Below are 72,089 nucleotides of genomic sequence, written 5' to 3' on the forward strand. Positions count from 1 at the left end.
AGCTCGTGGAAGTCTCAAGTAAGAGCATCAGCTTAAGGTCGCCTGCTGAATAGTGCGTTCCAGATCAATCTAAGCTGCGTGAACCCTTGCTTCAAAACAGCCTACATGGAATTACAACCTTATAAACTTAAGGTAAATAGGAAATCTAAGTTTTTTTAAAAATGCATTTAATACAGATACTGAGGGCCCTGGGGAGATGGCTTGGTAGGTAGGACAGGAGTACAGTCACCAGCAGCTATGCACAAGCTTGACACAGATGGGTATGTGCCTATAATTCCAGCACTGGAAATGCAGATTCAGAAGGATGCCTGGGCTTGCTAGCCAACTAGTCTAGCTTAATTGGCAAGCTCTATATTCAAGAGAGACCCTGTCTCAAAAGATATGATGAAGAATGATTGAGAAGGACACTTGAGCCAGATGTGGTGGCACACATCTTTAATCCCAGCACTAGGGGAGGCAGAGGCAGGCAGATCTCTGTGAGTTCGAGGCCAGCCTGGTGTAGTGGTTGTAAACATGTTTTTGTTTTGATCCCAAGTGTGGGATGTGACACAGACTTGTGTAAGGGTGTGCAGTGGAAACAGACTTGGGAGAGAACAGGTGATGTTTGTCCACCTTGCGGGAGCGTGGTCTTTGCCAACTGATGAATATCCTAGTATGGACTCTGAGAGGAGATATACATATGAGCCCCAAACCAGAGGTGGGGCATTTTGGTCTTGGCTGTTTGTCACTCCACTTCAAGATGCTCCTAGAGAGACACGCTACAGAGAATGCTTCGAGGCTCCGAGTTCTGGCTTCTGCTCTGGGTTCCAGTGGCTGTGGTTGTACTCACCTTCGCTGAATTGCTGGTTTGCTGTTTAGCAGGTCCATTGGAATCCTGCCGACTACGCCACAGTGGAATTGCTCCAAGGAACTGAGTCTAAAAGGTCTACTTCTCCTGTCCCCATTAGTCTCTTTTCTCTTCTATCTAGGGTAGGTAGGTTGGAAGGGAGGTATAAGCATTAAAGAACCCCAAATAAAGTAGGTCTGAAAAAGTTCAAAGACTACAGCCTGGTCTACAACTGAGTCCAGGACAGCCAGAACTCTGTGTAACAGAGAAACCCTGTTTGGAAAAAGAGAGAGAGAGACAGAGACAGAGACAGACAGGCAGACAGAGGTCACTTGATGACATCCTTTGGCCTCCATGTGCACTTGCACACTTGCGAATATATACAAATGTGCACACATAAAATTGTTGAATCTGTATATGCCAGTGTTGGAGAGATGGCTCAGCGGTTAAGAGCACTGGCTGCTCTTCCAGAGGACCCGGGTTCAATTCCTAGCACCCACATGGCAGCTCACAACTGTCTGTAACTCCAGCTCCAAGTGATCTGACACCCTCACACAGACATACATGTAGGTGAAACACCAATGCACATAAAATAAAAATAAATGTATAAAAAATATATATGCCTTGTCTATTCAGCACCATCATTTAGCGACACCTCAGCCTTTCACACAGAACTACAGCTGCCCCCACCTCACCAGAAAGTTATCTAGAGTAGCTTACCAGGGAAAAGAGCAAAATTCAAAATGCAAAGTACGTTTTTTGCAGAATTCATATTGCTTTCACACCATCTTCAGGTTAAACAATTGCAAATCAGGAACTATCTGGATACGTGTGCGTGTTAAAACTTGGTTCCTGCCCCACCCCCTGGATGACACAACTAGCAAGAAAAGGGACTAATTAAATGTGCCTATATTAGTAGGCAAACCTACCCAGTTTTCTGTTAGGACATGACTTGTGGCATGGTTCAAATTTTATCTAATTGGAATATTTGCTTTCTAATAAGGAAGCTCAGAATTGAAAGGATTTTGGACTGGCACATTAGGAGAGATAGCACTTAGGTCAAGTGACAATCTAAATTTGCTTACCTAAGGTCTTCTTTAGATGGGCATAACATGAGCGCCAATCTTATAAAAGTATTATGATGGGAGCTTTCATTTGTTTGTTTGTTTGTTTGTTTGTTTGAAGACAAGGTCTCATTCTGTAGTCACAGCAGTTGTGGAACTTTCAGTGTAGACCAGGCTAACCTCGAACTCAGAGATCTGCCTGCTTCTGTTGCCAGAGTGCTGGGATTAAAGGCATGAGCCACCACGCCTGGCTCCTTTTTTGTTTGTTTGTTTGTTTGTTTTTTGAGACAGGGGTTCTCTGTGTAGCTTTGGCTGTCCTAGACTTGCTTTGCAGCCCAGGCAGGCCTCGAACTCACAGCGATCCACCTGCCTCTGCCTCCCAAGTGCTAGGATTAAAGGCATGCACCACCACACCCGGCCGAATTTGTAATTGTTAAAGCTAGGTAACTACCTGGATTTTATTTTAAAACTTCCTTGTCATTGTGTTTGAAATTTTCTCTGGGGCTGGAGAGATGGCTCAGTGGTTAAGAGCACTGACTGCTCTTCTGGAGGTCCTGAGCTCAACCACATGGTGGCTCACAACCATCTATAATGAGATATGGTGCCCTCTTCTGGTATGCAGGCACACATGCAGGCAGAACACTGTATATGTAATAGGTAAATAAATCTTTAAAAAAAAAAAAGGAAAGAAATTTTTTCTAAAGCTGGGCATGATGGGGCACTCAGGAGGCAGAGGCAAGCAGAACTCTGAGTTGGAGTCCAGCCTGGTCTACAAGGTAAGTTCCTGAACAAACAGGGCTACACAGAAAAACGCTGTCTCAAAAACAAAACGAAACAAACAAAATAACTATTGAAATTAAGTACAGAATGCCATTTTAAAAAGATTTATTTTAAAAATTCATTTATATGTATGAGTGTTTTTGCTTGCATGTCATTTTCATGCCAGATACCCAGAGGTCAGAAAAAGGTATTGGCTCCCCCAGAGCTAGAGTTATGGACAATTGTGAGCAGACATGTGGGTGCTGAGAATTGAACCTGGATCTGCTGCATAAAGAAATGCTTTTAACCACTGAGCCATTTCTCCAACCTCCAGAATGTCATTTCATACATATTATATTTGCTGACATATGAAGGAATATAATAATCAATCGTAGTACAATCAATCATAATATCCTTGTCAATCTGGAGATTTTCGTGACACTCCCAATGTCTGTAAACATGCGTGAGGAGCACTAACTCACTCAGAGAGATAGATACTCTGGCCTAATTTTATGGACATGGTGTCTGTGGAGTATCGCTCGTACCACAGACTGCCTTCTAACTGCTGGGATCACAGGTGTACATCACTGTAACTCGCCACTTCCCCAAACTGAAGACCTTTCTCCATTCAGGTTAAGTTCCATCTCACCCAGAATCTGTTCTTGAGTGGCTGGGACAAAGCCATTAACAAGAGACAGGGCAGCCTAGCCAAGATCTGCAAGCCCTGAAATGAGCCAACAACTTATTCAGCGGCCATCTGTGGGATTCCTTCTGTTACGTTACTCCTTCTAGCCCCCCTCCCCCCCCACTTTGGAATGGGGCTGCTGTATTTGTACATAAGGCACTTTGTTTCTGTTTGTGACTAAAAAATTTTTTTTTAATGTTGAGATAGGCTTGTTAAAGAGATAATTAAGATCATATGAGATCTTCTGGGTGGGACCTAACTTCATCTTTCCAGTGTCCTCAGAAGAGAAAGAGGGGGTGGAGTTGTAGGTTGGGGTCAAGCACTTAAAAACTTGCCTCCCATAATGAGGTCCTGGGTTGCATGCCCAGTACCCGAACAAAAACAGAGCAACCAAGAGACAGTGCACAGGCCTCTGTTTCTCCACGGGGACAGAAGAAAGGCCGTGTAAGGACACTGCAGAGGCTAGCCACAGCCAGAACGAGCACTAGAAATGCCATCTATCCGGCCAGGACTTTCACTCTAAAGAACTGAGAAAACTGTTGAGCTGTTTGGTTCGTCATGACATAAGGCAGCCTGGGAGGACTAACGCAGCTATATTAGCTACAGAGACTGCAATCTCTTGTGCTGGGGATTGAGTCCAAGGTCTTCTTCATTCTAGCCAAGCATTTTACCTCTGATCTACGCTCCTAGCACTTACTTTCTACTCTGTGAGGGGAAGCATTGGCAAATATGGTCTTCTTTGTTGGGAGGAGCATTGGGCAGGGTCTCTACATAGCCCTGGCTCTCCTGGACTACATAAGCAAGACTGGCCTGAACACATCTCCATCTGCCTCCTGAGTGCTGGAATCAACAGTGTGTACTACCATGCCTGGCTGGTAAACGTATGCCTGGTGGATAGACATCGACCTTGTTAGAGAAAAAAAGAGGGTTTTGGAAGAAGCCCAATGGCCATGGCCTTTTAGGTTGGAGGCCACATAAACAATGAAGGCCTGAAGACATGGCACTCAGTGGAAAGGATTCATTACTCTCGCAAAGGACCCAGGTTTGGTTCCCAGCACCCACATGGTAGCTTACAGCCATCTGTAACTCCAGATCCACGGCATCAACAGGCACCAATCATGCAAATGGTGCAGACATACATGCAGGCAAAATACACACATTACAGAAAAATTGTTTTGACAAAGGGGTTGGGTGTGGTGGTGCACACCTAGCATTGAGGCAGAAGCAGGCAGAACCCCGAGTTTGAGGACAGTCTACAGTGAATTCCAGGACAGCCAGGGTCTTGGAAAGCCCCTGTGTCAAAAACCACAACAATATTAAGAAAGGCAGAGAACAAACACCAGGGTCATGGTGAGGGTTGGGGCATTAGCAAGGGTAAGACCATCCCTGTGACTTAGGTCGTCTGTTCACGGTGTTGGCAGAGTGCTTGCCTAAAGAGCTCAAAGCCTGGGTCCGACCTCCAGTACTACATAAGGCAGCCATGGTGCTGTACATCTCTAAACTCAGCCTTTGAGAGGCAGAGGGATTAGAAAGCCGGTGGCCATATGAGCTCCCTTCTCAAATCAAAGTAAAAAAAATAAATAGAAAAAAAAGCTAAAACTCCAGCTCATTCCTCATTTCGTCTGGAGTTATCTACTGAACATTTCTACATAAAGCCGGACATGGTGGCACATTGCTTTAATCCCGGAAAGATTAAAGAGACTGGCAGATTTCTAAGGGTCCAGGCCAACCTGGCTTACATAGCAAGTCCCAGGCCAGGGAAGGCAACTTAGCAAAACCTTGTCTCAGAGAAAACAAAACCAAACGAAAAGAAAAAACAAAAACCCCACCAAAACAAAACAAAAAACCCCGAAGTACTACTCCATTCCTGTTCCTTTGTTTTTCTGGAATATTCTTCCATAGCACAGGCTGGCCTTGAACTATCCTCTTTCCTCTCTAGTGTTGGGCTTACAGGCATGAGCAGCTACTCTAGCTGACTGCTGTTAGTTTTAAAGTGATTTCCTAAGGGGCTTGTTCAACTTAAATGTTTCCCTAATCTGCTTACTTCCTTATCTTACACAGGAAACACCTTTAAACTCTCTTCTTTAGCTCCCTTGACTGCAAACCAGTATAAGTTCAATAAACTATTGTTCCACTGCTATGAGAACAAAGATTAAAAAAAAACCAAGACAGGCAATATTGTTTTAATTCTCTGCTTTTCGCTTACTGCCATACTCATTTTACTTCAGGAATCAAATCCAACCAAATACAGATTAAGTAGGCCTATTCGTTAAGACTTCTGAAACTATTAATTAAAAAATCCTACATTACTGCTCTGGAGTCACTGGGGTTTTTTTTTGTTTTTTGTGTTTGCTCATTTTACTGTAGTGTTTAAGAAAATGGTCAAGATCAAATGACTGCTCGGTGCTTAGGCTCTTTAACATTTAAAAAGTTAATTTGTGTGAAGAGACTTATGTACGTGTGGCCCCTCGCCAACATGTGGGACTAGAGGGTTCAACTCAGGTCACCTGGCTTGGTGCTAAAGGTAGCAGAGTCACCAGGTTTTTGTTTGTTACCTTTTTTTTTTTTTTTAATATTTAAAAACTTATTTTGGGGGCAAGAGCCACATGACATGGCACAAGCATAGGAAGTCAGAGGCCAATGTTGTAGAGTTGGGTCTCTTCTCTCTGTATGGCGCTCTGCTTGCCAGGACTGTGAGGCACATGCCTTCGTCAGTGAAGCATCCCTCCAGCCCCCATTACCTTTGACATCACTTGGCAAATTAAAAACCAACTACAGTGTTTGGGGTGTAGCTCAGCACCATGCTCCAGGCTCAGTCCTCGCACCATATAAAGCAGGTGTGGCTCATGTCCTCCATCTAAGCCCTTGGGTGGTAGAGGCAAGTGAATCAGCAAAGCTCAAGGTTGGTCTGAGTGACACAAGTTGGACCTACAAACAGTTGGACTTGAGTAGACTGACCATCAAAGTCAGCAGTGACCTTTCTCTGTAGCGTTAGTTCAAGATCGGGTCCTCACGAGCTGTTACACTAGCTTTATCTATTGAGCATTTATATCCAAAGCTTACACATTTTCTGCTGCTAAACTGCCAAAATCAAGGGCAGCACACATCTTAAATAGCTGCAGAATTATTCAGATGAAATGAAGCAACAGTTTCAGGATGGGATCACAGGAATCCGATCTGCCTAACTCAAGCTTTCTGTGGTGCCTTCTCTCTCCTGCAGTTCCTGAGGCTGAAGCGATGAGAACGCACACGGAGCCCATGAGAGATGCAACTGTTAAGGTCAGAACTTCAGATTTTAATCTTGCTTTCTTTTTTGGCTTGGAACTCAGAGATCCTCTAGCCTCTCCCTTATGCTACCTTGTCTGGCCAAATCTTGAAAAGAATATAAACTTTAAAACTATCTCCACATTTTTGGGCACAGCCAAGCTGCAACATTTGGTCCATTACCATTAGGATATATATATGAAAAGTTTGTTCAACTTGAGAGGACTTGGTGGGGGGATGGAGGGGGCAGTGTTAGGCTGGACCAAGGCCTCATCTACACTAAACGAGTGGTCCTCTGCTCCGCTATAGCCGCAGCCTGGGGACTATTAGGCTACAAGTAGGGAAACATTCATGCTCTTTGGTTACTAACAATTTACATGTATTTTTGTAACAGTACGAAGTCAGCATACACACTGAAAAACCCTGTACTCTTCCAAGGAAATCTTTTCAAGCTTGAAAATTCTCAAGTCGCTTTTAAACCTGCTCTGCTTTTAAAAAGTTAACAGCACCACTGAGTTATAATGATAAGAACTAAGTACTTCCTATATCAGTTTTATTTAAAACACAAATAAGTATTTCTCTTCCGGTAATGGCAAATGGTTCAAATAATGGTGAACAGAAAAATCATTGACTAATACAGGGCATTAAATATGAACAGACTTTTTTTTTTTTAAAGCAAAATAATAAAGATTATATACAAAAGAGACCTACAGTCTATAGGCCAGTTCAAAAAAGGAAATGTGTTTATAAAATGTGTGGTGAAACCAGAACATTCCACCTCTGCTTTGGAGAAGGGCTATCATACAACATTCAGTCAGCTGAAGATGGATTGGTACAAGCGTCTGTACATAAACTTCAAGTCATTTTTGCGTGTGCAGAATCATCCAGATCTTCCTAGACTGAACGGGCAGTCCTGTGGCTTTCTTCCTTTTCCATATTCCAAACAAGGCTACATGAACTTCAACTCTGATGAGCCACTTACAACAGCAGTTCCTTAGGAGCCAACATCACAGGTGGTCCAGGACTTCCCTATGAGGAACAAACTGGCCACCTACAGAAACGTTCACAATGGGCTAGTCCTTCTTCCCTCCTTGTGGTTCTGTACAGTGTCTCATTTCAAGACTATTACCCTCATAGACTTGTCCCTTCCCAAGTCTAACCTTGAGGTGACATGAAGACCAACATCAAGAAAGGAAACCTCAATCCAGAAATGAAGAGACTGGAGGCATCCAATGCGCCCCAGAGCATCTGCCATCCCTACAACAGTGCAGCCGGTGCACTGCTACAGTCTGTAATCAGTACTGGCAGCTTGAATGAGTCGTTTCCCCGCTCCTCCCATGGTTAAAGCACATCAAATAAGTACCAGGCAAGAGGAGTTTCCTGGGAGAGTTAGAAATTTAAAAATCACCAATTTTCTGACTCTGATAATTCAATGCCAGTAAGAGAAAGGTATTGAAGGGACAATTTTCATACTAAAAAAAGAATTTCCCTAGTTATGTCACCATCTCTTATAAAGAATCCAGGGAATCCCAGAAGTAGAAAATTAGTTTCAGGGGATCCCTGAGGCACTTTAAAGCCTTTAAAAAAATTACAGTAATAATAAATTAGCTATTGCTCTTCAGAGGCTTACGGAGCAGCTAACGCAACAGGACCAGGTCCAGAGTTCTCTCTGTATCTCAGGTTCTCAAGCTGCCCGGCCCTCTTTAAAGCTTAGACGAATCTCCAAATACCTTTAAAAAGACATACAATTTAACACAGAATGAATGGGTCTTTTGTTTAGTGGTAGCATGACATTTGGTCCACAATGGTTAGCAGCTGTCTTCATTTTAAACTCTGATAATATTAAGACAATACATAAATAAATACAGCAAAGGGGAAGATAGCTCGCACTGACAAACACCTCAAGGAGCCACTGAGTTCTCTTGCACCATTTCATTTGGAGTTCAGTCTCATGTGGAGAGAAGGGCATTACACAACTTTCTTCTCAAAGATGCTAAACAATGGCATCAAATGGACAACGCGGTTATCAAAGGATGTAAAAGATCTGACCCCAAGGGAATCCAGGACACACACAGGTAAGTCAGAGGTATACTTTTGATTTGGGCAAAATTGGAGACTTAAGGAAATTATCACCTCAGGTAAATGTCAGGATAGATGAAACTAAGTCCAGTTTTTGGTGAGAGGTTTTTGTTTGTTTTGTCTTTTCTTTCTTTTTTTTTTAAAGTGTCCTCACTATCCCCTTCACCTTCAGCTGTCAATCATCTCTGAGAGCTCAAGCAGAAGGTCATCTTCATCTTTCCCAGGATCCAAGTCAATCTCAGCTTCTAATTTGCCTCCTGAAATTTCCCATATTAGTTTCTCAAAATCATCTTCCACAGAGAGTGGAGGCTTTCCTGTGGAGGCAGAGCTCAGCCGGCGAGGTTTGGGTGTCATCTGGGATGAGGAAGGGCTGGATCCTTCTGGGAGCAAAGGTTCTGAAGAAGCCTGGACTGAAGGCAGCACCAAACTGTAAGTGAAAAACAGACTGTTAGACCCAGATGTGACCTTCCATGGCTAAATGACCACACAGCCTCGGGCAGAGGGAATGAAAAGTTGTTTCTGAAGAGAAACAAGAAATAGTTTCCCTAATTTGGAATCGAGCACCTTTTGAGTTTAGTCAGGTATTCAAAGTATCTTTAATAAAGGCCAGGATCAATAGCAGCACTGAAGAGCAGCAACCTCAAACCCCCTGCTTTTTGCCCTCAGTGTAGAGTTAGCATTAGAGGTGGCTAACCCAGAAGGTTCAGTGACTTATCAAGAGCAAAACCAGAAATGGCCTGGAGTTCAGTTAGGAAGGCATTACCTGTCCTTAGGGTTTTCTGTCTCAGCCACGGTGACAGATTTGTCCTCAGAGAGGAGTGGGACAACAGCCTAAAAAGGAAGAGTAAGTAAGTCGTTGGGTTAGGCTTCCCTCTTTTGCTGTGTCTGTATGCTGGAGTATATGCAAGGGCCCATGTGCAAGTATGCAGAGCCCAGAGAGGATGTCTAGGAGTCCTCTTCTGTCCTGTGCCTGCCTGCCTGCCTTCAAGGTTTGAAGCTCTGCTGGTTGGGCAGTGAGCTCTTGGGATCCACCCGTCTTTATCCCTCAGTGTGGGGTCACCGCAAGTGTATGGCCACACCGGCTTTCTTATGGAGGTGTTAGGGGATTCAAACTCAGGCCTTCATCCTTGTGCAGTAAGCACCTACCCAGCAAGCCATGTTCCCAGACTGGAAGCCAGGCTCTTTAAAGGCTTTTTCTTTTTAAACAGGGCCTGACTATGTAGCTTTGACTGTCCCAGACCTCCATGTGCCTCTGCTTCCCACTGCCTGACTTGGAGTGAGGCTTTTTTTTTTTTTTTCCTTTTTCTTTTCCCCAGAGCATATTTTGGCAGGGCTGGAGATCTTTGATAACCCAGGACCTTGCAAGTTCAGTGTCCTCTCTACCACTGAGCTGCATCTTTGGACCAGAGGCTGCCAATCTTTTTAAACCTGGGAGCCCAAGAATCAAAGATGCAGTGGCTGAGTAACTAAGCAAGGAACCTTGCCACGCAGAGATCAGCTCCAAACCACCAATAGAGTAACAGTCTAAGAAATCCATGCTTAGGAAATGGCAGTCAGTGTGAGACAAAAACAAAGGCAGAAGCAAAGGGCAACTGTCCTGCCGCCGAGTCAAGGGCCACTGCAGTGGTAAGTCCTTACCATGGCTGCTTTCTTGCTGGGGCTTTCCTGCAGGACGTTGCTGGAGCTGAGCGGCTTCACAGCGGCGATGACAGCAGGATGCACCTCCACTGCCTTGCGTTTAGGAGCTAATTTGGGAGATGACACAACCTTGACCACAGATGGCTTCACATTTACTTTGGGTTTGGCTACAGGGGACAGAACACACCTGATTAGCAAGTAGATAATCTCTTTCACATACAGAGCAGCTCAGAATTAGATATACTGCCTTTAGTAGTACAAATACCAAAAAAGTTGCCAAGCATGGAGATGTATGCCACAAACACCAGCCCCGGGAGGCAGAGACAGGAGGGGGTTCTCCTGAGTCTCAAGCCAGCCTGATTTATATAGTGAGTTCCAGGACAGCCAGGGCTACGTAGAGACCCTGTCTTAAAACAAAACAGCAACACCAAAAGAGCAAATAGCCTGAATAAAAATGATGTCATATGGGTCACCATGACACACTTTTCAATGTTCCTATCATATTCCGAGGTATTTTCTTCTGCGAAACAAGTGGGAAAGCTGTGTGCACTTTCACACCTTTGGGATCTGAGTTCCCAGAAGGCTGAGTTCAAGGGCAACTGGGGCAATAGAGTATGACTCTACTTCAAAACACCAGAGGAAAGATGCATCTCAAAAGTTCTGGATACGACTTTAATGTTTTTCTTTTTCTAAGACAAGGTCTCATGTACCCCAGGCTATCCTCCATGTAGCGGAGGATGACTTTGAACTTCTGATCCTCCTGTCTTCACTTCTTGTTTCACCTCTTGCGAAGAACACAGATTTAGTGACTCAGATTATAAAACTGAAGGTTTGTGGCAAAGTAAATAAAACTACGATGTTGTTTGCTTCTAGCCTCTTTTGATAAAGAGGAAAACAGTGAACTCCACAGTAAAATTACCCAGATGCATATAAATAATCAAGTATGTCCTGAAAGAGAATCTCCCTCACCAGCCATAGGACTTAAGCCGCCAAAAACAAAACTCAAACCCTCCTCATACAACTGGCTAACTTCAACACAGCACATGATTCGGACCGCTGAGGCACTTAACTGAGGCTGGTGTCTCCAGTGTGAGACAGCCTCTGTTAGACTACCCTGAATGAATTGTGTAAACTGAAACAATCTAATAAACCTCCGTCTGTACTCACTCTACAGGTTCTGCTTCTCTAGAGAACCCTAATACAACTGGCCGGGGATTACAGGTGTGCACCACACTCATGACTTTCTGTATGCTGGAATGGAACCCAGGGCTTTGTGCTGGCTAGACAAGCACTTTACCAACTGAGCCACATCTTCAGCCCCATACAAGGCAACAAACAAACAAACAAACCAACAACAACAAAAACAAAAAACAAACAACCCAGCAATTTTAAGTTGTGAGAAAGAACTCTACATATCACTATCAGAAATACTACTACTGCTAGGCGTGGTGGTACACATCTTTAATCCCAACACTTGAGAGGCAGGGGCAGGTGAATCTCAGTGAGTTCAAGGCCAGCCTGGTCTACAAAGTGAGTCCAGGACATCCAGGGCTACACAGAGAAACCCTGTTTCAAAAACAAAAACAAAACAAAAACCAACCAAAAAATAAAAAAAAAAAAAAAAAAAAAAGAAAAGAAAAGAAATAAATATATTACTTCCTGTTGGTGTGGCCTCAGTATAGAGGAGATTCAACTCTATTTGTTGCCAGTTACTGAAATTTGGTCGCTGTGGTACAATAAGGTATCAAAACCACTCACCTTTACTCCTTTTTTCCAAAGTCTGTGCTGCACACTTCACATTCAGTATAGAGTCCCCAATTCCAGAGGTTTCTACCTCTCCCTTCTGGGAGGAGTCCGTGGGGAGCCGTTTAGCCAGGTGCCGGGAGATGCCTGACACAGCAGTGAGCACTGGCTTCCCCGCCACTCTCAGGTGGTAAGAAGCCTCGTCTCCCTGGCCAGGTGTCAAGGCTGCTTTCTCCTTCTGTGAAGCTCCTCTCTCCTGCTGTTTCTCTGTGTATTTCTCTTTGACGGTGTCATATCTACTGACTGGAATTTTTGTGGTATTACTTATGATCTCATCTGAAGTCTGTAGACAAGTCCAATTAAAGAATTAAAAGAGTACATTCTCATTTCTAGTGCTGAGTGAATACCTAAGCTACACAGAGTACTTCATGATTCAGAATAAAGAGGAAGCTCATATTTGATATTAAACAGAAGGCAGGCTATTACGTATGAAAGAGAGGAGCTGAAGATATGTGAAATCAATAGAACTCAGATTCTACAGGCTGTAAGTATGACCCTACATGAACCCTAATGACTACTAAGCAATCAAGACATCTATACATTAGATTTATGCCAAGATATTATTTACAACTGTTTAAAGATCTTATATTCACAAATTAGAATATTATATAGTCAGTAAAAACGAACACCTTAAGGAATTACTAGCATGCTGAAAAATGATATAATGTACAGCTCTCAACCTGAGCTGAATGTTAGATTCACTTATAGTAACATAAGAGATGGCTCGGCAGTTAAGAACACTTGCTGCACTTGCAAAGAACCCAGGTTCAGTTCCAAACACTGACGTAACCATCTTTAACTCCAGTTCCAGAGGATGTGAAATCCTTTTCTGGCCTCCACATGCATATATGGTGCTGTAATGTGCATTCATGCAGATATATGTATATATATGTACACACACACACACACACACACACACACACACGTGTACATGAATACTGACACATATAAAGTAAATAAATCTCGGGGGAGGGGGAGTGTCAAGTTTTATATGATGTGCAGCAAAATACTAATAGCCAGTTAAAAAACTATGAGGGGGCTGGAGAGATGGCTCAGAGGTTAAGAGCACTGTCTACTCTTCCAAAGGTCCTGAGTTCAATTCCCAGCAACCACATGGTGGCTCACAATAATCTACAATGAAATCTAGTGCCTCTTCTGGCCTGCAGGTGTTACATGCAGGCACTGCATACATAATAAATAAATAAACAAATCGTTAAAGAACAAAAACAAAAACAAAACAAAAAAACCTACGAGAACAAGAAAACTAGTACAGAGAACTGTAAAACTCGTCCATAGATGCCAGGTGTGCTGGCGCCTGACTTTAACTCCAGCCATCAGGAGGCAGAGGCAGGCAGATGTGTGAGTTAAGAGGCCAGTCACGTCTACACAGTGAGTTCCAGGATACCTAGGGCCACATAGACCTTATCTCAAAAACCAAAAACTAAACAAAAATAACTCCAAACAAAACAAACAAGAACTTTCCATAGAAAACTGTAACTAAAGTCCTGGGCATGTGGTGCAGGCTGTAACCTAGCACTGTGGAAAGAGGCTGGCTAAGCAGGCAGAGTGTGAGCTACGCAGTGAGACACTGTCTCCAAAACCCTCAAAAGCATAACCCAAAACAAAAAGATAAAATTACAACCACCCTCAATGTAGCAGTGAAATTACTGACATAAATTTACTGTAAGCTAAAACTAAAAGCACACATCATTTACCTCATTACATGTGCCCGGAGTGTAAGATGACACGCTTACCTCATGAGCCTCCAACCTAGTCACACTGCTCTGAGAAACAGCATCCCCACTGTCTTCAAGTTCGAGTTTTTTCTCTTCTTTTGTACCTATATTCATATTTAAAAACACCATTGGATACAAGCTCAGGAGATGTGAATTGAAATTAAAAAAAAACTTTTTGTTTTTCGAGACAGGGTTTCTCTGTGTAATATCCTTGGCTGTCCTGCCTGGCTGTCTGCCTCCCAGAGTGCTGGGATTACAGGCATGCACTACCGTGCCTGATTATAAAACCTTTCTTAATGAATATAATTTTACTGCCAATTTAACACAAGCTACAGCCATCTAGGAAGAGGGAACTGCAGCTGAGAAAAAACCACCTCTATCAGACCAGCCTGTGGGCTATTTTGATTGGTAATTGATGTAGGAGGGTCCAGTCCACTATGGGTAGTGCCACTCCTGGGCAAATGGTCCTCGGTCATATAAAAAGGAAGACTGAGGAAGCCATGGAGAGCAGGCCAATATGCAGTGCTCGTCCATGGCTTCTGCTTCAGCTCCTGCCTCCAGGTTCCTGCCTCGACTTCCCTCAAGGATCGGGTGTGATCAGGAGTGTAAACCAAGTAATACTCCCACTTCATTCTGTTTTTGATCAGTGTTTTATCACACCACAGAAAGGAAAGTAAGACAGTAATGACAAGAAAGAACAAACTCATAGCTAAGAGACCGGTCCTATAAAAGCTCAAGATACACATGAATACACCACAGAGCTGCTAACCACTACTACTGTCAACAGCTTTCTCTACTGAATCTGGTGACTCAAGTTCGCCAGTTAAGAACTAGCCAGGCTCCTGTGGCTCCTGCCCTGTGTTGAACAGTGCTGCTGTTAGGAGGGGTGTACAGACCTGCTCTCTTGGTGATGCGGAGCAGCCTCTTTGCCCCTGGGGCAGCCTCAGCTGGAGGCCGGGAGCTGGCACTACTCTCAGAGCTTTGCTGCACCCTCAGGGCCTTCTCCAGTTTAATTTCCTCCAGCGTCTTAATGTGCACCTCCTGCATAGACCTGGCTCTTCCTGCAGACTCCTCTGGTTGTCCTTTGCTGACAGCAACAGGTGGCAGAATCACCGTCTTTTTCACTTCAGTATCTGCTGTCAGCTTGAGGCAACTTGTATCCTTTTTGGATTTCTGTTTTTCCATTTCCTGCTGCCGGTGTTTCTTTTCAGCCAGGACCTCAGAGAAGGTTTTGATGCGCACAGAGGAAGAGCTCTTTGCTCCTGATGGAGAGTCATCAGCTCGTGAAGGTTCTTCGGTCTTCAGTTTAGTTTGCAATTCTCCACGTTTCTGACTGGCTCTTTCAAGAAGAATTTCTTCCAATGTCTTCACGTGGATCTCACCAGCTTTATTAAGTCTCTCTGTTTTGGGGAAGAACAAGTATTTGCGCTCATTGTCTTATGAGTTATGAGCACTCTCCTGTACAAGTACAACCACCCAAGGGGGAAGTATCAGGCGTCTCATGCACAGCATCAGTTTCACTCTCAATTGTAGGTAACTTCAAGAAAAACTGATTTGTATTTATACAGTACGAATGGCTGAAAATCACTTATCAGTGGAAAAACCTGAGCATTATAAACCTTAAGTAAAAGCAGCAGTGAGCTATCTATTCACTCATAATGTATATGTATAAAACTTTGCTGGACACATCCTTAGAACCATCTCACCTGCATCCCTAGTCCTCAAAAGATCATTCAGCTGTTTAAAATATGGAACAAATGCCACATTAGACAATTATTCTCAGTACTGGAGAGCTAAGAAAATAACGAACTGATACAGAATAGAAAAGATACCCTCCCCCCCACCCACAGACTAGCCAGTAAGAGATTTTAATTAAAATTAAAAAACATTCAAAATATATTCTAAGTTCCTAAACATAGCATGTTATAGAACTCTGTGAACTTGGTGTTCCCTACCAGTCTCATTTGTGTCTGTGTGTCTTTCTCGCTCATTAGTTCCCCAGATAAGGTCCCTCTGCAGCTCAGGCTGGCCTTTAACTCCTGATATGACATAGCTAAAGTTAACCACACATTCAGAGCAATCCCCTGCTTTAGTCTCCTGATTGCTTGGATTATAGGCATGGACCACCGTGGCCCACTAATTTTGTTGCTCGTGTTTAAAGAGTTTCTTTAAAGGGTTAATTTTCAATTAAGCTCAACAGTCCTCCAGTCTAGCGCGCTTCTCTGGTGAAAGCACTGGCCAGAGTCCTGTAAGTGCCTACACCTCCAAACATTACCTGCTTCTTGACAACAGCTGATGCTATTTAGTTCCTGAACTAGTTTAGTAAAGTACCCATGACAAAGCAAGTATTGCAATACTGAGTTGGCTTTAGATTTCGACTGGGTAAGTCTTTTGTGATGGGGTCCTTGCTGGACATGGTGGCCTCAAATGCACCATTCTCTTCTCAGCTTTACGAGCACTGAGATCATAAAGAGGGCTACCACAACTACCTTCTCGTTAGGTCTCATGACTGGGGAGCTGGAAAGATGGCTCAGTGGTCAAGAACACTTGTTCTTGCATAGGGTCCAGATTCAATTCCCAGCACCCACGTGGATGCTCACCAGCGTCTGCAGCTCCAGCTCTAGAGTACCTGAGCCCCTATTCTGACCTCTAGAGACACCAGGCCTACATGTGATGCACCTACACACACAAAGTCATCTGATACATATGACATAAATCTGAAAAAAGAATTTTAATTTTAATATTTTCTTCCATTTCACAATGACAATTTAATCTCAAAATTATCACTCAAGATGGGCAGTGGTGACACTGTGAGTTCCAGGCCAGCCTGGTCTACAGAGCGAGTTCCAGGACAGCCAGAGCTATTACATAGAAAAACCCTGTCTCAAAAACAAACAAAACAAAACAAACAAACAAACAAACCAATTTTTAAAAAATCAAAGAAAGTAGATGGTTAATGATGAATTGGAGACTTGTTTTTCATGCCTACCAAAAATCACTGAAATAGGGGCTGGAGAGATGGCTCAGTGGTTAAGAGCACTGGCTGCTCTTCCAGAGGTCCAGAGTACAATCCCCGGCACCCACAAGGCAGCTCACAACTGTCTGAAACTCCAGTTCCAGAGGATCTGACACCCTTTCACAGACATACATGTGGGCAAGACACCAATACAAGTAAAATAAATAAATAATTTAAAAAAAATCATGAAATAAAGACATTAGTTAAAAACAGAATTAACCTATGCTAATAATAAAAAAAAATCTTTAGAGATTTCTAAGAGGACTCTATTGCAGCAATTGTAAGTTTAAACATGGTAGACAGAAGTCTAAAAGACTAGTCAACACTATTTTAACTCAATAGCACAGCAAACTGGCAACCCTGGGTTAACCAGCACAAGAAGCAGCCACCAACTATGGGAGAAGTCCTAAGGCAGAGTGTAAGGACTGGGCAGGTGTATACCTCATGAACTTGCCTAGCATGCACAGGTCCTGCCTTAATTTTTAGCATCCCAAAAACAAAACTAAGCAAACAAACAGGATTCATCAGAAAACTCCAGAGCCGTCTAAAAAATAAGTAAAGAAATAATAACAACAATAAGCTGTGGGGGAGGGGGGTGGAGGATGGAGAAAGACTACAACAAAAATCTGAAGATAAATGTCAAAATTAACTCATATGAAAGTCTAAGTAATAAAAAAAAGACAATGCCAGACTGCAATCAGCCATTTACAACAGTGTAAGTAAACGACAGCCCACAGGCCAAATCTGGATGCCCCCGGGTGTGTGACGTGCTCCTCTGGAACACAGCCAGCCACTCATTCATTCACACACTCACACCGCATATGGCCGCCTTCACACCACAATGGCAGAGCTGAGTAACTGTGACAGAGACTTTGGACCACAAAGACTAAAATAGTTTTTTTAAAAAACCGTCATTGGGATCAAGCCAAGGACACCACCATGCCAGTCAAGTGCTCTAGCCCTGAGCTACTTCAGAGATATGTGGACTTAGTCAAAGGGTCCACTGAACCCCTGGCTTGCCAACAAAAGTCCGTGTTTACACCCATGAGAGTGGTTATTTCACATCAGGGAGATAAGATAGGAAATCCTAAAATGTTCTGGAGAATAAAGCTGAAATTAACTCACTTCTGTAATCCCACCAAGCACCTGGGAGGCTGTGACAGGAAAAGTGCCTGAATTTCAGGCAAGCCTGGACTACAGAACTGAAACCCAGTCTTAATAAGAGAGTGCTGATAGTGGTTGTTTCCTTACAAGAAATTAAGGAGTACAACCTCTCCCTCCCCTCCCCTCCCCCCCCATCTCTCTCTCTCTCTCTCTCTCCCTCTCCCTCTCCCTCTCGTGTGTAGCCTTGGCTGTCCTGGACTCACTTTGTAGACCAGGCTGCCTTTGAACTCACAGAGATCCACCTGCCTCTGCTTCCTGAGTGCTGGGATTACAGGTGTGTGCCACTGCGCCCAGCTCATCAGACTGTCTTTTAAGAATGCTAGCATAAAATACAGAAACGAATTAAGGTTGAAATGAGAACATACAGGCTAACATTCACAGCACAGAGATATGAAACATAAAACTGCCTTATACAAAAACTATCACAGTGAATCCTGAATGGCATACAGCAAAGCTGGAAGAGTGACGTGCATAGTAGACCATCTACCTAGCAGATACAAAGCTCTAGGTTTCAAATTACAACACCACAAACAAGAAAAGCAGAGTATCTGAACACATAGATATTCACTTTATATAATATGCATACATATGTGTGTATATGTACACACACACTCATGTAGTTCCCACTATTAAACAGGAATTTAGGGGGGGGGGGCTGGAGAGATAGCCCAGAGGTTAAGAGCACTGCCTGTGCTTCCAAAGTTCCTGAGTTCAATACCTAGCAACCACATGGTGGCCCACAACCATATGTAGTGAGATCTGGTGCCCTCCTCTGGTGTGCAGGTGCATATGCAGGCAAAAACATTGTATACATAATAAATAAATAAATCTTTAATATATATATATATATATATATATATATATATTTTTTTTTTTTTTTTTCCCCCCCTGAGCCAGGGTTTCTCTTTGTAGTTTTGGCTGGCCTGGACTCACTTTGTAGACCAGGCTGGCCTCAAACTCACATTGATCAGACTGCCTCTGCCTCTCGAATGCTTAGATTAAAGGCGTGCGCCACCACGCCTGGTCTTAAAAATTATCTTTAAAAAAGAATATATGTAAAAATAGTCTTTCTTTCATTGTTTCTTTCTTTTTGATAGGGTCTCCCTACACAGCCCTGCTGTCCTGAACTCACCATGTAGGCTAGGTTGGTCTCTAACTCCCAAAGATCCAACTGCCTGTGTCCCAAGTACTGGGAGTATAGGTGTCTTCTGTCATGCATGCACACGCATACACATATGTCCAACAGATTTGGGGTATTTTTGTTTTGTTTTTTTCGAGACAGGGTCTCTCTGTGTTAGCCTTGGCTGTTGTGGACTCTCTTTGTAGGCCAGGCTGGCCTCGAACTCATAGCAATCTGCCTGCCTCTGCCTCCCAGCGCTGGGATTAAAGGTGTGCACCGCCACGCTCAGCTCACCAACAGATTTGTATGAGTGGCACATGTTCTGTCTACATCCTTGTCATCTGACAGAATACAACTGGTTTTACATTGCTTAGAAAATGATTTCTTTCTCCCTTTCTGGTACTGCTGACTGCACCCACGAGCCATGTACACCCTATGAATTGATCAGCATACCTAGCATACTGGAACCTAACTAACTTACTTACTTTCTTTCTTTCTTTTGGTTTTTTGAGACAGGGTTTCCCTGTGTAGCCTTGGCTGTCCTGGACTCGCTTTGTAGACCAGGCTGGCTTCGAACTCACAGTGATCCACCTGCCTCTGCCTCCCGAGTGCTGGCATTAAAGGTGTGCGCCACCACTGCCATGTGAACCTAACTTTCATGACAGCTATTTAGCACATACTGGATTTCCTCTTAATGCTCTGATAAGCACGTATTTTTCCATCTTTAAATAACACTGAAAACAACAACAACATACACCCCCAACAACAACACACACACACCCCATAAACACAAGCTCTAACTTAATTGTAACAGGTGAGTCAGAAGAAAAGAAAAAAAGAAGGCAGCAAGGACTTTGCTCTTCTGACTTTAAGTACCTGTTAATTAAGCCAGCACATAGGCTTGATCATTCCTTCAGAGATTTGGAAATTTCAACTACCTAAAGTTTCAAAACTTAAAAAGTTAAAACAAGACTTTTCATAGGTCAAATATTTTTTCAATGTTTACATTGAAGTACACAGGCTGTACGTCTAATGCAATTAAAAAAAAAATCTTGCCAATGAGTGGCGGTGTAGACCCTTAGTCCCAGCAGAGACTAGTCTCGTCTACAGAGTAAGTTCCAGGACAGCCAGGACTACACAGAGAAGCCCTGTCTCCAAAAACAAAACAAAAACCCTTCAAGTTCTTAAATGTTTCTTCTCAGAATTAATTTAGAGCAGTCCAGAAAAACCAACAACCTTTCAGGACCAAAGAAGTGGCACAGTGGGGGTGGGGGTGGGCTTACAACCTTCAGAACCCGTGTAAAGAGGGAGGGAGAGAATCAAGTTTACACAGCTGTCCTTGGACCACCACATGAATGCTGTGCCTGCACGCACATGCAAGCAAGCACACGCACAGGCACGCATGGCTTGGTGTGCAAAAATTACTGAATTCCAAAAAATAATTGTTATTGTACATCTTTTTCAATCTTTCTGTCTCAAAGGTGTAGCCTTGGCTGGCCTGGATCTGTCTATGTAGACTACGCTAGCTTTGAACTCCCAGTCTCAGCCTTCTAAGAACTGGGATTAAAGGCAGGAAGCTCCTTCTCAATCTTTTGACATCAAAGTCTCTTCTGAACCTCTCTGCTTGGGGGCCCCAGTATGGCAGTACAGCTATTTGCACAACACTTAACCAGAGCACACTCTTCTATTGGAGGAGATTGGGCCAAGTGTGCTGTTTCCTATGGGTGTAGGTGCAGTGGTGCAGGAGGAAAGGACAGCTGCTTAACAAGGGGCAGTAGTGGTGGCACTGTGTATGTCACAGATGCTGTGGAGGCTTTCACACACTGCCAGTTTAACTGAGACTCTGGTGTTAGGTAAAACTCTGAAGGTTTTCCCCAGACCCCACACACACTAGCCAAGTGCTCTATTGCTGAGCTATGATGTAACTGACAACCAAGGAACCTGACAAAGAGGTTAACTTCTGTTTGTCCTAAGCACTCAAGCCACCAAATGGGAGGAACATTTACTTCAAGTCTCATGAGCTAGAAGTAGAAAAGTTTACTTTCCAAGAAAGCTCTACACAAGAAAACAAAATCAAACTCCTCAGTCATTAAGCCAACATTTCACCTAAGTCAGAAAGTGGCCAAAACAACAACAACAAAAACAAACACACACACAAACAAACAAAACCCCCAAACATCTAAGCCAGGGCATCTCTCCTCCATATATCCCACCCCGCAAATACTTTGACTTAAACACTCACCCACGCCACTCTATCCATTCACTTGAACTCTTAGAATTTTTCAGGGTTTGTTTTTATTTCTATGTGTCTGTGTTGGTGTTTGCCATGCATGTGCCATATGCCTGCAGACGCCAGAGAGGGCACCAGATCCCTGGAAAACTAGAGTTACAGGTAGTTGTGAGCTGCCTGATGTGGGTGCTGGGGAAAAACAAACACAACCTTAATTTCTGGCGCCCACTGAGCACTCGCTGCAGCCCTATCTGGGTTATTTTACAGCCGGTTCTCAGCTGGTACTTTGCCATCTTCTGATGTTTCTCAATAACACAAGCCAGGTAACAGTCTAAAAGAAAATCTGACCCTTTGAGCTCTTTTATATTTTTCTTTCCTGTAAGACTTTTGTTTGTTTGTTTTTGAGACAAGGTCTCTCTACATAGCCCTGGCTGTCCTGGAATTTACTAAGTAAACTAAGCTGACCTCTAACTCATAGAAATCCACCTGTCTCTGTCTGAGTGCTAGGAGTAAAGGCGTGTGCCACCACACCCAGCCCTTTTAAAGTAGTTTAGTTTACTATTATTACTATGTATGCATGAGTGCAGGCACATGTGCCTCACTCAGGGCATGTGTGAAGTCAGAGGACAACTTTCAGGCATCAGCTGCATGGCTTAAACACAGGTCATCAAACTGTGGCAAGCGCTTTTACCAGCTTAAGCCACCTTCCCAGCTTGCTAACTCTGAAACAACTCATCAGTAGTTTGTCACTGTATTAGAGTGAGTTCAGACCCTCATAACATGGCTTTAAAAATTGTATATAACTAAACTCCTCTTTCTTCTCTTACTATCAGGCCCTTCGTCCCAATTCCATCTTTTAGCCATCCTCTGGTCCTTGAGTGTACTACACTTCCTCAGCTCTCTGCTTTTTCTTTAATACAAACTATTAAACTATTGTTGTGATGAAACCATGGCCATAAACAATCTGGAGAAGAAACTTGGGTTTCTTTCAGTTTACAACTCTCAGGTCACTCCACTGCTAAGAGAAGTGAGGGCAGGAACCTGGAGGCAGGAACCCATAGAGGCCATGGAGGAGTGCTAGTTACTGGCTTCCCCCCATGGCTTGTTCAACCTGCTCTCTTATAGCATCCAGTACCAGCCCTGGGGTGGCCCCAATCACAATGAGCTGGGCACTCCCACATAAATCATCAATTAAAAAACCAAGTACCACCTGCTTACCCACAGGCCAATTCAGTGGAAACTTTTTTTAATTGTGCATTTTTAAAACAATTCTATAATGTGTCAAGCTGACTTAAAACTAGCAAGCACACTGGGCCTCCAACTTCACTTAGGCAATTCCTGATTTTAAGTTTAAACTTCAACACCAATTCCTCCGTGATATTTTCCCTACAGAGGACAATGCCATGTGCTCTTTTAGGACCATGCATTCCCCCCGCCCCACTATAGTATCTTGTCACAATATCATGGCTATTCGTACTTCAGTGGTTGTTGACAAGTGTTAGCTTTTTAGAATGAAGCAGGGTAAACACTCAAATGTTTGCTGAACAAAGAGACACACACAAAATATTTACCTTTCTTTGGTGTTTTATCAGTGTTAGTTTCTGGAGCTTCCACTTTTTTCCCCAGTCTCTGTGCAAGGCTCCGCTTTAATGGGGGGTCATTGTCACCACCTACAAATACAAAGACTGTAAGATTATAATCTTCTGCTGGGCAGTGGTGGCACACACCTTTAATCCCAGTACTTGGGAGACAGGCAGGCGGATTGAGGCCGGCTTGGTCTACAAAGTGAGATCCAGGACAGACAGAGTTACACAGAGAAATTGTCTTGGGGGAAAAAAAAGTTTTCACCCAAGGTTACACAGAAAAAGCCTGTCTTGAAAAGATTTTAATTTTCAACAAAGTAAGAAATAAATAAAGCAAAAAGAGACGACAATTTGAAATATTCTGGAAATTTTCTGTACTTGAATGGTATTCAACAAAGTAAAAAATAAAGCAAAAACTGACAATTTAAAATATTCTTAAGGTTTCTGTATTTAAATGGTGTTTGCCCACCAGCTTCCCAGAACTTAATGTTAAAACCAAAATGTCCTAGAAAGAAAAAATTAAAAAAAAAAAAAAAATCTAAATACATGAATGAATATTGACAAAAATAACTAAAATTAAAAATAGGATCCTAAGCTCTGGCTGAAGCTAAAGCTCAAAACCATCAATGCATTCACTACGTGTGCTGTGCTGGCTGGTTTTATTGACATTTATATGAAAGGGAATCTCATTGAAGACAATGCCTCCCTAAGATCAGGCTGTAGGGCATATTGTAGGGCATTTTTTAAGTTAGTGATTGACAGGGAGGGCCCAGCCCATGGTGGGTGGTGCCGTCCTTGGGCTGGTGATCCTGGGCTCTATAATAAAGCATGCTGAGGGGCTGGAGAGATGGCTCGGCAGTTAAGAGCACTGACTGTTCTTCCAGAGTGCCTGAGTTCATTCCCAGCAACCACATGGTGGCTCACAACTGTCTGTAACTTCAAGATCCGACCCCTCCACACAACATACATGCAGGCAAAACACAAATGCACATAAAATAAAAATAATTTTTAAAAAAGCAGGCCGAGCAAGCCATGGGGGTCAAGTCACCAAGTAAGTGGTGCTCCTCCATGGCCTGTGCATCAGCTCCTGCCTCCAGGTCATGGCCCTGGACTTCCTTTAATGAACAGTGATATGGGAGTGTAAGGTGAATAAACTCTTTGCTCCCCAACTTGCTTTGTAAACATGGTGTTTCATCACAGCTGTAGTAACCTTAACTAAGACACTCCCAAACTCTGAATTCATATTCAATTCAGTTAGGAAGACAGTAAAGGATTTTATGATGCTCATTTTTCCTGGGATATGAAGTTTTGAAGGGCACATAATCCCCTCCTTCAATTACAAAGGAGAAATCCAAAACTCTGGCTAGAGCTGTGGCTCTCAGAGCTGTATGTTGACTACCTAGCACTGCATAAACTGGGTGTCGCATGCCCTTGGAAAAGTGTGCTTAGGTGACAGATCTTGCATTTTAAAAAGGAGAAGGAAAAGGTGGAGAAAGAAGAGGAGAACAAGAAAAAGGAGAAGAAAACCACTAGCCAACTGAAAACATCTACTGTTCTGACTCTTTAGCTTAACTTAAGTTAGTCCCTGTCAAAATCTTTTATTTCTATGACCAGTTAGGTTCAAAGCAGACTGCAGTCTGACTAAAATACAATCAGCCTTTCTGTACTTGCCTGCCAAGAGAGAAGGGGTAATGAAAAAGGAACCATTAGGTACAACATGAAAACAAAATAGAAAATTGGTTTTTTGGTTTGTTTATTGATTTTCAGACAAGGGTCTCTCTATGTAATCTTGGCTGGCCTGGAATAGCTATGAACACCAAGCTGGCCTTGAACACACAAAGACGCTCCTGCCTCTGCCTCCTGAGTGCATTAAAGGCACATGACACCAATGTAATAATACACAAGCCTGAAATTATTAAACCTTGGACCTTCTAAAAGGCTAGTCATAGGCTGGAGATAGCTTAGCTGGTTAACAGGCTCACAACCAAAAAGAGAAGGTTAGTCATGGTCATAATCTAATTAAGCAGTAGTAATGTAAACTGCCGTAGCTTCCATAAAAAATATAACATACACATGAAATTGTATAAATGTTGTCAGTCACGAATACAGGAGAGGGCTGGAGAGATGGCTCAGAGGTTAAGAGCACGGTCTGCTCTTCCAGAGGTCCTGTGCGCAATTCCCAGAAACCACATGGTGGCTCACAACCATTTATACTGAGATGTGGTGCCCTCTTCTGGTGTGCGGATATATATGCAGATAGAACACTCACATACATAACAAATAAACAAATAATCTTAAAAAGAATACAAGCAGACCAGACTGAAAGTCTCAATAAGGCACAAACACACAGAGGGAAGATACACGAGATCAACTCACCCATTGAGAATTTCCGTTTCCCAAGTCTCTCAGCAAGACTCAGTCTAACTGAAGGCTCTTCTGAAAAGACAGAAATAAAACGTGTCCACTGTTAGTTGATTGAGGATGTTACTATACATTCATGAGCCCATCAAGGAAGTATTTTGAAAATCAGATCTCAGTCTTAGGTCACACATAACAAGGTAATAATCAACAGTCTAATGAACATGCAACAGCATGTCCTCAGTAACAGCAGCCAAATTTAAGGAAAGAGGCTCTGGCCTTGGCCAAACTATCTTGTGGCCCTTGAGAAGTTATTTAATATCACACGAGTGACTAAGCCTTCTTCCAAATGCTTGTTCAAATGGAACATTTAAATGTACAATTTCTTTGGTATTATATTCCACTGCTAGATACTTCTCACCTGAGAGGCAGGAACCCCAATGAACAAAATGCCTCTACAAGATCAGGCTGAAGGCAAGCCCCTGGGCATCAGCTTTCAACCTGTGGAGTACCCTTGGGATAGGGGATGTTATGGGGTGGGGTGGGGTGTTGAGTACCCTTTCATAGGGGTTGCCTATCAGATATTCTACATATCAGATTATTACGATTCATAACAGTAGCAAAATTACAGTTCTGAACTAGCAATGAAAATAATTTTATGGTTGGGGTCAGCACAATATGAGGAACTGTTATTAAAGGGTCACAGCATTAGGAAGGTTGAGAACCACTGCTCTAGGGCATTTTCTTAATTAGTGATTATGGGGGCGGACCCAGTCCACTGTGGGTGGTGTCATCCCTGGGCTGGTAGTCCTGAAAGCAGGGTGAGCAAGGCACTGGGAACAAGCCAGTAAGCAGCACCCACCCCCACCCTCCATGCCCTATGCATCAGCTCCTGTCCTGTTTGAGTTCCTGTCCTTACTTCCTTTGGTGATGAACTGTTAGGTGAAAGTGTAAGTCAAATAAACCCTTTCCTCCCCAAGTTGCTCTGGCTATGACGTTTCATCACAGCAATAGTAACCTAAACTAAGACAATTTCTTAGTAGATTTAAAACAACCTAGTAAAACCATTTTTCTATCACTCTATGACTCAAAATGAGCAGCCAATGAAGTGGCTAAAGCAAAGAGAAAATGTTAAATTAGATACACATAAATGTTAAGATTGCCTGACCAGCAGAGGCAGGCGGATCTCTATGAGTTCGAGGGTAGCCTGGTCTACAAAGCAAGTCCAAGACAGTCAGGGCTACACAGAGAAACCCTGTCTCAAAACAAACAAACAAACAAACAAAAAACCAAACCAAACCAACAAAACCAAAACAACAACAAAACCAAAAAACAACAACAACAAAAGATTGCCTGGCCAAAAACTCCAACTTTCTAAAAGGCCAAATGTACTAATTTTTCAACCTTATTTCTGATCAAAATGTTTCAAGTCTTCCTAACACTCCAAAGTGTATCCCTGAAGAATTTTGTGTTCCCAGTACATGAAGCCAACAACGCTGGTGAGACCTACTTCTACATCCCTTACCTTGTTTGCTTGACAGAGTTACTGTCCTAACCACAGTCCGAACATTCTCCTTCTCAGGGCCTGGATTAGGCAGAGGCTGATGTAAAACACTGGAAACTCCTGAGGAGCCTTCTGAATGAGAAAAGGCAAATAAATAACCCATGGAAAATAAATAAAGCTAATCCAAGTCAAGATCTATGAACATTTAAACTCATGTGACTGCAGTCTGAATGCTGCAGAAGTCAGGTAGACACTGACCTCTCTGCTTACCAGTGAGGCTAATACTTCTCTAAAGCCAAGGCAGAAGCATGTTTAGCTACCAGCCTCAGAAATTCCATCGTCCCCACCTCAACTTTATTATCTGTAAAACAAGGTTCCTATAGAGTAAGCTTTAAGGACAGAATTCTTAGAACCAACTACTTACTATATTTAGTATATATCTCTTCATTACCTTAGCTGTAACTTTTAGAGCAGGAACTATACATTAACGAGGTTGAGGCAAGCAAGCTCCGGCAGATCTTAAGACCTCTTGTACTGAACGACATTTATGTTCTTTTAGTAGGTTGTATGAACACATGGGTAAGAGGTCAGTTTGTCTTTCCTCAGGAGACAGTGTCTTACAAGGCTCTGTGGTCTGCCAAGTCGACTAGACTGGCCAGCAAGCCCCAGCAATCCTCCTATCTCCACCTCCCCTGAACCAGGATTACCAGCACACATCACCGTGCCTGGCCTTTTACACAGGAGCTAGGGATAGAGCACAGGTCCTCAGGCTATGCAGCAAGCACTTTACTTCATAGGCCCCTTAATATGGCTCTTAACTGTTTTCTTCACAGTTAAATATTTCAAGATATTAGCCCAGCACTTGGGAAGCAGAGGCAGGCAGATCTCTGTGAGTTCAAGGCCAGCATGGTCTATGTAGTGAGTTTCAGGGCTACAAAGAGAAACCCTGTCTTGAAAAAAAACTATCAACCTATCTCAAGAGATACAGGGCTCTTTAAATTACTATTTGGTCTTAGCTCTGAAGAGTGAGGACTGAAACATAAAAACATAGGCCCAATAGGCTTGCTTCACTTCAAACAAGCCATAAAAATAAGAAGCTGCATTTGATAAATTTGGCTTTGTTGCCAGAAATGTCTTTATTAATCTTGTCTGGTAACATGCAAGTATTCATGCCAAAACTTATGACTTACCACCTTGCTTCTTGGATTTTTCCTTCATTTTCTTTGATTTAATTTCCTCAAGAGTTTTTATTCCAAAATTCAAACATTCACCTAAGAAACCCAAGGGGAGGAGGGGGGAAGCACATGAGGAATTACAGCCTTTTACTATACATTTCTCTGCAGACATTCGAGTATGCTTTGAGTAAATGACGTCTAAGAAAGTGCACATCATATGCACATTGCACATCTGCTAGGAAAAAGAGAGCTTAGTGGCTGTACATTAAATGTCAAAGGCAGCCGCAGCAGTCAGCGATGCTTCAAGGGTTACAAACAGTACAAACAGCCTGCTCCTACCTTGCTTTAAACTGACTCCAGGTTTCCGGGCAGAAGCCACTCGTAATCCATTATGAACTTCAGGAGTTGGTTGCAGGGCAGGGGTTTTGCTTTCATCACCCTCCTCAGAAAACTGATCTGTATAGCCACATTTAAGACAAACCTCCAATTAAAAACAAGTCTAGAGCTTTATTTCTGTTCCTGTGTATTTCATTACATTATTTGCTTGAGAGAGAGAGAGAGAGAGAGAGAGAGAGAGAGAGAGAGAGAGAGAGAGAGAGAGAGCGCGCGAGCGCGTGCGAGGGGGGGGGAGAGCGTGCAGCTAAACGTACCATCATCATCTTCATCATCATCTGCAGCATTGATTACAACAGGTGGATGTGTAGGGCTGGGAACATTTTCTGAACTTTCTACTTTCATTACACTCCGCAGCTGAGGGGAGGGATTAGACTGGACAGACAGTTTGTTCTGCTGAACTGTGAGCTGGCTAGCCTTTACTTCTTCTTCTTGTGACTCAGGCACAGTGAGTAACACAGCTGAACATACAAAACCAGACATAAATTTACAACAGAGAATTATAATGCCAACTCAACAAAAATCCCTGTCCTTTTATGATAAATTTGGTACTTTTTTAAAACTTAATTTTCCCAGCTTCGTTCTAAAGTCTCCATCAAGAAAAAAGTGTTTTTGAGCCAATAATTCCATTATTGTATATAAACAAATGCTAGGAACTGAAAGCAATAAGCCTAAGAGTTAGTTATAAGCACTAGACATTTCATTTTAAAACTGGCATTCTACAATTTTCTTTCCTACAGGAAGACACATACAGAGATCACCTGACTCTGATGTGTTCCCACCATTTCTGGATCTTTCTCTTTTTTTGATAGTCTTGCTATCAAAATCCAGGCTGGCTCTCACACTCAGGCTTCTCCTGCCTTAGCCTTCTGAGCGCTAAAATCAAGGCACCTGCCACTGTGGGTAACTCCGATATGGTTCTTTGGTGGCCAAAGGACATTAGTCCACTAAAAATTATCTTAAAAGGACCTTTGGAGGGGCCAGTAAGATTACTCTGCAGGTAACTGTACATGCTGGCAAGCCTGATGACCTCAATTTGATCTCAGTGCCATCCCTAGGACCCACAGGTGGAAGGAGAAAACGTGGCCTCCCCAAGCGGTTCTCTGACTTCCACATGCATTCCATAGCATGTGTGTGTTCACATTCAGACACATATTAAAAAAATTATAAATTAGAATTATTTCATAAGGAGCTTTCAAAATAAACCACAGATTTTTGTGGAATTGATTTAGTTTTAAGTCTGAGGATATAATACAGCGGTAGAGGGCTTGTCTAGCGTCCTTGAAATCCTGGGTTTGATCCCCAGCCCTGGAACAATGGGACAGTAATTTTTTTAGGTAGCCTACATCAAGATTTTTTGTTTTCAATAGCCTATGAAAAGCTGGACGAGTAGTATGTGAGGTGTTATGTGACTGGCTATAATCAGGTGGAGATCACAAGTTGTAAGCAAGCTCAGGCTCCAGAGTGTAAACGCATCTCCACCAGAGCTAAGATGGCTAGTGAATACCTTTGGCTTTTGGGCCACAAGGTCTCTATCAACTATTTCACTCTGCAGTACTAACAGAAAACTGGCCACAGAAAATATGTACTCAATAAATCTTCATTTTACAGAACAGGCAGAGGACCCAATTTGCCAATCCTTGGTCTGGAGAATTAAGTTTCTTTTGAAAACACCTAAAGGTTTGGTAAGAAAATAAGGATGAAACAAACTATGATGATATATGTGGCATGACAGGAACAACTTGGTTTTCTCAGCGCACACTTATCATCTGACCTCCTTAGGGTGTTGTTTCCCCACCGCACAGTGGAAACAACACTGCGCTCACTGGACTAGAACAAGTACCGGCTGCTCACTGAATAGCAACTGTTCCCCTTTAGAATAAAGCCAATCTCACTTTTGCTTGGAGGCAGGAACAGTCCGTCAACATAACGCCCTCTGTTGTGATGAAAAGCGCAGTTTAGTTTTTGACATCCCATTGGCTGATTTTCCCAATAACAAGGAATTTCACTTCGTTTTTTCTGTAAAAGAGAAAACACACTGTTTTTAAATAAATGAAGTACATCCTACATTAATCTTGTGATTCGTTTTCTAAATGCAGTTCTCAGTCTGACACAGGGCGTCATGGTCACAAGAGAGGCTGCTGCATGTGATACTGAGCACAGTGGAGAGGTAGGAGAGGTCTTTCCTCCTGGTCTTCATCCGGAAGCCCTAAATAGCCACACCTGATGCAGAGAAGCAGGATAATATAGCAGCTTAGAAATGGAGTAGAAGATCTAATAATTTCTCTTCCCATGAAGTTACTTAAGGGCCTTATGACCAGACAACTAAATGCCTCATCAGCCTCATTCTCCTTAACTACAAAAGGTGAACTGTATGTGGGTGCACGAGCAGGTATTCGGGTAGAGGCCGGAGCAAGACAGCAGGTGTCTTCTTCTCCTGCTCTCTCTTGTACTACACCTTAAGATAGGGTCTTTCACAGAAGCTGAAGCTAATTTCAGATAGGCTGCCCAGCCAACAAGCCCCCATAGTCCTTCTGTCTCCGCTCCCCAACACTGGTCTTATATCTGAGTGCAGCTGTGCCCAGCTTTTTATGTGGGCGCTGGGCATTCAAACCCAGGTCTCCCTGCTTGTGTAGCGCATGCTAATTTACCCAGTGAGACATCATTCCAGCTTCTGCATTTGTAAACACTACACCAACACTTCTAAGGGAACAGACAACCAGGGTCCCATTATTCTCTCATCTACAATATTTTCATCAGCCCGTCATACACCAGTATATAAACTTGTGTGTTTCTATTTAAAGACTCTATTTTGTGAGATATGTTAGCACACACCTTTAATCTCAGCAAAATTGGTGGATTTCTGTGAATGTGGGGCCAGCCTGGTCTATGTAATAAGTCCAGGACAGCTAGGACTACATAGAGAAATCCTGTTTCAAATAGCAAGCCAGCCAGCCAGCCAAACCAATCAATCAATCAATCAATCAATCATAGTACCAAGTATCCTGCAATCAAGGACACTTGATTCTAGCATGAGAGCTCAATCAGAAAGGTAGTTTGTAAGCCTATTCCACTTCAACTGAAAACATGCATCAGAAAACACACATTGTGTGCTTATCTCTGAACACGTCACTGAAGAACATATTTAGAGTCACTGCATAAAATATGCAAGTACTGATTTGGAAATTACAAATACATTTTATTGAGCAGACAAATTAGTGAATACTGAACCTATCTATAATAAAAATGGACTGTAAGGTTGTGTTGTGAAAGAGGTCCTTATAGCTTACTCCATCTCTATATACCATGATTAAGGGTCTCCTTTGTACCCCAGAGATTTTTTTTTAATGCACATAGAAGCAAATCTTTCCCTTCTTCTCTTTTAAAAAAAAAATTTAGATTTATGTAATTTTGTGGGCTAGTGGTTTTGCCTACATTGTTTTGAACCACAAGCCTGCCTGGTTGGTACCTGCAAAGTTCAGCAGAGGAATCCTTAAGAAGGCATGGGACCTCCTGAAACTGGAGCTGGGATGGCTGTGAGCTGCTGTGTGGACACTGGAGACTGAACTTGGGTCCTTTACAAGACCAACAAGTGCTCTTACCTACTGAATGATCGACCTCTCTTCTATTTTAGGCTGTTCTGCTCCCTCTACTTTTCACTTAATATATCCTGATCCTTATCAAAACACTAGTGTCCACCTTAAATCATTATTGTTAACTGATGCCCAACCCTCCACAGGATGGAGAGAGCGAAGCTACACTGTTCCCAGTATTTAACAAACTGCTGCGATGATGATTCTGACATACTTAGTTGGGCACAATGAGTACAATGTTTAACTATTTAATTCTCTGAAGGCACATAAAATAAGCCTGTGCAAACATTAAGTATTCGCATGTTGATACTGCTCGGTTGGCAGCTGAAAGCACAGCTCCTGGAGTGTGCCCTACATTAAATGGTGGAGTGGGGGAAAGGAGACTCAGTTTAGACTGTTTGTGCAGGGTACGTTCATGTTGCACATCTGGGAGACTGGGATTTTGGTATGCTGGGCAGATGGCGCACGCTGAGTTCTGAATGGACATGGCAGAACACTACAGTGAGGTGCTCCCTTTCACTTCAGGGTGAAGAGTGCATTCTGGGCAGCCCCAACATGAAGAACGTTTGCAGACTCCAGTACCTTGTGTCTTGTGATGCGAAGTGTACCCTTCCTCCTGTGACTGTTCCTAGACGTGCTCTTCTGGGGACCTGCTCTTAGGTACTCCCTAGGAGCTATGCCACGGTACACCATGAGGTTTCCCAAGTTGCAAAGTAGTACTTCTCAATTACTTTATTGAATTCTTTACTATTTGCACAGTAGGCAACTCAGAAAACAGGTAAGAAAATGAGAAACTGGGAAGGAGATCGGAGCGGCTTTCGGAGCCAAGCACACCAACTACACAGCACACCAACTACACAGCACACCAACTACACAGCACACCAACTACACAGCGATCCTGTTCCTTCTTTCTTCGTCCCTCAACAACTGAACTGAAAGTCAATTTTGAAGGAATCAGGCAGGCATTTATTTAAAAAGGAAAAGAAAAGCGGCCCAAACCAAGATTCTAAGGTACTGTACTAGAGGATAGTCTCCTGAAGGTTGAGTAATGGAAGGCTTCTGCACAGAAGGGAGTCCAGTGCAGTGTGAATAGGCAGTGTTCACAGAAGCAGAGTCCTGTGAGAGAAGCTGGTACCCAGCAGAAGGATTAAGGAGTGAGGAAGCACCCACGCAGGGGAGTGGCCTAGCACAGACCAGCAGAGCCCAACTGTGAAAGAGTGAAATGTCCTCAGCAGGATGGTATAGTCCAAATACAAAGAGGAAGGTGTCTAAGTGGAGCTAAAGGAAGGACTGACACAGTGTACTAAAGTCAAAGTGACAAAGGTGATACTTAATGTGATGCCAGACCCTACAAGGGAGGGAGATATGGATGGAGGGACAGACGGACGGGGACGCGCGCGCGCGCACACACACACACACATCCCTGCCCAAATAAGCAAATGTATTAAGGACCATGGAAAGCAAGTTTCTCACTTTTGAGAAAAGAGTAACAAAAGAAACCTAGACTAAAACCTGGCACTGATGAGCTGGAGGCTCCCATGTGAATCTGTGCCTTGCAGTATGTAGACCCAAAGCAGTGCATGCTTCCTTACACATTCCCTACGTCTCTCTCCACTAAGGTCATGAGAAGCAATAGGAACAGACCAGAGCTTAGTACTCATCTACCGTTCTTCTCTGAAAGGAACCCATAGGTCTTTTTCTTTTCTTTTCTTTTTTGAAGATTTTAGAGCTGGAATAGGAAAACTACAAAGATTACAAAGTCTGGGAAACCATTATTGACCAAAAAGGAAATAAGTGTTCAGAGAATGATGGGTGATAAGGAAAGCCAGTAAAACAGAAAGCCATTAATTAATCCACACTAACACAGAGAGATTTGTTGTCAACAGTTTGTTAAGAAATGGGATATCTAGAGTATCAAAGAATTACTCTACAAAGTACTTCTAAAACTGGATGGTAAAATGGCTCAGTGAGTAGAGGTACCTGCTGACAAGACTGATGGCAAGTTTTATCACTGGGGCTCACATGGTAGAAGAGACTTGCAAAGTCCTTCTCTGACCCCAACATGCACATGTACACACACACCACACACACACACACACACACACACACACACACACAGAGACAGAGAGACAGAGACAGAGACAGAGACAAACACACACTTTTTTGAATTACTAAAACTTTATAGTGACGCAATATGGCACATACTGTGATAAGTTAAACACTAGTAATGGGAAAATTTAAATTAAATTGTAATGTCCCATGAAATATATACAATTTTGGGGAGTGGGGCTGAAGAGATAACCTAGAGGTTAAGAGCATTTACTGTTCTTGCAAAGAATCCACGTTCAGTTCCCAGCACCCAAATGGTAGCTCACAACCACCTCTAACTCCAGCTCCAGGCCAACCAATACTCTCTTCTCAGTTTGGCCGGCACTGCACTCATGTGACGCAGACACATTCCAGCACATACACACACAATTAAAAAAGAGACACATACAACTGCAATTTAGTAATGAAAATGTAAAAATAAACCAAATTAAGAGATATTGAACAGAACAGTTGTGCTAAAACTGTCACGAAAGACCAAGAAAAGCTGGACACGGGCCTCAAATGGATGAGACTAGAATGTCACAATACACAAGCAATCTGTGAATGTGGGCCTTATCCTTTAGTGTAAGATATTACCAGTCAGCTGGCAAACTTGCATGAGGACAAAATTAAGGTGAGTTACTAGCTCTCATTTCCTAATTTTCAGAGCTGTGTTAGGGTGTATGAGTATTGGGAAGTAGGGAATGGCAGCAATTTATCCTTAATGGCTCATAAACTAAAGATTACACTGAACTTACAATTTGAGTTTACAACTTTTAAAAAAAGATTTATATATTTTATTTTTTGTGTATGAGTGTTTTTCTTGGGTGTATGTATGTGCACAACACTCATGACTAGTGCCATGGAAGTCAGAAGAGGGCATCAGAGCCCCTGAAACTAGTTAGATGATTGTGAGCTGTCAGATGGGTGCTAGGAACCAAACTAAGGTCTTCTTAAAGAGCAGCAAGGACTCTTAACCTCTGAGCCATCTCTCCAGCCCCTGTAACTGTGTTAAAAACACAGGCCAGCAAGATAGACCAGCAGGTTGAAGCATTTGCCACAAAACCCAACCACCTTAGCACAAGCTCCAGGACATACAGTGTGGAACTAGTACTGACCCCGACAGGTCAGGCTGTTCTCTGACCCCCACATGTGTGCAACAGTATGCATGCACCCGCCCCACCAGGCGGCTGGTAAAAGGTAAGTGCTTTTACGGAGTCATCTTACCCTCACTAGCCACTGTCTCCGTATTTTTTTATTGCTCCTGGATACTTATGGTATTGGAAACTTACATCAATTTCCATATGGCGAAATCTGCACACCTGTCGAAAACAACGACCTTCTTGCCATAGCGTGCAAACAGTTTCATTTCCTAGTGCAGCTTCACAGTGACGGAATGGGCAGCTGTCACCCTGTTAACAAAAATAATACAAGTGTCTAAGAACCTAAACACTGGTAAGCAAAGAATGACAACCATTTGAAAGCAATAAATCTGTAATGGAATAAGCTACTGCTTCTTGATGTTTGTTTGTTAGGGTCTCTTGACTGGCCTGGAACTCCCCAAGTAGATTAGGCTGACTGGCCCAGAGATCCTCTTGTCTCTATATCCCCAGAGCAAATGCATGATACCATACCTGACTCCCCCCGACCCCCCTTCAAGACAGGGTTTCTCTATGTTATCTTGGCTGTCCTGGACTCGTTGACCAGGCTAGCCTCAAACTTACAGCGACCTGCCTGGCTCTGCCTCCCAGTGCTGGGATTAAATGTGTGCACCACGACGCCTGGCTCATGGCTTGACTTTTTAAAGTATGGATTCAAGATACTAAACTCAGGTTCTCATGTTTACATGACAAACACTTTGCTGACTGAGCTATCTCCCCAGCCTTAATCTATTTCTTTGCTGTTGCTTTCTGAGACAGAGTCTCACTATGCAGTCTTGGTGGACCTAGATCCCACTATGTAGACCAGGCAGGTCTTGGACTCATAGAGATTGGCCTGTCTCTGCCTCTTGAGTTCTGTAATTTCAAGGTGTGAACTACTACACCCAGCTCTCCTCATCCTATTTCCTAACCCATTTCTTCTGATCTCATGTGACACAACTGGCAAAGGAGCTGAAAAAGACAAGGAATGTGAGGAACAGATCCTCTAAAAAAAACACCATGCAATTGATCTTCAAAATGGCTTCATATATCCTGACTTCATTAATTTCTAGCTTTTGATAGAAAATAAAAAAGGAAGATAGGCTACAAGTGATGAAGTATAATTAATGTACAATTAATACAGTTACTTTTATTTCTAAAGCAAACTCATATTGTATAAATTGTTGTATATTAAGTGGCTAGATTTATCTTCTATAACACAACGTCACAATGATTTTTAGAACAGGCTACTATAATATACAAATTTACAGGATTAGCCATAAAGAAATAACAAACAGGAAATGACAGACAGACCTAAATAGAGCTACCAAAAACTCAAGCAGAAACATGGGTCATTCTGACAGAGAAAGCAAAACTCTAAAAGAACCTATAGAAAGATAGCATTCTGCTGTGCAGTAGTGGCACTTGGAACCAACATGGTGTACAGAGTGAGTTCCAGGGCAGCCAAGGCTACAAGAGCTCAAATTTAACCCATAACAGCTCCCACAAGTAATATACCATTCACTCACTCATCTAAACAAAATATACAAGATCAAAGCTGCTAAGCCAAAGAGGCCAAAGCCTCCCCAAGGCACTCGGACTAGATTAATACAGACGGAACGATGGCCATACAACACGAGCACCCTGCTTTGTGTGGTACATGTAAACACTATAATCATATATAAATGAAGAGGGAAAAGATGAGCGATGTGCTCTTCCTTAACATGATTCTTTACTAAAAAACTGGCAGCAGATAATATAACTGAGCATTCACAACCTAAAAACATTTAGAATGCAGGCAAAATCTTAGCTAATTCTATTTAAGAAACAAAGAATTTAGAGATTCCAGTCTTACTTTGGTGCATGTAGAATAGAAAAAAAAATAGCAGTCTTCTCCCTGATTAGGCATGCTGGGTAAATTCTCAGGCCAGAAGTGGCTTCTTGGAATCAGCCAATGCTTCCTCAAGGTGAAGACCAGCTCCAACGTTCTTGAAATGGACTTACTCTTCCAATGACAACTCAACCACAGAAATCTTCTTTAAAACGTAATCCTGAAAATGGGAGACAGTGAATTAAGGTGCTTCAGGTGACCCCTTCCAACCCCCTCCTCCAAGGCTTAATGACACCACTGTTAAACTGGATTTTAATTGTGTTAGCAGGCGCTTATCATACAGAGCCTTATAAACAAGCTAGTTATGAGCACTGTATGCTCCCATATGCAACGTAAAACTTTTGCATGCCCTTTTCTTTTCTACTTGTTTCACTGTGAAATTTAAGTATCGCTAAACATATGATCTACATTTTGAAATAGGACAGATTACTTTATACCAAATACTTGCCAGATGTCATCTTCACCTAAATGAAAAAAAAAAAAAACCAAGTATCTTTCTAAGCATGTTATATCAGAAATGTACGACTACAACTAAGTGGGAAAATCTTACTTAAATAGAACAATTAGTGAAACAATTGCCTTTGAGAACATCTAAGGGTTAGTTTAGCTACTAAGATAGCAATGGAACAAAGAAGTCTTCTAGGATAGACCCAGAGAACAGTGACAACACAGCTAGCATTCCATCCCTTGTCCTTACCATCCTCTGAACCCACACAAAATATGCAAAGAAAGCTTCTACAGAAGGAAAAACATACTATGAGAGCACACAAGAACGAGGAAGGGAGTCTGCAAATTCTAGTAATCCCAATAAAACACAGACTCACCACTCCAAGTCAGTTAAACGTATCCTCTATTAGTAAAGGAATTCTTAACCCAAGAACTGTTCATCAAGATGAAAGCCAACCTTCAAGTCAGCACTCTTAAGCCAGGAGCAACAGTCTTCAACTAACCATGGAACAAAGTCCTTAAAATGTATAGACCCATTATCAAATGAGCCCACTCTATAAAGTTAAAAGGTCAATAAACACTCAAGTAGCAGCCCAAAAGAAAGTTCACAAAAAAAAAAAAAAAAAAAAAAAGGTTAGTTCACCACCATCTTGCTTAGAAGCAAGATATCAGAACAAGAAAGTAACACCCAGAAACCTTTTGAGTTCAAAAACTGGAGACTCTGTAATGTGTCCACACATAGCTATAAAACGTACTTTGGTACTCAAAAGTGGAAAGATGCTGAAAGCACACAGACACCTAAATTTGCGGACATAGATTTGAAATAGATAAGTTCAAGATTTTAAAATGCTCAAAGAATAAAGCTTAAATAAAACTGCTGCTAGAAATAATTATTAACCACTTATAAACAGTGGTGGAAACTCTGGGCTCCTGACAGCTGGGATTATAAAGACATGAGTCTCCACACCTGGCTTCTGCTCGATGCCTACAGCAACAGCACACAGAAGGAAAACACGTCAAGGGAGGGACTACAAAGCAAAATAGAAACCAGAGGTTGAAGATTTAGGTACTTCTCAGCCTATGTTGCAAAAAGAAAAGAAAAGCAGGAGAAAGGGAAAAGGAAAAAAAAAAAAAAAAAAAAAAGAAAAGAGTGTGTGCTCTGCGGAAGTTCATTAAGGAATTGAGGCCAGTACAATGGAAACCAGGCGTAGGCTTAGATTTTTTTTTTTTTAACCTAGGCCATAGGGTTCACACAATAAGATAGTGCCTCAAAAAAACAAAAAACAAAACAAAACCAACCAACCAAACAAACAAAAAACCCAAAAGAACGTTGGTGAGGACATTCATGAGCGAGAAAGAAATCCCAAGACCATAAGCCAAAATAGTCTCTTGTTCCCTGCTGTGTAAGCTAAGCTAGCTAGCCCAAGCGCTTCTGGGAATATACATCTCTATCTGCCATCCTGCCACCAGAGTGCGGTCCTTTCTCATCTTAAACCTAAGAACGCACTCCATATTCCAGTTTGTACCGAAAGGCCATTTTTAAAAATTGCCTCAGGTAAGATCAGATCTCTAAAAGATATTAAAATAACTAGAACACATCTGCAAAAGCAATGGGAGGATAATGAAAATATAAGTAGAAAATAATTTAAGAAAGGAAATGGTGTCGGGCAGTGGTGGTGCACGCCTTTAATCCCAGCACTCGGGAGGCAGAGGCCGGCGGATCACTGTGAGTTCGAGGCCAGCCTGGTCTACAAAGTGAGTCCAGGACAGCCAAGGCTACACAGAGAGACTCTGTCTCAAAAAAAAAAAAAAAAAGAAAAAGAAAAAAAGAAAAAAGGAGATGGCGTAGGCCTGGTGGTATGCACTGGTAATCCGAGAGGTCAACTGCTGCCTAGCACACTCTAGTCTATCCTTGGGAATGGGTTACTAGGTTCAGGAAGATCTTCCACAGCTGATCAGACAGTAAAATATTAACTATGAAAGCAAGAATTACATTTTAGAGGGTAGTTATTTGCAAACTACCCTGGGAAATCCCTCAAAGTGAAGTGAAGTATAGAGAGATTCAATCCTCATTTTAACAGAAGGGAACTTCTACGCATGCCTGAAACCCCAAGCTTCCTTAGATTTTACTATGTAAAACAAAACAAAACAACCTAACAGTAATATTTAAGACAGTGGCAAAAAAATCTAGAAACAATGAAAATTGACAGTAACACTATCAAGTCAAATAGCAATAAATGTCTTAAGTTTTAAATGGAAGAAGCAAAAAAATATCAGGGTGCTACAAAAAAATGAGATGACTATTTAAAAGAAAACAACCTTTAAAAACAGCACACAAGATGAGCTGGCCTCCCTCAAGCATCTGCAGTTACTGCTGGAAAGAGGGGACATTTTCAAGAAGACAGCATCGATGCACAGACATGCCGCTGTGACAGGAAGGAAGGATGAGAGCTCCAGCTTCTTCTCTCCCAAGCCATTAAGCCAGGACAGATGGCAGGCTAACTGGAAAGCAATGCATTTAAGAGATCACACGCAGGCAGGCCCCAGAACCAAGCTCATGCCCAAGACTGTCAACACAGAACTAGACTCTTCCAGAGGACCTGGGCTCAATTCCCAGCACCCCTTGGCAGCTCACAGCCATCAGTAATTCCAGGGGATCCGATGCCTTCTTCTGACCTCCGCAGGCTCCACACAGACACACATGCAGCCCAAACACCCCCCAATTAATTTTTTAATTGATTAATTAACTAAAATATTTGTCAACATGACACAAAAAGGATGTATTACATGAAAATAATTTCAGAGAATTCAATTCCCAGACACCAGAACTCATGGACACAGGAAAGTGAGAAGGGCAGACAGGAAACACAGAGTGAGCCAGGGCTGCCTGCCTTTATAGACACTCGGAAAATGCTCAACTCAGCGGCAGATGTCTTAACAGAGACTACAAAGGGAAGCTCAGACCTCTCAGATACAAGTCCAAACACCAGGCACTGAATCTTAAAGGGAACTATGACCATAGAATCAGCCTTTCCAAATATTTCATGGAAATCTCTGGATAGTTTTTAAAACATTAAAAAAAAAAAAAAGTCTCAAAAGGTATTCCGTAAATGTACTCAATGAATTCTTGAAAAACACACTATTCAAGCAAACACTCTAAATGAGAAAAAAAATTAATGGAAGTAGAAAAAGAACAAAACCATGTGACACACAACACATTGGTGTTACAAAACTCATGTTGCTGTCTGAAGCAGCAGCTTCCCACTCTGCTGCCTCTGCTTCCCAACTGCTGCCATCAAAAGTCATATTCAGCTCACAAAATTTTAAGAAAAATTTTGATACCAATGAAAATATCCTAAGTAATGCATTAGCTAAGTGACCTATCATACAGTAAAAAAAAAAAAAGCAACACTGCATGACCTAAAGGCTTATTTCAGAACTAAGAATGGCTTAATGTTAGGAAACTCATTATATTAAAAACCAAAACTAGCTGGCTAGTGGTGACTCACACCTTTAGTGCCAGCACTTGGAAGGCAGAGGCAGGTGATCTCTGAGTTTGAGGCTAGCCTGGTCTACAGAGTGAATTCCAAGATAGCCAGGAGTACACAGAGAAGCCCTGTGTCAAAAGACAAAACCAAACAAAAAAACCAAAAAGAACCATTAGTCATCTTTGTAAGATTTGAAAACATAAAGCTTATGAAGACCCAAGAAGGAAAGTATGATGTCTAACTAAACAAGTCGCAAAGCAACATCCATCTCTGACTGGGGGTGGGAGAAGCTGGGCAGCTCGTTGGGAGGATGAAGCCCTTACTCACACAAGCGTGGGGATCTGAACTCAGACCCCCAGAAGCCAAGCGAGGCAAGGCACAGGCACAGGAACCTGTAACCTCAGGGCTCCGATTGAAGATGGGAGGCAGCAATAGGAGCATCCCAGGAAATCTTCTCTGGCACACAGAGGTGAACAAGACCCTGTCTGAAACAAAATGGAAAACCGAGACCAGCATCTAAGGTGCTCCTCTGACCTCTGGCTGCACAGGTTCGAGTGTGGGCACAGATATGCACTGTACAATGTACATGTGCTACATGCACAACACAAAGAAACCTTGAGGGGTTACAAAATCAAGTGTCTGTGATCCCAGTACTTGGGAGGTGAAGGCAGGAGACATAGGTCATCCTCAGCTGCATACTGAGTTGCGCCTACATGGGCTACAAGAAACCTCAGTCTCAATAAAGACAAAACAAAACCACTCAAAACTTCAAACCAATGAATAAAATTGCTACACATGTCTTAATGTTATAAAAATAAAAAGCAAAATTACTCCAAACCAAACAACCCTACTAGTAAATTACAAGAACAGTAACTATTACCTCCCTTCTCTGACTCCCTCCCCCCCTTTTTTTCTTTTTCTTTTCTGAGACAAGTGCTAAGGGCTCATTACTTCTGGTTGATCAAAGACCACAGGTGTGCAACCTATGTTTGGTTTATGCTGGTACTGGAACCAACCCACAACTATAGATATTAGGCAGGCACTCTCCCAGTGAGCTACCACACACACACACACACACACACACACACACACACACACACACAGAGAGAGAGAGAGAGAGAGAGAGAGAGAGAGAGAGAGAGAAAGAAATGACAAAGGAATAGTCTTTACTTTCCATATCACTCAACGCCACTCCCATGTTCTAGGACATGGAGGAGTTTGAGGAACACAAATATTAGAACAAGCTCAAAACCAATCCAGAGTGTGGTGGTGCACAACACCTGGAAGGCAGAGGCGGGTGATCTCTGAGTTTGAAGCTAGCTGGTCTAGACAGTGCCAGGACCACACAGGGCGGAAAAAAGCTTCAAAAAGAACCAAAACCAACCCCCCCCCCCCGCAAAAAAACTCCAGTCTGCAAGTTATATGCTTGCAAACTAGCAAATCTAACAACTAGAAAGTATTAAAAATAACAAGACTACAAATAAAAAGATGCCCTCCAAACAGAACACTTGTCCTATTCAGATAACAATTCTGAGTAAGATGAAGAAAAATGAAGCATGCTTAAGGAAATTAATTCACCACCCTAGTAACGAACACCTTGAATTCAGTTCAGAATACCAAGGAAGTTTCTTCCTGCAGTCTGAGACTGTAAAATCAACTATCAATAGTTGAGAAAGAAGAAGGAGGAGGAGGAGGAGGAGGACGAAGAGGAGGAAAGGGAGGAGGAGGAGGAGGAGGAGGAGGAGGAGGAGGAGGAGGAGGAGGAGGAGGAGGAGGAGGAGGAGGAGGAGGCGGCGGCCGCCGCCGCCTGGGGAGATGGCTCAGAGATTAAAATGCTTGCTCTGCAAGCATAAGGATGAGTCTGGATCCCCAGAACCCACATAAGATGCTTTGTGGGCAAGGCAGTCCTTGGCTAACAAGTCCATCCCTGGGAAGAGTTACGGAGAGCCCAGAATGAGCCAGCTATGCAGAAGATCTCCAGACCAGAGCAGCAGTGAGAGAGTGATCTTGGGGCCTCCACACATGCAAACATGCACACACACATAAAAATGGAAAGAGAAAAGGAATGGAAGAGTTTTCCTCTACCTGATACAGATGAGAAGTGTAAAAATGATTAAATGCAGAACAGAAATGACTATACAAACCAGCAATGCAAAAAGGCAGTAATCATGGTTATAAAAAAGTTTGAAATTAACATAAAGTCAGGCACTTGAGAAAGTCTTCTTAAAGTCTCGTGAAGGAAGTGTCAGATCCTTAATTAGAATACTATATATATTAAAACACACTCAGAACTCACAACTGCAGCCAGCAAAAAGATAAGCCACATCTGATCTTGCAGAGAGTTTGTCATGGAAGTGTAACCCTGAAACAATGTTTGAATATACAGTATATAATCACCAGAGTAGTTAGTGGAAATTTTGTTTTTTCAATATCTGAGTGGAAAAAATGCTTTTCCTATAATACTGAAGTTAAAAACCATTAACAAAAATAATAAAAAGAGAAAACATTTATATAGCAAAATCTATCAGCAAAATTGCCAAAGATTTGATATCTTTATAAAAATGATACAATCAAGAGCTTCCATAAATAAGGAAGGCCTCGGTTGTGGAGGTTCTTCTGAGTAAGAACTACTCTATAAATGAGCTGGCTCTAAGTGTGCATCAAACTGTTACTGGATGCAGGGCTTTTGTTTATGATTATGATGGCAAAACCCTCAACATCTCCCAATGAGTGACACATTACATTATGGCACATCCACACAGTGAAATACACACTACACAGCTACTAAAAAGACAAAATAAAGCCACTTGCACTTGTGTGGATAAGGAGCTATTCAGTAACAAATTAACAATGTTTTTTCTCTAAGAAAACAGAATTATAGAATTTTACTTAGGCTCCAGAAAGAAAGAAGAAAGTTAGTTTCCATCCAAAAATATATTTTTTTTAATTACAAGAGAAAAAAAAAAGAGTCTGGACAATGGCTTTTGAATCTGCTGTACTAGGTCAGCATGCTTTAAATTCCATGATGAAAGGCCCATCCCCACTTACATTAGCTGGTTGCTCTCAACAGGAACATCTGTGTCTTCACTGAGTTCCAAGCTATTACGCCTGTAGGTCGAACCAACACTCAATCCATGAATTAATAATAATGAGGTAGAAAGAATTTTCTTCCTCACATTGCCAAGGAAACCTCTCAGCCACAATTGAAACACAGGACGTGCTTTTAAAACATCTTTAAGACATCTCCCAACTTCTGGAAGATTAAGTCCATTTGCATAACCTCTCTCAGGCTGGAGACAGCTAGCAGTAGTTATCTCCTCAAAAACCAACAAAAAAGTTCATTTAAAGATGAACTTGAGAGTCAAAGAATAAAAAAAAAAAAAAAAAAAAAAAAAAAAAAAAAAAATTCCATCTTCCATTGCTGAGCAAAATAATTTGAAAATTAAAAAAAAAAAATTTGGGAAAAAAAAAAAAAAAAAAGAGAAAAACACCACCAAAATTCAATAAGATCCAATTTCTGGTCTTCAAGATTTCTTCACCTATTAAGAAAAAAAACAGAAACCTTCCCCCATCTTTATTATCTGTATAATAATAAAAGCATACTGTATGTAAAAATATAAAGTGTTTTATGTATATAATATGCATATACATATATACTAACAGGCTTATACACACACAAATGCATAAAAATAAAACATTTGGGTAATTATCCTTTTAAAATATAATATAAAACCCTTCAGATTTGAGTTCAATATAAAAATAGTGAACTTACTCTTATACCAAAGTACCATGAAGTTAACGTTACTAAATTTTACCCAGCCAAGATGAAGAGAATTCCATATATACGGATGTATTGATATATTATGTCAAGGTATATGGTATGTATAACAACCATTATCAGGGAGTGTTTAACCAAAAAAGGTAGAAGCGTATAGTTACAGAGTAACGACAGAGTGGGGCAGCCAACTCAAGAAGGCAGAGCAGCGTTACAGCCATTCTGAACCACTTGGGCGAAGCAGAGACACTAAAGGAAGCTGCTATTTTCCTTCCTTTGTATCAACACAAGCACCACTGGCATGGCATTCAACGCTGGCCCTGCACGGCTTGCTGATACACTAGTTCCAAATTCTTTACTATTGATGGTTATAGCTAAAGACTTCACTCCAGCTGGTAAAAGGGTAAATTTGGGGGAGATGAAATTTCACTTCACAATGAATGGTACGTTTACCACTTAAGAATTAAAAAAAAAAAAAATTTTTTTTAAGTTATTTTGATACACAGAAATGAGTTTCAAAACCAGCCCAGTAACAAAGTCATTTTGATTCTTATGTAATAAACACTACATACTTTCTAGGCTAAATCTTGCCAAATACTATCCAAGACAAAACTAAAATCAAGACTTAAAAAAAAGTGGACACCTTTTACTCACACTTAATACTAGTCAATTTTCCAGGAATTTTTTGGGCAGGGAATATCCCCAAATCTAAAATGAAAAAAAGGAAAAATTGGGATCTTACATTAGTTATTCAGTCTGAAACATCTAATAGACTTAATAAAAATCGTTTTCTGGCCTTTCACTCAGTCTCAGAAACAGACTCTGGAGTGGAAAGGAGCCTGAAGGGCCAGAGATCAGTTCACTCATTTCAGCAATGGTGCCTAATAACAGCGAAATACTGACTGTTTATTAAGAATACAATGGCCCAAATTTCATAGTTAGGAATACCATGCTATGGACCAGACTGTACTATAGGAATATTCTCTGGGAAACTCGTACTGGGCTTGCCTGGCTCATGGAGCTTGCATTCTAAATTCCACTCAATGTTTTTCTTTTTTACAAACAGCTAATGCTTTTTACTAATAGGTTATTCAAAGACCCTTGGTTTTGCACTATATTATAAAAGGCAACTCAAGGCCCAAAGTGATTTTTTTCTAATTGTTTTGTCATGTTCCCTTTTATATACACCCAGTCCTAAATATTAAGGACAACTCTATCATACCCAGTAATCTGATATTATAAACCGACCAGTATGAAGTAATTTTAAATTTCCAAATATGAAATAATTTTGTGGGTTTTCTGTCAAGCTGTGTGCCAGGGATTTTTAAGAAATTAAAAAATAGGGAAGGGAAAGAATATATCAGCGCAGGCACTAACACATCCTCAGCGCTTTTGTGTTCATAGAAGCCTTGAATGACTCGATTTAAACAAATCACTGATTTCAGAGTAAGCAAATCTTGCATGATGGAAGAATTGTGTTACTCAAATCAATGACTAGTTCAATCTACCAACCAGGAAATACCAAAGCCCTTCGAAGCTGCACTGTATTGTCTCACTAACACCACACACACTCTCTCTCTCAATTGGTAAAAATGACACTTTGATAGATGTCAGCTACAATGAGCTACAACTGAGAAACCTTCAAAGTTAACCTTCATCTTATCCTTATATTGCCCCTGTGGGAGTTTTTCAGCCTTTTTGCATTTTTGGATTTCCCCAGGTTTTTCATTTTTGTAAAACAAGATCTTACTATGTTGCCTGGGCTGGTCTCAAACTCGTGTACTGAAGTTATGATCCAGCCTTAGTGTCTCAAATAGCCGGGACTATAGGCACCATGACCACACCCAACTATTTTTTTTTTTTTAATAATAGTAGGACTACATATAGTAACAACAGCAGTAAGAGATAGCAATATAGCAAAAGCTGCCCATTTTAAGTAGAAAAAGGGGGAAAAATTAAGGTAATATTTCTTTTTCATTGTTCTGAACAGCCTTATTTTCAGGGTCCCAGCTCAGAATCAATGTAGAATAGTCATAGTTGACATTCTCCAAGTTCATTTTCAGAAATATGAGCTGTTCTGTATTATCAAAGTCCATGTTCATGATCTGCTTTGGATGAAAGTGGCTATTTGTAGTAAACATGCACTCGGATTGCCAACTACACATGGGGCAGCTCAGATACTGAATGGCAACTTGGGTCAAAGCTGGCCATATGTTCACCTTCCTCTGCCAGTAAACCAGAGGGTCATCACCTCCTGAGAGCTCTGAATACTTCTCTTTGAAGTACTCATCCACTACTGCTACAGCAGAGGGGAACAAGAAGCTTTTGCTCCCAATAGCAGCACTGGCTGCCGCAGAGCTATCCACAGAACCTGAATTGGAGGTGCCTTCTTTTACACAAGTAAACGAAGCTGTTCCTAATCTAACTAAAGGGCCAGATGCTTCTGAGCTTGCAATTTGGCAGGCCCCGGGCGAGGATTCCATATAATTACAAACCTCTTCTGCAAGGATCTGTTTGTACGTTTCTAAATCAGCACCTTGAGGAAAAAAGTCTTCCAAACTGTTCTTAAAACAAGGATCTAACAAAGTAGCCAAGATACAATGCTTGGATTTGAGCATGGCACTTAGTAGGGCATCAGTTTCAAGTTTCATAGATAAACTGTCCACCAGATTGAGAGCCTGAGTAATACCTCTGACTTGAAAATCTTCCCTGAGTCTCTGCAGGGAGAACAGGAGGTGATGGATTAGGGGTAGCACCTGATTCAGTCCTGTGGTCTTTACACTCACTTTCTGGGTGGCCTCCTCAAATGGCTTAAGAATATCACAAACGTATGTCATCAGTGTCCACTGAAGGGAGGTAAGCACCACTCCACTGGCTCTACCCAGACTATGGTGAACCGAGTAGCAATGTTCTAAAAGCCATTTTAACATATAAAAGGTGGAAATCCAGTGGCCAGTTTCATCCTGCTTCAGATTCTTCCATGGAAGCTGGTGATCATTTTGGAACTCTTGCAGTATCTGGCGGGCTTTGACTGAATGGCTAAAATGATGACAGGTTTTCCTAGCAGCCACTAACATATTCTCAATGCTTTTGTGCTCGCAGAAGAAGCCCTGAATCACTAGGTTTAAACAATGCAGGAAGCATGGCACATGGGTAAAACCACCACCTTTGATTGCATGTACCACATTAGAGGAATTGTCAGAAACAATGAAGCTAGGGATAAGGAAATTAGGAGAAAGCCACAGACCAATCTGGTCATTTAATTCCTGTAAAATGTTAGTTATCAAACAGTCTTTGGCTAAACCTGTAACACAAAGTACTGCCCACTTCCTAAAATTGGGAGTCCCACCATTACTGGGAGAAGATGCAGTTTCCAAAGAGACCCAGTGTACAGTCACAATGAAATAGTCAGTGGAAGGGTCATGAGTCCATATGTCAACAGTCAGGTGGATCTTTTGGCTTTGAACATTCTCTAAAGTTAAGAAAATTTTCTCTCTAACAGAATCATATAACTGAGGTACAGCTTTGGTGAAAAAGTAAGTCTCTGATGGCAATCTATAGTCAGGAGCAACAATCTGTAGAAACCTTTGAAAAGCTGGGGTTGAGAAACAGTTTGTAAGGGTGCAGATCCTCCACAACCATCTGAAGAACTGCCTGACTTATTTGACTTGAGGCTACATTCTCACAATGTGTTGTTTCTCTCTCTTGGACATGCACCAGATTATCTTGCTCTGCAACAGGAATAGGGCTCTCAGATCTATTTTCAACCTCTAAAATTGGAGGTTCATCTGTATCAGAGTCACTAAGGTCTTCAGCTGTTAAATCTTGGCTGCCCGAGGACTTCTCTCCATGCATAGTATCATTCAGGAGATCACTGCTCTCCGTCTCAGTCTCATCCAACCCGTTCCCAATAGCACCACTGTCTTTGTTGGCAATAGCCCAATGGATGGGATGTGTGGCCTGAAGGTGTCGTTGTAGTGTTGAGGTTCCTAAGTGGGAACCTGGCCGACCCCGGCTCACACTTCTTTTACATATGTTACACACAGCTCTTGAGATGTGCTGAGGATCAGTATAAAAAAAATTCCAAACTGCAGATGTCTTGGCTCTGGTTCCAGGAATTAAGGCATGCTTGACAATGTTGCTTTTGATAAGAAATCTCCCTCTTTTTGCCCTCAGGGCATCAGATGCTGATTTATCACGTTTCTTGCCCATTTTGTTTTCATCTAATGAATCAGTCGGAATATACTCAAAGCTTCCATTGCTTCCAGGAGAAGAAGGAGACAAAGATAAGTCCAAGGTAAAGTCCTCCTCCCCATTAGTGACTCCAAACTTATTGGCCCTGGTCCAGTGAGGGGAGTGCCTTGCCTGCAGATGCCGCTGAAGAGTCGATGTGCCGAGATGGCTGCCTGGCTTCCCTCTGCTGACACTTTTTTCACACAGGTTACAAATAGCTCTCCAGGTATATTGGGGGTCAACATGAAAGAAGTGCCATACGATGGAGGTCTTGGCTCTGGTACTAGGTAGATAGATCTGCTTTTCTATATTGCTCTCAAAAAGACTTTCTTCATCTTGCTCAGGGGCACTGGTAGATAACAAAGCAGAGGCATCTGCAACAGGTCTCCCAGACCCCAAATCCTTACTAAACTTTTTGGCAAGAATCAATTTTTTCCTGCGTCTTTTCCCCTTAATTCGCAAACCCTTCTTTCTTTTCTTTTTAGCAGGCAATTTTGTCTCTTTATTCACTCCTTCAGCCACCATCTTTCCCTCTACCACATCGTCTTCATCTGCATTTGAATTAATGGAAACACATCCCAGAATCCCAGCATCACCGAAAGTACTGCATCTTCTGCCAGGAGAGAGTGAGGAAACTGGTACACTTAAAGTACATACACTCATTCTCTTTAGGTCTCCAAAATCCGGACCAGAACCCTCTGGTGGGTTTATTGCTCCAGCAGAGACACAGCCGCCCCTCTCCACCTATGGTACCTCTTCTCCAGTCCTCCTGGGGAGCCAAATTCCCTCTCCACCAATGACTTCCAAGCCAGGTTATTTTTGGAGGAAAAACGACAACAATGGAGAACATCCCCAAACTGTCTTCTTTCAGGCCTTTTAGGAGTGCTTTTAACTTTCAGAATTCAGACAGTCCAGTGTCCTCTCGTTACAGATAAAAGAACTGAGGCCCATTTTCCCACGCTCATGGAATCTGGAGCAGCTAAAAGTCAGATCTTCCAAATCGCAGGTTCATGGTCTTGGGGCTGTATCAAGAAGTTCATCTGCTGAAAACACCTTCAGTTCTTAAAACACGTACTTTTAGTGACACCACGTGACAACAGCACTGATTTCCCCTTAATTCTGAGATTACTTTCAGGAAATTTCACTTAAACATAGTGCAGCATTCGACAGTCATCGTTTAAGACTGTGGTTTGCCAATACAACCCCAAAAGTCAATTCTGGAAAGCTAAATCAGATTCTACATACTGACCGTTAGCAGTAAACGCTAGTTGTGCCCTTTCTGTTCTGACATTTTGAAAAAAATGTAGGTGGCTGAAAAAAAAAATTATCTGGAAGTAAAATTTTAAAACAAGGTAACAAGCTGTATTTTTCGTTTACGATGTCTATCACGAGTTCGTATTTTTAGGCTGAAGCAAGATTGCAACCTGTAAATAACTCACAAGTTGACATTCTATGAGCAGCCAAACTAAAACGAAGCTTCAAACCACTTCCATTCCTTTCCCGTGAATCCCCTCCCCTCCCCTTAATACCAACAGGCTTTACCCTACGAAAGCGTGTCTATCACTAGCTCCACAGCTGCCTTCTCAGGGTTCAGAATCAAAGCCTGGTAGATGTCAACAAAACGAGATTTCCCCCATAAGGATCCGCACCGATTATGGGCGTCTAAGGGGTGTTCTTCGTTACAGTCTCACCAATCCTACAAGAACGAAGAGTCCCTGTAGCTCTCGACTTCGATGAGGAGGGCTGGGGTGGGAGAGTAATGGAGGAGGGGAGGAATGGAGTACAGGACACCAGAATTCGACTATAAATGTAGAATATGAGAAAATCTCCAAAGTAGTAGGACCTAGAGAGTAATGAGGGTGGGTAAAACTCGGGGCCAGTCACAGTTCTGATTCAGGGAGGGAGGATCGGCTAACAAAAACAAAAACAAAAACAAAAACAAAACAAAACAACTGATTCCGGGAAGAAAGCAACCTAGTGTCAGTTCCCCGTCTAGGGGTCCGAAACAGTCGCTTTTCCGGGGCTACCCGGGGATCCCGGTTCGGGAACACCGGATGTGGGGGGAGGGGAAGAGGTTGGTAAGTAAGGGAGCAGGCGCCGTGGGGGTGGAGCGGAGCGGGTGGGGGCGGGGAGGGTGGGAAAGTGAGCTGGAGTCTGGCTAGGAGCCCGGCAGGCCAGGGCCGCGGGCGGGAGTCCCGGCAGCTGCCGTGCTGACGGGCACGGCTCGGCTCGGACTTCCCGGGCTAGGCCGAAACTCGGGCGAGGGGAGGCCGCTGCCACTCCCCTCGCCCTCTCCTCCCTCCGAGGTCCCAAGTCACCCGGGAATCAAGAAACGGGTCTAGTTACCAGAGAACAGAAACTTTACCGAACCGATGACACTGTCTCTGTCTCCCGCGTGCTGCCACGTCTTTCTCTTTTCTTAGCCGCGGTCGCCCGCCGTCCTCACAGCAGCAGAACAAGCAGAAACCCAAGACTGCCAGCGTCAAAGATGGCGCCCGGCTTACAGGCTCGGCTCTAAGGCTGGGCCAGTAGAAGTGCCAGCACGACGCAAAGCGCATGCATTCTGGGAGTTGTAGTTTCCTCTGTGAGGCGAGCCTTAAGATGGCTTCTTGAGTCATAGGGTCACGTGCCACCGAGGCGCGGGGACGGGACTTTCTCACTCTGGACACGGATGCCTTTCAGAAAGTAACTCATTTTGTTGTAAAATCAGGAAAATAAGCAAAAACCTGCCTGCCAGATATCAGGCATTCAATTTACTTTAGCCAAAGTTTGTGTAATGAATATATCGTCCAAACTTGATATACGTTTAATTAAAAAACAAAAACAAAAAACCAGCACTAAACCTGCCAGTGGTGGAGCACGCCTTTAATCCCTGCACCTGGGAGGCAAAAGTAGGCCGATCTCTAAGTTCGAGGACTCCTGGTCTACATAATGAGTTCCAATACAACCAGGCCTATTTAGAGAGTCCCGGTTTCACAAAAACAAAATAAACAACAAAAACCAAGCAGACAAAAAAATACTCCCGTTAAAGAAACTATTTTTCTCATGCAAGTTTGAAGGACTTCCATACTGGAAGTTGTGCTCTGGAGTGCTTCCTTTATTTAATTACATTTAATTCAATAATAATAGTAATAATAAAAGTAATAGTAGTAATAATAAACACTTTTAATCTGTTTGTTTGTGTCTTTTGAGATAGAGATACACTATAAAGTCCTAGTCTGGAACTTGCTCTGTAGACTTGCCCCTTATCTGTAGCAATCCTTCCTCTGCCTCCTGAGTGCTAGGACCGCAGGCATCTGCTATCACGAGTGGCTATTTGTTTTTCTGTCTTGTTTTTGTCCTTTTGGCTTTGGTTTTGGTTTTGGGTTTTGTTTTTCGAGACAGAGTCTCTCTGTGTATCCTTGGCTGTCCTGGACTCGCTTTGTGAGCAGGCTGACCTCGAACTCACAGCGATCTGCCTGCCTCTGCCTCTCGAATGCTGGGATTAAAGGGTCTTTTTTTCCTAAAACGAATGTGTGTTAGAAAAATAATTCATGCTGGGCATGGTGGCGCATGCCTTTAATCCCAGCACTCGGGATTAAACTCGAAAAACAAATACAAACAAACAAACGAAATTGCCTTAGAATGGACATACCGGGCTGCAGAGATGGCTCAGAGGTTAAGAACACTTTCTGCTCTTTCAAAGGTCCTGAGTTCAATTCCCAGTAACCACATGGTAGCTCACAACCATGTATAATGTGATCAGATGCGCTCTTCTGGTCTGTGGGTGTACATGCAGGCAAAACACTGTGAATATAATAAATAAATAAATTTGTAAAAAGAAAAAAAAAAAGGACATACCAACATTCTTCTGTCGTTCCTCGATGACACAGATCAACACAGATATAACATGAGAGGTATTAACAGGGCCAGACAGTAACAGAAGGCTCAGGAGGCTCAGTTCATTGGGGTCTATCTCACAGGGTTGTTACCATATTAGATACCAGTGATAATACAATACACCATTTAAAACTGTATGTGGGGTGGGGCTGTGATGGCGCCAACCTTTAATCCCAGCACTCCATAGGCAGAAGCAGGCGGATCCCTGGGTTCACGGCCTACTATAGGGTCAAGCCTAATATACTGGACAGCCAGACCTACACAGAGAAACACTGTCTCGGAAAAACAATAGTAATAATAGTAATAATAATAACACATGGGAGGCTGGAGAGACGAATCAGCAGAGGAAGGCAAGGACTCCCCTTCTGCAGACCTAGCTGTGATCCGAGCATCCATGCTGAATGGCTCACAAGCACCCAGCAGTTCCAGGGAACCTGACGCCGCCTTCTACTCACACTTGCACATACCGGCACCACATCTATACACCTACATTTTAAAGTAAAAAAAATATTGTTTTATTTTGTGTGTATGGATGTTTTGTCTGCATGTTTGTATGCGTATCATATGCATATAGTGTCCTTAAAGGCCAAAAAGGGTGTCATCCCCTGGGACTGGAGTTATAGATGGATGTGAGCTGTCATGTGGGTGCTGGGGAATTGAACCTGGGTCCTCTAGAAAAGCAGCCAGTGCCCTAACTGCTGAGCCATCACTCCAGCTCCCAAAACATACAAAAAACAAAAACAAACAAACAAACAAACAAACAAAAAACCAGCCTTTGAAAAGGCAAGAATTGAGCTTGGTGTGGTGGTGTGTGCCTTTAATCCCAGAACTCAGGAGGCAGAGGCAGGAAGAACATTGTGAGTTCAAGGCCAGCCTGGTCTACAAAGCGAGTCCAAGACAGCCAAGGCTACACAGAGAAACCACAAAAGTAAAAAACAAACAACAAAAGGCAAGAACTGACTCCCAAAAGTTGTTCTCTGTCCTACACACACACACACACACACACACACACACACACACAAATAGCTAACTTTTTTTTTTTTTAAGATATGACTTGCAGGTCTGGTATGGTACACCCGTAGTTCTAGCTCTCAGGAAGCTGTGGCGGTAAGAGAACCCCAGGCCAGTCAAGGCTACACAGTAAAAACCTGTCTCAAAAAACAAAACAAGCTGGGTGTGGCGGCACACACCTTTAATCCCAGCGCTCTGGAGGTAGAGACAGGCAGATCTCTGTGAGTTCGAGACCAGCCTGGTCTACAAAGTGAGTCCAGGACCACCAAAGCTAGAACAAAACAAAATACAACAAAAACAAGAAACAAACCAGGCCTGGAGGCACATGCTTTTAGTCCCAGCAGATAGAGGCAGGCACCCAATCTCTCTGAGTTCCAGGACAGCCATGGCTACACACAGAAACCTCATCTGAAAAAAAAAAAGAAAAGATACGACATCTGACCTGACAGATAAGCCAGGGCAGGGGCAGCCAGGGTGCTCTCCAGAGCTTTGCTTAGTTTGGGGTTTTTCTGTTACTGTTTTTTGTTTTTTGTTTTTTTTTTCTGTTACTGTATTTTGAGACAGAATCTCACTATGTAGCTCAGGCCAAGGTGAACTACTTGCTCCTCCTCAGTTTTCTAGCTGCAGAGCTTTCCGGCCTGTGCAGCTGGCCCTCAGCTATATTTAAATAACTGTGCTAGGCAGGCATTGGAGAAGTTCAAAACAGGGTGTTCTCCTTGTTCATACGGAAGCTTGGAGCTTTTCAAAAGATCTGATAAGTATCTCCCAGGCAGGGCACACCAAACACCAAGCTATGGTTTAGACTGAAGTTGCACGCTCAGTTCTTACACGACCCAGATATAGGTTATGTATGAGTGCGTGGTAAGAGTGTAACTCAAGCGTGCTTTAGTGAAAGGGACAGCTGCTACCCTTAGTTTCAGCCCCAGCCTGTTCGTACCAAGAAGGAATGGAATGCAGGCCAAGTATTGGCATGTCTTCTGAGATTTTGAAAGAGAACAGGAGAGACAGAAAGGGAGGTGGAATGTTCACCGGAGAGTCAGATTTGTGTGGCTATGTGGGTGCACAGGGGTGGGCGTGCGGAAGTCAGAGGACAATTAAAAGTGTCATCCCTCAGAAGCTGTTGTTCCCTCCCACCTCTCACAGTCCTAGAACTCACCAAATAGACTAGGCAGGCTGGCTAGCAAGCCCCAGCGAGCTCTACCTGTCTCAGCCTCGTCAGGGCTGGGATTCTCAACCCACAGCCTGCCCGATGTTTCCCGTGGCTTCTAAGAATCAAGCTCAGAGCTGGGCGTGGTGGTGGCACATGGCTTTAATCCTCCAGCACTCAAGAGGCAGAGACAGGCAGATCTCTGTGAGGAATTAGAAAGAGAGTTCCAGGACAGCCAGGGCTACACAGAGAAACCCACCCAGTTTCAACAAACAAACAAGAATCAAGCTCAGGTCCCTGAGATCCTGTAGTCAGCATTTACTCACAAAGGTCTCTCCTCAGCCCAGAATTCAGATTTTTAGTTAAAAAAAAAAAAAAGGTCAAGTTTCTACATTTGGAAGCTCCTTTAAAACCTCACTTTGTGGGCTGGTTTGCAACCTCTACCTTCCAATGTGTGTAAAAGAACTAAGGAAGAGCTTAAGTAGTGAAAGAAATCATCAACAACAGAAAGTTGATGCGACTGTAACTGGACCAAGGGAGCCAAACTCAGCCCCAGCAAGCAGCAGAACTTAGCATCTTTGACCAGGTGGTTCTGGGGGTTAGAGTCAAGGATAGAAGAGAGGGGGTGTGGGATCTCCCTTGGGGTTCAGGGAAGCTGCTAAGGCTAGATGTCCATGCAGGGAGGCCCAGAGAGGCCAGTATGTGAAGGTGAAGCCCGGATTGGGTTGAAGACTCCAAGATACTGGAGATGCCAGAGTCCTGGGATACCTGGCAAAAAAAGCCACAGACCAGTGGAACCAGCTCAAGAGAAAGAAATGTACTGTAGTCAACAAAGCGGAGAGGGGCTGGAGATCTGAAGAGGGCTGTGATGTCAGACAGGGAGGATGCACAATCTGGAGCTTGCCCTGCTGGTTTCTTGTCTTGTTTTGGTCCGTTATTTCTTTAGTATGATCTTTCTTTAACTGCCTTTTTCTGTTGGGTGTGGTGGCGCATGCCTTTAATGCCAGCACTCGGGAGGCAGAGGCAGGCAGATCTCTGTGAGTTCAAGACCAGCCTGGTCTACAAAGTGAGTCCAAGGCAGCCAGGGCTACAGAGAAACCGTGTCTTGAAACAAAACAAAACCCCACCAAAAAAAAAAAAAAAAACCCTGCCTTTTTCTTTTCTTTTCTTTTCTTTCTTCCTTTCTTTTTTTTGTGGTGGGGGGAGGGATGGGAGGGAAGGGGTGAGGGGTTCAAGACAAGGTTCCTCTGTTACACAGAGCCCTGGCTGTCCTGGAGTCTCTCTGTAGACCCGGCTGGTCTCTAACTCACAGAGATCTGCCTATCTCTGCCTCCAGACTGCTGGAATAAAAGGCGTGCAGCACCATGCCAGGCTGTCTTTAACTGTGTTTCACTCACAGAAAATCTCCACCCCCTCTCGCTTTCCACCCTCTTGTCTCATGTAGTTCAGGTTAGCTTTGAACTCACTAGGTAGCCAAGGATGACCTTAGATTCCTGATCTTTCTGCCTCTCTCAAGTCAAAGACTACATGTATGGGCCAGAATTTCTCTTTTTTTAAAAAAATGCAAAATAAACAGGTTTCAATATATACATACCAACTTGTTCGTAGAAAATTTTGTTTAAAAGATATTAGCAGTCAAATGCACACATCATAATACTCTCGTGGCCATATTTGTGAGATACAGGCCAAAAGCTCACTGCAAATATGAAGCCAGCCTGGTGTACATAGTAAGAACCATGCCAGCCAGGGAGACAGAGTAAGACCCTGTCTCAAAAACCAACAAAGATCCACTGTAATAAGTTCACAGGTGAGCGATCCAGACTACAACCCTAATTAAGCCAGCTGAGATTATAAAAGTCTTTTCATTTGGCCAGGGACTAAGAGCGGACTCATGCCTCAGGGCCTCTTGGTGCTGAAGCTGGGCGGGCGGGGGTCGTTATAACACTTTTAAAGGCAAAAGTCACAAAGCCCGCTATCACTCCAATGTTCAGTGAAGGTCAGAGTAACCCTGAAACATTGGTTTGACAGGACACAGTAGCTAGTTTAGACATAACATGACAATTTTGATTTATACCTTGCTAGTTATTTTAGTTTAAGTTGTATAAACATTAATGTTTTTGCTTAATACATCTGGAGCATGGTGAGAGTCATGGAAATCCCAAATGTGCTGCCAAGGCATATGTGACTGCTGTATGTTGGGGGCAGGGGAGGGACTGAGAAGTGTCTATGCAAACACAAAATGGAACCAGAACAAGATGGCACTACCTTAGTCACTTTTTTCTTTTCTTTCTTTCTTTTTCTTTTTCTTTTTCCTTTCTTTCTTTCTTTCTTTCTTTTTTTTTTTCAAGACAGGGTTTCTCTGTGTAGCTTTGGCTGTCCTGGACTCATTCTGTACAGGCTGGCCTCAAACTCACAGAGATCCACCTGCCTCTGCCTCCCAAGCGCTGGGATTAAAGGCGTGCACCGCTTTACCTTAGTCACTTTATGCTAACCTTAGCTAACTGAAGAGGTAGAAGGATATATACATTTTATTGTATATCATTTTGTTCGAGTTCTAATTTCATTTTACTGTACATGGGTTACTTTTATTATAGGAAAACTAGGGTGGGTTTTTTTTTTTTTTTTTTTAGGTTTTGTTTTTGTTTTTGAGACAGGGTTTCTCTGTGTGTACCCCAGGCTGTCCTGGAATTACTCTATAGGCCAGGCTGGCCTCAAACTCATAGAGATCTGCCTGCTTCTGCCTCCCGAGTGCTGGGATTAAAGGCGTGCACCACCATCATCTGGCAGGAAAACTAGTTTTTAAAACTCTAGGGCCAGGCCTGGTGGTGCATGCCTTTAATCCTAGCACTTGGGAGGCAGAGGCAGGTGGATCACTGTGAGTTCGAGGCCAGCCTGATCTACAAAGCAAGTCTAGGACAGTCAAGGCTACTCAGAGAAATCCTGTCTCAAAAAAACCAAAAAATAAAATAAAATAAAATCTCTATATACTTTGACTTAGCAATTCTACACTGAGCTGTTTATCTTATAGCTGTAGTCACACATGGGCAAAAAAATACAAGAACACGGTGTGCCTAAATGCCTGTAAATACTACTACTAGGGCTAAATATTAAATATTACAGCCAGGTTGGAGAGATGGCTCAGCAGTTAAGAGCACTGGCTGTTCTTCTAGAAGATCCAGGTTTATAGTGTCTCACAGCCATCTGTAACTCCAGCTCCAGGGGATTCAATGCCCTCCTCTGGACTCCAAAGGCCACACACATACATGTGTTATACAGACATACATGCAGGCAAAACAACCATAAATACAAATAAATAAATAAATACGTTTTGGTTTTACTGTTTTTTATTGTTACTGTTTTGTTTTGTTCGTTGTTTTGTTTTGTTTTTTGAGACAGGGTTTCTCTGTGTAGCCCTGGCTGTCTTGACTCACTTTGTAGACCAGGATGGCCTCAAACTCACAGTGGTCCACCTGTCTCTGTCTCCGGAGTGCTGGGATTATAGGCGTGTACCACTATGCCCGGCAATAAATTTTTTTTTTTATTTAAAAAAAATGTACAACCATAAAATGAAGTTCCATGCTATCATTAAGAATATTTACAGGCCAGGCGTGTAATATTCACATTGAATTACTGGGCAGTAGTGGCATAGGCTTTTAATTCCCACGGCTGTTGGGAGGCAGAGGCAGGCAGATCTCTGAGGGTTCAAGGCCTCCCTGGTCTGTATAGTGAGTTCTGGGACAGCTAAGGCTACACAGAGAAACCCTGTCTCAGGAGGGTCAGGGGAAGAATATTCACATTAAAATCTGGCCATGGTGGTGTACACCTTTAATCCTAATGCTCTGAGGCAGGGATAGCCTGATATCTGTGAGTTCAAGGCCAGTCTGTCTGATCTATATGGTGAGTTCCAAGATGGCCAGAGCTATTTACAGAGACCCTGTCTCGGGGGGGGGGGGGGGGGGGGGGGGGGGGGAAAAGAAAAGAAAGTTGATATTGCTACATATTAACAAGTAGAGATGCATGATTTTAGAGTTCTAGACTAGGATCCCAGCAAATCAGGGCCAGCTACTTGCCCAAAAGCCAAATCCAGTCGGTAATGGAGGAAAGCAGGAATTTGGATCAGCATCATTACACTGGACAGCAAGGGAGGAACATCCTTAGCTCTGTCTTCTGGGTACTGACATGAGCTCCCATCCTGGAGGAGGAGGAGGGGACAGGATGCTGGGACTGCTCAGGGAGGGCCTTGTCCTATGTCAGAAGGCTGCTGTGGCTTCAGGGCTAGTCCTACCTTTATCACAGATGTTTCTCCGTCTGGCCTATCCCTCCTGGACTCCATGTGACTGCAGAACAGGATGACTTAAAACAAAGAAGACATATACAAAATGGAGGCAGAAGAGCTGAAGGTGTGGCTTTCCCCCTTCTCATGATACGCTGGAATTTACTGCAGGGCTATAAACCCAGCCCAATATTCAAAACTTGAACAACAACAGGCTGCAAAATAATAATCCTTATTTCTTTTCTTTTCCTTTTTCTTTCTTTTTTTTTTTCTTTTTTTTTTTTTTTTGTTGTTTGGTTTGGTTTTGGTTTTGGTTTTTTTTGTTGTTTTTTGAGACAAGGTCTCTCTAAACTCTGAGATCCGCCTGCCTCTGCCTTCCAAGGGCTGGGATTAAAGGAGTGTGCCACCATACTTGGCTTCAGCTTTTTATTCAGTGTCATGCTGGAAGATCTAGCTAGTAAGAAGAGAAAAGGAAAAGGAAATAAGAGGGACTACAGATTAGGAGGTGGGCTCAGTATTTGCTAATGTTTATCACGAGAAGCCTGAGGAATCTACAAGACATCTTCAGGCACATACTTCCTAGTTTATGCTGAAATGATATCTCTGAGCTATTTTCAAAAAGGAGAGAGACAGGGAGGGCATCTTGGGTACAGCTCAGCAGCAGGACTCACTGGGGTGCAGCTCAGTGGCAGACTCTGTGCTTAGCGCTTACAAGCCTGGAGCCTCGTACATGCTAGGCATGGACCCGCCCAGCTGAGCTATGTTCCAGGGTCCGTGGACTGTGGGCTGGATATGGTGGCTCATTGCCTGGAATAGAGCAGCAGTGAACATGGAAAAGCAAGTATGAAGTCTTTTGCTGCTCCGTTCATAATAATCAGAACTTGGAATCACCTTAGATGTTTATAAACTGGTGAACGGATGACGAAAGTGTGGTACATTTACACAATGGAATGTTATTCAGCCACTAAGAAAATGAAATAGTGAAATTTGCAGGGAACTGGATGGAGCTAGAAAAAAGGCATCCTGCTGGGCGATGGTGGCACATGCCTTTAATCCCAGCACTTGGGAGGCAAAGGCTGGTGGATTGCTGTGAATTCGAGACCAGCCTGGTCTACAAAGTGAGCCCAGGACAGCTAAGGCTACACAGAGAAACCCTGTCTTGAAACAACAAAACAAAACAAACAACAACAACAAAAAAAAAAAAAAAAAAAAAAAGAAAAGAAAAGAAAGAAAGAAAGAAAAAGAAAAAAGGCATCCTGAGTAAAGCAACTCAGACCCCAAATGACAATTATTGCATGTCTTCGCTGAAGACAACACTGCTAATGTCATTGACCCTAGAGAAGTCAAGCTAGTGCCCAACCAGGACCTTCACTCCTAACCTGTGGCATTCCTGATGCTGAAAGGCACTCTGCATGCCACCACAGGAGGAAGGCAGTTATCAGTATCACCCAGCTACAAACCCTACAACCTACCACACTGACCTGCCTGCAAGATAGACTGGTGCAATGCTAGCACGATTGTTATGTGAGTAACCGACCACTTGTGTCAACTTGACACAAGCTAGTGTTGTCTGAAAAAAAGGATAAAAACCTTTGTTTTGCTTTGTTGCCGTTATTCTTCAAGACAGGGTTTCTCTGTGTAATAGCCCTGGCTGTCTTGGAACTCACTTTGTACACCAGGCTGTCCTCCTCAAACTCGTAGTGACTCACCTACATCTGCCTCCCTGAGTGCTGGGATTACAGGCATGCACCTCCATGCCTGGCTGAAAAGAAGAAACGTGTGTGTGTGTGTGTGTGTGTGTGTGTGTGTGTGTGTGTAATGCATTAGTGTTTTGCTTGCATATTTATTTGTATGAGGGTGTTGGATCCCCTGGATCTGGAACTAGGGACACTTGTGAGCTGCCATGTAGGTGCTGGGAACTGAACTCAGGTCCTCTAGGAAAGAGCAGCCAATGAGTGCTCTTAACTCCCAAGCCATCTCTCTAGCCCCCAAGAAGAAGCCTTAATTGAGAAAATGCCTCCATAACATCCAGCTGTGGGACATTTTCTTAATTAGTGATTGATGGGAAAGGACCCAGCCTCTTGGGGGTGGTACCATTCCTGGGCTGCTGGTCCTGGGTTCTATGAGAAAGCAGGCTGAGCAAGGCACATTGAGCAAGCCGGAAAGCAGCGCCGCCTCTATGGCCACGGCATGCTCTAGCCTCCAGGTTCCTGCACTGTTAGAGTTCCTGTCTTGACTTCTTCAGTGATGATCTATGGCTGTATAAGACAAATAACCCACTCCTCCCCTGGTGTTTCATTGCAGCCATAGAAATGCTAACTAAAACAGGGTCTAAGGTCCACAGCTTAAGAAGGAACACACACCCAACACTACTAAAGTGGCCAAGAATCTGAGACTGGCTAGATCACGGGCCTAGGGTTTTGCGATGTAACTCCTTCGGAGCACACACAGGTTCTTAAAGCCAATAGAAAGTCTTTATTCACCAGCTGGTGGGTTACATGGGAAACTTGCCCAAATCATGTAGCCATGAGCCTTATTGTCTTCACTTTTTATTTACAAAAATCCTATCCTGGTTGACACACTTCAATTAGCAAGAACAGTTAGCAACAAGCAGAGCTACAGAAACCAAAAAGCAAGGTTGGTACATTTTGTGACTTTCCCAGAACGATGGACAATGATGGATTAGGTCTTTGGTCCTGTTTAGGCAGGTGTTAGTGTCATTCATATGCGGGGCTCTTAGGTCAGAAGGGTGCATCAGTGACTCTAACATGGCATCAGTTGTGCAAAGGTCTGGGGGCCTGTTATGAGGGAGGCACCTACAACTATTACTCTGCTAAAGAAACAGCAATAAAATGACTTCTAGTGACATCCTGCTATAACCACAGGCCAGTGCCTGACTCATTCCTCATTAGAGAAGCTTCTTGCAGAGATGGGACTTAACACAGAGACACACAACTGGACAATGTACAGAGAGGGAGAGACTCTGGAGCACTCAGGCCTAAGTGGGATGTCTATCAAACCCCTTCCCCCAAGGCTCATGGAGAGGGCAGAAAGATTGTAAAAGCCAGAGATAGTGGATGACTCCAGGCGAACAGTGCTTTCCAGATACAACAGGATGGCTGCGCACAGGAACTTCAGCTTTTCTGGGCCTGTAAAGCCCATTCTTCTGGCCCCACTGAAAATCATCTTTATTTCAGAGATTGGATGATATTGCATGACTCAGGCATTGCCAATCAAAGTCCATTAGAACCTTAAGCTCAATAAAATCGTTTGTCTTATTTTAGTTACTGCTGCCTTCTTCTTCTTCCTCCTCCTCGTCTCCTCCTTCACCTCTTCCCCTTCCTCCTCATTCTCTTCTTCTTCTTCCTCTTCCTTCCCACCCCCACCTCCACCTTCTGTAGTGCTGGGTTGAATTTGGGACTTCACACATGCTAGGAAAGTCCTCTGCCACTGAGTTATATCCACAGCCTAAAATTTTGTTTGTTTTGAGACAAGGTCTAACTGTGTAATCTTGAATGGTATCTTACTTACTTTCCCATAGCTGTGATAAACCACCACTGAAGGCAGCAGAAAGAAGGGACAGAATAGATTGGTTATTTCAAGGTTGCTTTTCTTTTTAAAGATTTATTTATTTATTTATTTATTTTATTATGTATACAATGTTCTGCCTGCATGTGTGCTTGCACACCAGAAGAGGGAACCAGATCTCATTATGGATGGTTGTGAGCCACCATGTGGTTGCTGGGAATTGAACTCAGGACCTTTGGAAGAGCACCCAGTGCTTTTAACCTCTGAGCCATCTCTCCAGGCCCCTCTTTTTCTTTTTTTGTTTTTGTTTTTTCTTTTGAGTCAGGGTCTCTATATATATCCCTGGATTGTCCTGGAACTCACTATGTAGACCAAGCTAGCATTGAACTCACAGAGATTCGTCTGCTTCTGCCTCCCAAATTCTTGGATTAAAGGCATGTGCCACCATGCTGGCTTTATTTGACTCCAAAGAAGTACTAAAAATTATTCATTTCTGACAAGTTTCTAGGTGTTGCTGAGCTTCTACTTATGGGACTAATAAGTTATAACCTTTTCTGGGGGTTAATTTCTCTCAATTTTTACTTGTTTGTTTTTTCTTTTGCTTTGTTTTATCTTCCTTTGTTTAAGACAGAGTCTTCACTATTTAGTCCTGGCTGATCTGGAACTCACTATGTAGACCAGGGTGTCCTTGAATTCACAGAGACCCTGCCTGCTTTAGTGCTGGGGTTAAAGGCTCTCCTCACCACACCCAGATTAGCTCCAGTTATAACTTGTTACTTCAGTCCCCTGAGCTTCACTCTGAATTTTCTGGTCTCTACCAGCCCTTTGAAGATTATGCCTCTGGCCTCGACCCCAGTCAAGCACCTGCTTTCGCGGCTAATAATGGAAACACATATCCAGTGCTCTGCAGAGTGGAAAAGCTATTGAATGCTTTTAAAAATATTTATTGGCCATTTGTGGTTCTTCTTTTGAGAACTGCCTGTTCAGTCCATCAGCTTTTGTGTTGACTGGTAGTTTTGTTGCTCTAGATATGAAACTCTTGTCTGAAATAGCTGGCAAAGATTTTCTCTTGTTCTGTTAGGCTGTCTGCTCACTTTGCTAATGTTTTCCTTAATCCCATGTGGTCACATTGATAATCATTGGGATTATTTCTTGTGCTACCTCCTATAGAAGGTTCTTTTGTTTCTTTTGTTTCTTTCGAGACAAGGTTTCTCTGTGTAGCCTTGGCTGTCCTGGACTAGCTTTGTAGACCAGGCTGGCCTCCTAACTCACAGAGATCTGCCTGCCTCTGCCTCCCGAGTGCTGAGATTTAAGGCATGTGCCACCACACCTGGCCTTGTGTTGATATTTTTCAATGTAGACAACTCTGGTTTCCTAAAGTAGGTTTCTTCGTTTGTTTGTTTGTTTTAAGCTATCATAAATGGAATATTTTCTAGTTTCTTTCTCAGCAGTTCATTTTTTGTTATATACAAGTTATTTATTTTTGTGTTGACTTTGTGTTCTCTTACTTTACTGAAAGTGCTTATCAGATATATCTAAAAGTTTTCTAGTAAGGTCCACAGGGGCTTTCAAGTACAGAACCATATTATCTAGAAATAGGAATAATTTGACTTCTTCCTAGATTTTTTTTTTCCTTTTTGGTTTTTCCAGATAGGGTTTCTCTGTGTAGCCCTGGCTGTCCTGGACTTGCTCTGTAGACCAGGCTGGCCTCAAACTCACAGCAATCCACCTGCCTCTGCCTCCCTGAGTGCTGGGATCACAGGGGTGCGCCACTGCACTTGGCTTTCCTACCCTATTTTTAACTTTTATATCTTTCTCTGGTCTTACTGCTCTTAGACTCTAAAAAAAATCATGTTGAATATGAGTGGAAAGTTATTATCCTTGTCTCATTCTAGATTTTAGAAAAATCTGTTTTCCCCATTTTGTATAATGTTGGGTATAGGTTTGCTGTTTATAGCCTTTATAATGTTGGTGTGTTCTGTGTATTTCTAGTTTCTCCTGAATTTACTGTGAGCACATGTTAAACTTTTCCACACCTATCCAAATGATCATAGGATTTCTTTCCTTAACTTGATCTACAGCCAACCACCATTTTGTTCTTTTTGTTTATATTGATCCAATCTTGCATTGCTGGGGGTGAAACCAGTTTAGTTGTGACTTGTGCTTGCAATCATTAATTTTATCAACTGCGCAGGGTCAGGATAACCCAGGAGACAAACCTTTGTACATACCTGCAAGGGAATTTGTAGACTAGACTGAATTGGGTAAACACACCCACACGGTGGACAGGGCACATTCTATGCAACGGTGTCCCAACCTGAGTGAAAAGGAGGAGCAAAGCTGAATGTCATATTCATCGCTTTGCTTTCTTACTTTAGCAGACTAGCTACTTTGTGAATGGAGGTGGGAAAGCGTATTGTGTGTATCTTCTCTTTCTGACTGAGTCCCCTACTGTCCCACGGAGGGCAGTCACAAAAGCGCAAGTTCAAAAGTAAGGATTTCTTTCAAAGACAAGAGTTTTAAGATGGCAGGCCAGGTGTGGTGCCTTAAGCACCTGGAAAGTAAAAGGCAGGAGGAACAAAAATGTAAAGTCATCCTTGGCTACACAGTGAGTTTGAGACTGCTCTGGGCATATTAGTCCCTGCTTGGGGGAAAAAAAAGCATTGCAAAGAGGTGACAGCGGATCGTTAAATCAAGGGCCTGTGTAGAGGTGTGTGGTGAAGGGCTGGCCCTACTTGTAGAATTTTTCTTGTGAAAGGCCTCAAGTTCTTTTCATTGGAGGACATCTGAGGTGGGAAGGAGAGTCCTGCTAAACAGGAGTTTCTTTGAGACTGCCAGCAGATGGAATAACTGGGTTTTATTATTATAAGCTGTGATAGTATAGCTGGGCAGTTTCTAGCAATTCCAACCCAATTATACTGGCCTAGCCCACGCCCCACCACATGGCCTATTACGTGTCCATCTTAGTCTCCAGCCCCTGCTTTTTCCTGTGTCCTGCTGGTGACTCCCCAGTTCCTATTGCTGCCTGAAGTCCCGCCGAGTCTCTCCTGCCTCCTGCCTTTGGGTCAGCTCTTCCCACCCCCACCTCACCCTCAACAGGGTTTCTCTGTGTAGCCCTAGCTGTCCTGTACTCTTTGTGGACCAGGCTGGCCTGGAACTCACAGAGATTTGCCTGCCTCTGCCTCCCCAATGCTGGGATTACAGGCGTGCGCTGCCACCGCGCCAGGCGCCAGCTTCTGTCCAACTCTGTCTTCAACCAATCAGAAGGTGATGGAGAACAATGTTTGCATAACCCGAGACCAGCCTGTACTCAGCTCTCTGGGGTACAGAAATCAGCATTCGAATACACAAGGACAACCTTCACTCAGTGCACAAAACATCACCCCAACACCCTGCTGGGTTGTGTTGTATCCTTCTGAAAAGATCCCAATCCCTCAAGGTTGAAACAAACACCTACTTCTCAGTTAGTGTTAGGAGTGTTGAGGGGAGTGGTTGGCAAGAGGAAAGAGAGGATAGGTTATATCCACTTTCCTGTAACTCCAGGGAAGCAGGCCACCACCAGCTTAGTCCAGCTTCTGGAAGTATTTACGGGTCAGTCCCTGGATACTGTCCCACAAGGCTACGGGATCAGGGAGGACACTGCTATGGCACGCGGTCTTCTAGAGGGCAAAAGGGACTATCTGTGTTTTAGACTAGGTAGTATTCTGAATGAGGAGACACAGTAACCACAAGGTCAGGTGATGATGTCACAGCTAATCTTGGTTGCCGGCTTTATTGCATCTGGAATTAATTAACCCCCAAGCTTCTGGATGCTCCTCCCATAAGGAATTTTCTTATTTTCTTCCATCAGACTATTTGAGTCATGCACTAAGTCTGAACCACACCTTCAGGCAGCAGCCAGGAGCAAAAGACACAGAAGGAGGAAACTTTGCCTACTTGTTCTCACCCTTTTTTTGTTTTGTTTTCGAGACAGGGTTTCTCTGTGTAGCCTTGACTGTCATGAACTCACTTTGTAGGCCAGGATGGCCTCGAACTCACAGCGATCTGCCTGCCTCTGCCTCCCAAGTGCTGGGATTTAAGACATGTGCACCACCACCCGGCTTGTTCTCACTCTTGCTGGCAAGTGGATTAGTCCTGTTGTTGAGGCGTTCCTTTGCAGGTATTAGAAGCAACTTCTTCAGGATTCCAATACAGACAAATTTGTTTTCACTACTTCATTGGGTTCTTCTACCTCTACCTCCCTTCCAACCTTTATGCCCTTCAACCCCTCAAGACTTGGTAGGAGAGAAAGAAGGTTAGGGGAGGGAGGGGGTGTGGTCTTTTTAGACCACTTCCGGCTGCTTAGGGTCATCAGATTGCTTGGGGCAAGTCCAACCTTCGTTGTCAGGGCATCTCCAACTTCTCATCAAACTGCAGCAGCAGCAACCATGACCAGCAGTGGGGCTCATCAGCTGTCTTCCTCTTCTTCAGATTCCCCAATCCCTTTCTGGCCTCTGTTTCCTTTCATTAGTGAGTCCTAGATTTTATATATAGAGGTAGATAGATAGATAGATAGATAGATAGATAGATAGATAGATAGATAGATGATCAATAGATAAAATCATGTATGTACAGATGACAGAAAAGCAGAAGTGAAACCACCTAGGGGAATGCAGTGGTCTTGTGGGAAGGAGAAGTAATGAAGAAAGGTAAAGTCTGGGGAAACGAGTGGATATCTCACAGTATATTATATGCTTATAGGAAAATGACCATATTTAAGTCCGGTTGATATAATAAAAACAAGGTGGCGCACACCTGTAATCTCAGCACTCAGGGAGGCAAAGGAAGGCAGATCTCTGTGAGTTCAAAGCCAGCCTAGTCTACAAAGCAAGTCCAGGACAGCCAAGGCTACACAGAGAAACCCTGTCTTGGAAAACAAAACAAACAAACAAACAAACAAAAAGGTAAACAAAACAAAAACTAATAAGCAAAAAACCAATAATAATTTTAAAACAGTTTAAAGGGAACCTGCCCCTTCTTATCTACAACAGGTTAATTTATTTGTACAACTCCAGTATACATTAAAAGTAGTTACAATTCTTAAGGATGAAACAGACGGCTCATATGACAGGTGTCTGATTTGTAATCATATCAATAGTGATGGGGCTGGCCGGGGCTATGCCCTCATCAGCTCTTCGCAAGTTGGAAATTGCCTGGCTGAACTTGTTCCTCCTTTGGCCTGTCGGGGTCATAAAATAATCTACACTCGCACTTTGCAGCTTGCTGGTGTTTGTGAAGGGAATTATCTTCGACCATGTCACACTTCCACTTGGTTCTAAGTGCTAGGCACCTTTCTGTGTCTAACACCCCAATAAGATCGTGTCACTAAACTATCTTCAGTTGGCCTGAGAGCTAACGGCAACCTTGACTGAGAAGAATTCTTCTTCTCTGGGCGTCCTAGTCTTTTGCTTTCTATGCGACCTGCTGCTGCCCTGCTCCTCTCAGCCTCCTTACCGTAGCCAAGTGAATCCAACAGGATGCTTGACCACTCCGGCATCCTCTCTAGCTGTTTCAGCAGGGTAGACCGCCTCACAGAGCTTTCCAGCTAGGTCGCTCGCTGTTCCCTCCTCAGAAGGATGCCAAGTAGCAGGCCCTTGCTCCCAGTCCCTGCCTTCTGAGTCTGCAACTAGCACATTCTCATAGTCATTGAAGTCTTCGTTGGACTGCTCTGCTCCGTGTACCACTTCAGTGTTCTCACTCTGGGTAGATGGCTGAAATGCCATATAATACACAGAAGACCGAGTCATCCGGGCAGGCTCTCCGTGGTCTGTATCGGAAGATGTCACTTCGTCCTCAGTCTGCAGCTGCCTTTCATTGGTATCTGCCGACGGGACGTTTTCATAGTCTCTGCAGCACTGAAGAGCCGCCTTGGGCTGGTTCTCTTGGACATCTTCAAGGTCCAAACCTGTCATATTGACGTAGTCATTTGAAGTCTGAGATGACTCTTCTTCATCGCTGAGTGAATCACTACCCTTAGCTGGAGCCCACAAACCAGTGTGCTCGGTGGCATCCCCACAGCCTGCATGCCTGCCTTCGGCAAACTCCAGCTTCTGGGTGCTTGGAAGACCAAGGTGATTTTCAGGAGTGCATTTGGTGGAGCTTAGAGCCTCGCTGGGCTCCTCTGCTGTGGGGATATTGACATAATCATTTGACTCCTTGGAAGAAATGCTGGAGTCATCTCCGGACGCCCTGACACTGATGTAATGTGCTGAGGGGGAGAGGTGTCCACACATCTGGGGCACTGTGCCACTGTCATAGATGCCTACTGTGTACTCCACGGCATGAACATAAGCTCTATGCATCTGAAGGGAACCATCTGCTTGAGGGACCTGCAAAAGAAGAAGAGAAAGTGACAAGATGGGAGCAGAAACAGGGACATAGCCGCTCTCGCTCCCCGCGCTGCCTGGTTACAGTCCCTTCATTCAGTCCTCTAGCTCGGAGCTAAGGTCCAAGTCAGGAGCTCACACGGCAAGCTTTTAGGTACCAGTTATGTTCTGGGGCTATGGGCTGAGTATAATAAAAGCAATATTGGGGCTGGAGAGATGGCTCAGAAGTTAGGAGCACTGGCTGCTCTTCCAAAGGTCCAGAGTTCAATTCCCAGCAACCACATGGTGCCTCGCAAACATCTTTAATGAGATCTAGTGTCTTTTTTTCCCCTTCTGGTATGCAGGTGTACATGCAGGCAGAACACAGTGTACATAATAATAAATAAACAAATCTTTAAAAAAAGAAAAAAAAAAGCCAGGCGTGGTGGTGCACACCTTTAATCTCAGTACTGGGGAGGCAGAGGCAGGTGGATCGATGTGAGTTCGAGTTCGAGGCCAGCCTGGTCTACAGAGCGAGTCCAGGACAGCCACGGCCACACAGAGAAACTCTGTCTCGAAAAACCAAAAATGAAAACCAAAACAAACAAACAAACAAAGAAAAAAGAAAAAAAAAATAAGAAAAGCAATGCTGAGTCTGTGGCTCAGAGATACAGTACTTGTGTAGCATGCACAAGCCTCCAGGCCCAGCCTTTAATATCATAAAAACATGAAGAAAAATAGTGGCTGAAATGAGATGTTAGAACACAAAGGGTTTTGGCTGTGGTGGAGGGGGAGAACTCAGCGGGAAGAACAAGGCGTGGCAATGGAGACAGTACACATCACCGAAGCACATGGGGGGTCCAGTGCTGCATGGGCTCAAGACAGAGACTTAGTTAGATTCACACTGAGCGCAAATACCAGCTTCACCACTTTGTGCTAAGTGAGTCTGAACGTCTTACCTTGGTGCCTTCACTTCCTAGTCTATAAATTGAGATTGCCACAGTGTCTATGTCGTAAGGCTTTTGTGAGCGGTAAAAGAATTGCTATACATGATGTATTCGGAACAGGGTTAGCAGATAAAAAACAATACAAATGAAGGATACTGGTTTCTAGGAATCCAGAAATGTCAAGAAAAGCATGTGGACTGCTAGTGTGAAATCCCTTCCACTGTTTATTTTCTCACATTCATTCTGCTTTAGTCTTCTGAGTGCTTTTGCAGGCCTAACCCTCCGTGCCACGTTACTAGTTTTATTTTGGTTTTATTCAAAGGTCTCACTATATAGCTCTGCCTGTCCTGGAACTCACTATGTAGACCAGGCTGGCCTCAAACCCAGAGATCCACCTGCCTCTGCCTCCTAAGTGCTGGGATTAAAGCTGTGTACCACCAGTGCCCAGCACAGACATATTATAATTTAAAAAAAAAAAAAGAGAGAGAAATAATGTTGTTGTTGTGTTACAGAAATGGACTAGTTAAAGGGATGGGAGCTTAATAAATTGAATTTGTTTTGTATTACATGACGCCTTGTACCTTGCATGCTAAAGACAGCATGAAAGCCTTGGCAGATGCATCCCCTTGACTTTCCAGCCTCCAGAATGGTGAGCCCAGTACATTTCCACTCATTACCTACTGCCCTGGATGGACCAGCACATTCTCACTGATCAAGTAGAGTCTACATCAGCTGCAGTGATAAACGACTTAGGGAAAGCTCCGCTGTTCTGGATAACAAAAATAGTTCGGCATAGGCCCTAGAAGTAATTCCCGAAGGTGGGTTGTAGGCGCAAGAGAGGGAACTTAGCAGCTAAGAGCCCTTGCTGTTCTTTCAGAGGACCCAGGTTCGATTCTCAGCACCTACATGGTAGTTTACAACCATCTATAACTCCAGTTCCAAGTGATCTGATGATCTCTTCTCACCTCCCTGGGGCAACAGGCATACACGTGGTGCTCATACATACATACATACATACATACATACATACATACATACATACAAGCAAAACACTCATACACGTGCAATACAAAAAATAAAAGCGTGAGCATTTTTGAAGAGACAGGCTTAAAGTGTGGCTTGAACATGTACAGCATGGTTGGAATAGCTTTGGCCTCCTGGAGTGACCACTCTGGATGAAGAAACATTTATTTGGGTAAACAAAGTGTCATGTCTTTGTTTAAAAAAAAAAAAAAAAAAAAAACACTTTCAGTTCTAACATCACATACTTGAATGCATGTGCCTTTCTTAAAATCCTAAGTGCTGGTCCTCCCCCACAGCCCTCTCTTGGTGCGATATTCCTATACAGTCTAGGTAGGCCTGGAACTCACAACGTACTTCAGACTACGCCTACCTGCTAACCTGCCCTTGGCTTCCTGAGTGCTGCATTATAGCAATGTGTCATTGCGCAAGCCATAAGTTAAACTGTTATTTCGTTTCTTTGGTCAGTAGGAAGTTCTGCAGGATGTGACCAAATGACACTCGTCGGCTGTAAAGCCAGATATGAGACCAGACCCCGTTCACTTCCACTCTCCTGCCATGCTCTCCGGACTTTATCTTTCCCTTGGCTCTTACCTCATGCTCGGGGCTGTCTGAATCTCTGGAGAGGAGGTTCTCGGTACTGAAGCCACTCGACTGATGTCTCCCTGCAACAACAAAATGAATCTTGAAGACAGTGGGCTGTGGAGTGCTTCAGCCCCAACTATCTCTGCATAAAAGATGAGTGGTGGCCGGGTGGTGGTGGCGCACACCTTTAATCCCAGCGTTTGGGAGGCAGAGACAGGCGGATCTCTGTGAGTTCAAGGCCAGCCTGGTCTACAAAGTGAGGCCAGGACAGCTATGGCTACATAGAGAAACCCTGTCTCAAAAA

General features: G+C 43.1%; 2 protein-coding genes across 7 annotated transcripts in view; both read right to left on the reverse strand.

Moving 5' to 3' along the window:
• Window positions 1–8,799: 8,799 nt before the first annotated feature.
• On the reverse strand, window positions 8,800–51,566 carry Zc3h11a (zinc finger CCCH-type containing 11A). Of its 6 annotated transcripts, none has more exons than XM_051147419.1 (18): window positions 51,417–51,566; window positions 45,473–45,526; window positions 44,092–44,151; window positions 37,073–37,268; window positions 35,371–35,490; window positions 30,293–30,416; window positions 28,655–28,858; window positions 28,344–28,460; window positions 28,020–28,100; window positions 26,851–26,961; window positions 25,344–25,403; window positions 22,956–23,054; window positions 14,751–15,254; window positions 13,873–13,958; window positions 12,074–12,401; window positions 10,316–10,482; window positions 9,441–9,508; window positions 8,800–9,104 (listed from the first exon to the last, which is right to left on the reverse strand). In XM_051147419.1, exons 4-18 carry the CDS (start codon window positions 37,124–37,126, stop codon window positions 8,846–8,848), a joined length of 2,382 nt encoding a protein of 793 aa, XP_051003376.1. In that variant the 5' UTR covers window positions 37,127–37,268; window positions 44,092–44,151; window positions 45,473–45,526; window positions 51,417–51,566; the 3' UTR covers window positions 8,800–8,845. The 6 variants fall into 6 exon arrangements, with proteins under 6 accessions (XP_051003376.1, XP_051003374.1, XP_051003377.1 ...); XM_051147417.1 differs by having other exon boundaries at window positions 51,398–51,563; XM_051147420.1 differs by lacking the exon at window positions 45,473–45,526 and having other exon boundaries at window positions 51,398–51,561.
• Window positions 51,567–68,015: 16,449 nt separating this feature from the next.
• The window catches only part of Lax1 (lymphocyte transmembrane adaptor 1), a 10,986-nt gene continuing 6,912 nt past the window's right edge, over window positions 68,016–72,089 (reverse strand). Inside the window, exons 4-5 of the mRNA XM_051147450.1 lie at window positions 71,795–71,865; window positions 68,016–69,257 (exon numbers count right to left, since the gene is read on the reverse strand). Coding sequence (XP_051003407.1) covers window positions 68,379–69,257; window positions 71,795–71,865 — 950 coding nt within the window. The 3' untranslated portion in view covers window positions 68,016–68,378. The remainder of the gene's footprint in view (window positions 69,258–71,794; window positions 71,866–72,089) is intronic.

This window comes from Acomys russatus, chromosome 6 (genome assembly GCF_903995435.1).
Source record: "Acomys russatus chromosome 6, mAcoRus1.1, whole genome shotgun sequence".
Taxonomy (NCBI): Eukaryota; Metazoa; Chordata; class Mammalia; order Rodentia; family Muridae; genus Acomys; species Acomys russatus.

Bases quoted from the DNA above. Each gene is read 5' to 3' on its own strand.
- Zc3h11a (XM_051147419.1), bottom strand. From the start codon at position 37,126: ATGCCTAATCAGGGAGAAGACTGCTATTTTTTTTTCTATTCTACATGC. The intron at 28,859-30,292 runs GTGAGATTGGCT...TTGTATGTTCAG, and splicing joins GTTCCTGCCTCCAAGCAAAA to CTGTGTTACTCACTGTGCCT. The intron at 13,959-14,750 runs GTCTGTACACCC...ATATGAATATAG, and splicing joins CCGCATCACCAAGAGAGCAG to GTACAAAAGAAGAGAAAAAA.